This window comes from Delphinapterus leucas, chromosome X (genome assembly GCF_059928025.1).
Source record: "Delphinapterus leucas isolate spDelLeu-1000000601 "Yukka" chromosome X, BTC_Dleu_Yukka2, whole genome shotgun sequence".
Classification (NCBI taxonomy): Eukaryota; Metazoa; Chordata; class Mammalia; order Artiodactyla; family Monodontidae; genus Delphinapterus; species Delphinapterus leucas.
Genome location: NC_143150.1, coordinates 78,763,610 through 78,835,698, shown reverse-complemented (window position 1 = coordinate 78,835,698; position 72,089 = coordinate 78,763,610). Strand labels below are relative to the sequence as shown.

The following is a 72,089-nucleotide window of genomic DNA, read 5'->3' as shown; positions in this document are numbered from 1 at the left end:
AATAAATCCAGATACAAAAGAGCATATACTGCATGAATCCATTTATGTTAAGTACAAAAAAGGGCAAAACTATTCTGTTCGAGGTCAGGGTAGTGGTTACCCTTGGGAGGGGTATTGACTAGAAGAGGAATGAGGGGATTCCTAGTAATGTTCTGTATCTTGGACCACGGTCCTGGTTACATGGGTATGTGCAGCTTGTGAATATTCATGGAGTACAAGCTTATAATCTATGAACTTTATGTATGTTATACTTTAATACAGTTTTTTTAAAGTCTTCCCAAGAAGAGAAAAAGACTCAAGAAAGAGCCAAAAATAAAAGTCACTTTTGCACTTGACATGCAGAACTAATGACTGACAAGCTCATGGTTATCTCTTTGTCCTGAAATGAACAAGACAGATGCATTTCCCTTTTGTGGAAATGATGAATAAATAAGAGAGGGGCAATTCTAAGTCCTTGTCATTAGTTCAACCCTAATTCTTCCCAGAACTTATAATAAAGTAAAAATAGTAGACTTCTGGCAAGATATCACCTATTGGCACTCACAGCCCTGCCAGGCACCAAAAGAAATGCCAATGTTATTTAAAGAACTAAGTCTTCATTTGGAATTTTTATTTATTTTCAAGACTTACAATCCCATCCATGAAGTACAAAAGGGGTCTGAACATGATGCCAGTTAAAGTTTTCTTGAGCACTAACCCCATCTCCACATCAGTCTAAAACTTAACACTCCTATCTTTATTAGACAAGTCACTTCACCTCTAATGGTCCCAGTTTCCTCATCTGTGACATGGGTGTATTAATACTACCTCCCTTATGGGTTGTTTAGCACAGTGCCTGCCATATAGTTAAATACTCAATGTATTAGCTGCTTCTATTATTTTGATGTGGGTGGGATAATGGTATCTTCTCCCTTACCATACAACTAGCCCAGTTTTGTAGCTTGAATCCCCCAATACGGGGGTTTTAATTTTTTTAATATTTTAACACTCAAGTACAAGGGCAGTTCTGCCTCCCCTTCTCCCCCAGGTGAAAAGGTCAAAAAAGGAAGAATTCAGATAAACTCATTATTAACTGGACAAGTACGGTGGCCCAGGGTTAGGTGGGTTGGGAGAAGAGGTTGTATGAATAGCAGAAGCCCCTTTGCTTTGTGAGGTCACCTTCCTCTACCATGCCAGGGAACCTGGTGCAAATGATATGACCAGGAAAGGAAGGGACCCAGAAAAAAGCAAGGCTGGATCCTACCAGGGATCTTGCTTGGAGTTCCTGCTTTGCCCATCAAGCATCATCATAATCTTAAGTTAACAAATAGGGAGAAGACTTTTCTAGTACGAAAATAACTGTCAGGAATGACTGAGACATGACCTGAGCACCTCCATGTTTACTGCCCATGCTGGACTTTTGCTTAACACTCCAAATTGAAACTGCTATATAGTTGCTGAGTTGCTAAAAGGAAAGAATAATGTTGAGAACTGGACTTTATTTGGCCTAAGAAAACATACCTTTCTTTAGTAACAAATGAGATGCATTCCATAACCCAAACATATTATATAGAATAATTTTGACCTTCAATCCAAATTCTTGGTAAACAACTTGTGTAAACCTACATTAACTTCCCTCTTTTCCTATATAAATCCCTGCTATTCTCCTCTAGTGAGACACTATTCTGGTATCCTCCAGAATCTATGATTCCTGAATTGCAGTTCTAAGACCCCAAATAAACTGCTTTTTGCCTTTTTACAGACCGTGGTCATTTCAGCTGACATTATTAGTGTCAGAAGTGGGATCTGAAGTGATATGCCCAGCTCCGAAGCTGCCATGTGTTTGAGCAAGGTACCTGTATGAGTCTCTCGTGCTTTACTGCCTCCCTTGTGGCCCCAGGCCTGGGCAGTAAATCCTTTCGGTCCAGAACCTCCTTCTTTGGTTGAGGTTGAGGCCTTTATTCTGGGTGTCTTTTGTTTAATCAACTGATCACTTAAGGACTTACTTCCTTTTGGTGAGTGCATAATAATGGGACGGTCACAGTCTCAGACTGCTATGGGGGAAGATTCTCACCCATCTGGGACTCCTGCTGGGTACATATACAAAAAGTATGGGGCTGCCTCCTGTGCTTACCTAGGTAAATGGCAATGGTATACCAGAGGCGACAAAAAAGAACCCTGCTGGCACCTGTTATCTGGTAGACTATAGGGTTTGGTTACCTGCAGAATTACAGGCCATAGCTCAGGAATTTCCCAAGGTCACTGAGGACCACCCCCCTGGTTTGTGGAAGAATTTAACTTTGCGATACGAACCTATGATCCAGGCTTCTCTGACTTGTATCAACTAACCCACATCTTAATTGGAGAAAGCCAAGTCAGACATTGGCAAACTACTGCCAACTGGCTTCATAGGAAGATATCCATAGAAACGACATTGATGCAGTGGCACCAGCTTCTCAGGTAGCTCGAGCCTTTCATGAAGCAACTTCTCAGGCTTTTCCCTGTACCACTGCATGGGGAAAAATTCAGTCTACTACACAACGACCTGATGAAACTGTTCACGATTATTACTCATGCCTATAGACAGTATTCTGGGGAAAACTCCAGAATACCTGCTGGGGCAAACAATACTCAAACCCTCTTTAATTCAATCTTTGTTGGGGGATTTGATGAGGAACTCAGACTGCTGGTGAAACAGGTACAATTAAATTGGGAAATAATGGCCACTCCTGATGTAGTCAATTTGGCTAATTAGCTATCTAAAACAATCAAACATACAGAAAAACGCAAGACCATTAAAATCATGAATTTGCAGCTGCAGCAACTCACCACTGCTGCTCAGCGGCCACCTCAACAGAAAGACCACAATTCCTCTTATGGACCCTACCAAGATCAAGGCCCCAGCCCGACCAGTGGAAGAAGCACCCAAAGTTAAAAAGAGGGCCCTATCAGCATCCCAAAGCCCCTCACCCTGGCCCCTTTTATGAACTCTCTGAGAAATTTGAGAAGCACCTCCTTTTTTTTGACCATCACAAATAGGGATGCTCTGGAAGAAAGTGTTGGGGTCTTCCCACTATTCCCACTAACACCATTGGGAGAACTGGACCATTTTATAGGAGCTGAAGCTATTACTGCTCTTCTGACCACAGGAGCAACTTTGTCTTGAACCTCACCAACCTCACGCCTCCCCGTTCCTCGAAGTACAGAAAAGGTACAAATGGTGGGAGTTTCCAACACAGTTATGAAGGTAAGCAAATTGTCCCCATTTTTTTTTCAGGGGAGAGCACGCACGCAGTCCCACCCCACCACAAATTATGCAGTCGAGTTTCCCCCATTTGGGGAAATCGCAGGGGTCAGCACACTTGCAGTGCAATGAGTGAGCCTCACCCTTGGAAAACCACCGTCATGAGCATGGTATCTCCCCTGCCAGGTAAGTATCCCATTGTCTTTTGAGATAGGCTCTTTTCAGGGAATTCACCCCAGTTCCTTCTTGTTCCTTCTGCTCCTGTACACCTTTTGGGCCAAGACCTACTGGAAAAATTACAAGCTAATATTTCCTTTTACCCAAAAGAGGAAATACATTTACAAATTCTTGACCCCTTGAGATTTACTTCTGAATCTAGTACTAATATTGAAATTCCCCTCCTTGCTCATACCTTGTCAATTCTCAGTCATAAGGATTTGATAGATTCTGTTCCTCCTAACTTAAGGTCTACCTCTTCAAATGACACAGAATACATTCATTCAGTCCCACCAATTAAGATACAGATAGACCCTAATAAATCTTCACCTCACCTCAGACAATACCCTCTCAGACCTGAGGCCCTGGAAAGAATTCATCCCACTGCCAAGGTACACCTCCAGAAGGGTCTCATAATCCCATGCACCAGTCCTTGTAACACAACAATCCTTGTGATATTCAAGCCTCATGGTCGAGTTTGTCATATTATTCAATATCTCTGAGCCATAAACAATATACTCATACCACGTTACCCTGTAGTCACCAACTCTCATACCATTCTCAATTTAATCTCTTTAAACACACAATTTTTTACAATCATAGATTTATATAGTACTTTCTTCACCATTCCTGTCCATCCAGATTGCCAATACCTGTGTGCCTTCAGGTGTGAGGGATGTCAATTTACTTGGACCATTATGCCTCAGAACTACATGGAAAGCCCTACTTATTTTTCACAAATATTGAGACAAGACCTGGCCAATGTGAATTTAACCCATGGCTCTACTTTACTCCAATATGTTGATGAACTTTTGTTATGCTCCCCCACTGAGGAAGCAAACCTCAAGGACAGGCTACACCTCCTCACTCAGCTAGCGCACAAAGGGCATAAGGCTTCAAGGGCTAAGCTCCAATTTGTTCCAACTCAGGTACGATACTTGGGTTATTTGCTTATGCCCCACCCCAAGGACTACTGCTTCATCCTACACACATCCAGGTCATATCTCAGTTACCACTTCCTGGCACCAAATATAAATTGAGAGGCTTTCTCAAGCTAGAAAGCTATTGCAGAAGTTGGGTTCCCAATTTCTCCTTGTATGCACAACCCCTTTATTCCCTTTTAAAGGACAACAGAGACCTTCAAGATGTCAGAGGAGTAAGACTTAGAGATCAACTTCCTCCCCACAAATACATCAGAAATACATCTACATGTGGAACAAATCCTACAGAACACCTACTGAAAGCTGGCAGAAGACCTCAGACCTCCCAAAAGGCAAGAAACTCCCCACATACCTGGGTAGGGCAAAAGAAAAAAACAGAGGCAAAAGAATAGGGACAGAACCTACACCTCTGGAAGGGAGTTGTGAAGGAGGAAAAGTTTCCACACACTAGGAAGCCCCTTCACTGGTGGAGACAGTGGTTCGGCGGGAGGGAAGCTATGGAGCCATGGAAGAAAGTGCAGCGATAAAGATGCAGAGGGCAAAGCGGAGAGACTCTCGCACAGAGGATTGGTGCTGACCAGCACTCACCAGCCTGAGACAATTGTCTGATAACCTGCTGGGGCAGGTGGAGGCTGGGAGCTGAGGCTCCGGCTTCGGAGGTTACATCCCAGGGAGAGGACAGGGGTTTGCTGCATGAACACAGCCTGAAGGGGGCTAGTGCACCACAGCTAGCCAGGAGGAAGTCTGGGAAAATGTCTGGAACTGAGTAAGAGGCAAGAGAATATTGTTTCAGGGTGCACGAGGAGAGGGGATTCAGAGCACTGCCCAAAAGAGCTCCAGAGATGGGCACGAGCTGAGGCTATCAGTGCAGACACCAGAGACAGAATGAAATGCTAAGGTTTGTGCTGCAGCCACCAAGAAGCCTGTGTGCAAGCACAGGTCACAATACACACCTCCCCTCCTGGGAGCCTGTGCAGCCCACCACTGCCAGGGTCCCGTGATCCAAGGACAACTTCCCCGGGAGAACACATGGCATGCCACAGGCTGTTGCAACGTGACGCCAGCCTCTGCCACCTCAGGCTGGCCGCACATACCATACCCCACCCTCCCCAAGGCCTGAGTGAGCCAGAGACCCCTAATCAGTTGCTACTTTAACACCGTCCCGTCTGAGTGAAGAACAGATGCACTCAGGAGACCTACATGAAGAGGTGGGGCCAAATCCAAAGCAGAACCCCAGGAGCTGTGCGAACAAGGAAGAGAAAGGGAAATCTCTCCCAGCAGCCTCAGAAGCAGCTGATTAAATCTCCACAATCAACTTGATGTACCTTGCATCTCTGGAATACCTGAATAGACAATGAATCAACCCAAAATTAAGGTGGTGGACTTTGGGAGCAACTGGTAGACTTGGGATTTGCTTTCTGCATCAAATTTGTTTCTGGGGTTTTTTTTTAATTTATTTATTTTTGCTGTGTTGGGTCTTCATTTCTGTGTGAGGGCTTTCTCTAGTTGCGGCAAGCAGGGGCCACTCTTCATCGTGGTGCGCGGGCCTCTCACTATTGCAGCCTCTCCTGTTGCGGAGCATAGGCTCCAGGCGCACAGCCTCAGTAGTTGTGGCTCATGGGCCTAGTTGCTCCATGGCATGTGGGATCTTCCCAGACCAGGGCTCAAACCCGTGTCCCCTGCATCAGCAGGCAGACTCTCAAACACTGCGCCACCAGGGAAGCCCCTGTTTCTGGTTTTATGTTTATCTTATTTTAGTACTTAAAGTTTATTACCATTGGTAGATTTGTTTAATAATTTGGTTGCTCTCTTCCTTTTCTTTTATATATAGATATATACATGGTTTTCCTTTTTCTCTTTCTGTAGCTGTGTATGTATATGCTTCTTTGAGTGATTTTCTCTCTATAGCTTTGCTTTTACCATTTGTCCTAGAGTTCTCTCTGTCCTTTTTAAATTGTTCTTTCTTAATATAGCTTTTAGTGCTTGCTGTCATTGGTGGATTTGTTTCTTGGTATGGTCGCTCTCTTCATTCATTCTTTCTTTCTTTCTTTTTCTTTTTTTATTACTTTTTCATTTTTTATTTTTAATAGCTTTTAAAATTTTTTTACCATAATAACTTTATGTTATTTGTTTTTTCTTCTTTCTTTTCTTCTCCCTTTTCTTCTGAGCTGTGTGGCTGACAGGGTCTTGGTGCTCCAGCCGGCTGTCAAACGTGTGCCTCTGAGGTGGGAGAGCCGACTTTAGGACATTGGTCAAACACAGATCTCCAGGCTCAATGTAATGTAAAATGGCAAAAGCTCACCCAGAGATCTCCATCTCAACATAAGACCCAGCTCTGCTCAATGACTAGCAAGCTACAGTGCTGGGCACCCTATGCCAAATAACTAGCAAGACAGGAACACAACCCCACCCATTAGCAGAGAGGCTGCCTAAAATCATAATAAGGTAACAGATAACTCAAAACACACCACCAGAAAGACAATACCCAGCCTAATCCACCAGAACACAGGGACCAGTCCCCTCCACCGGGAGGCCTACACGACCCACTGAACCAAAATTCGTCACTGGGGGCAGACATCAAAAACAACAGGAACTACTAACCTGCAGCATGTGAAAAGGAGATGCCTAGCACAGTAAGTTAAGCAAAATGAGAAGATATACAAACACACAGCAGATGAAGGAGCATAGCAAAAACTTACCAGACCAAAAATATGGAGAGGAAATAGGCAGTCTACCTGAAAAAGAATTCAGAATAATGATACTAAAGCTGATCCAAAATCTTGGAAATAGAATGGAGAAAATATAAGTACTGTTTAAAAAGAACCCTGAATAACTAAAGAGCAAAAACACAAGAATGAACAACAGAATAAATGAAGCTAAAAATCCTAGAGAAGGAATCAATAGCACTATAACTGAGGCAGAAGAATGGATAAGTGACCTGGAAGATAAAGTAGTGGAAATAACTATCACAGAGCAAAATAAACAAAAAAGAATGAAAAGAATTGAGCACAGTCTCAGAGACCTCTAGGACAACATTAAATGCATCAACAGTGGAATTATAGGACAACATTAAATACATCAACAGTGGAATTATAGGGGTCCCAGAAGAAGAAGAGAAAAATAAACGGACTGATAAAATATTTGAAGAGATTATAGCTGAAAACTTGCCTAATATAGGAGAGGAAATAGTCAATCAAGTCCAGGAAGTACAGAGAGTCACATACAGGATAAATCCAACGAGAAACACGCAAAGTCACATATCAATCAAACTACCAAAAATTAAATACAAAGAAAAAATATTAAAAGCAGTAAGGGAACAACAACAAATAAAAAAGAAGGAAATCCCCATAAGTTTCACAGCTGACCTTTCAGCAGAAATTCTGCAAGCCAGAAGGGAGTGGCACGACATATTTAAAGTGGTGAAAGGGAAAAACCTACAACCAAGATTACTTTACACAGCAAGGATCTCATTCAGATTCGATGGAGAAATTAAAATGCTTATAGACAAACAAAAGCTAAGAGAATTCAGAACCACAAAACCACCATTACAACAAATGATAAAGGAACTTCTCTAGGCAGGAAACACAAGAGAAGAAAAAGACCCACAATACCAAACCCAAAACAATTAAGAAAATGGTTATCAGAACATACATATCAACAACAACCATAAACGTAAATGGAATAAATGTTCCCACCAAAAGGCATAGACTGCTGAATGGATAAAAAAACAAGACCCATATATATGCTGTCTATAAGAGACCCAATTCAGACCTAGGGACACATACAGACTGAAAGTGAACAGATGGAAAAAGATATTCCATGCAAATGGAGATCAAAAGAAAGCTGGAGTAGCAATTCTCATATCAGACAAAATAGACTTGCAAATACAGACTATTACAGGAGACAAAGAAGGACACTACATAATGACCCAGGGATCAATCGAAGAAGAAGATACAACAGTTGTAAAAATTTATGCATCCAACATAAGAGCACATCAATACATAAAGCAAATGTTAACAGCTATAAAAGGGGAAATCAACAGCAACACAGTCATAGAAGGGGACTTTAACTCCCCATTTTCACCAATGGACAGATCATCCAAAATGAAACTAAATAAGGAAACACAAGCTTTAAATGATACATTAAACAAGATGAACTTCATTGATAATTATAAGACATTCCAACCAAAAACAACAGAATACACTTTCTTCTCAAGTCCTCATGGAACATTCTCCAGGATAGATCATATCTTGGGTCACAAGTCAAGCCTTGGTAAATATAAGGAAACTGAAATCATATCAAGTATCTTCCCGACCACAAGGCTATGAGACTAGATATCAATTACAGGAAATAATCTGTAAAAAATACAAACACATGGAGGCTAAACAATACACTATTAAATAACCAAGAGATAACTGAAGAAATCAAAGAGGAAAAGAAAAAATATCAAGAAACAAATGACAATGAAAACAAGATGACCCGAAAACTATGGGATACAGCAAAAGCAGTTCTAAGAGGGAAGTCTGTAGCAATACAAACCTACCTCACAAAACAATAAACATCTCAAATAAACAACCTAACCTTACACCTAGAGCAACTGGAGAAAGAAGAACAAAAAAAAACGCAAAAGTTAGCAGAAGGAAAGAAATCATAAAGATAAGATCAGAATAACTGAAAAAAAATATGAAGGAAACAATAGCAAAGATCAATAAAACTGAAAGCTGGTTCTTTGAGAAGATAAAGAAAATAGATAAACCATTAGCCAGACTCATCAAGAAAAAAAGGGAGAAGACTCAAATCAATAGAATTAGAAATGAAAAAGGAGAAGTAACAACTGACACTGCACAAATACAAAGGATCATGAGAGATTACTACAAGCCAAAAAAACGGACAACCTGAAAGAAATGGACAAATTCCTAGAAAACCACAACCTCCTGATACTGAACAAGGAAGAAACAGAATATATAAACAGACCAACCAGAAGAACTGAAATTGAGACTGTGATTAAGTCTTGCAAAAAAAAAAGCCCACGACCAGATGGCTTCACAGACGAATTCTATCCAACATTTAGAGAAGAGTTAACACCTATCCTTCTCAAACTTTTCCAAAATATAGCAGAGGGAGGAATACTTCCAAACTCATTCTACAAGGCCATGATCATCCTGATACCAAAACCAGACAAAGATATCACAAAGAAAACTACAGGCCAATATCACTGATGAACATAGATGCAAAACTCCTCAACAAAATACTAGCAAACAGAATCCAACAGCACATTAAAAGGATCATACACCATGATCAAGTGGAGGTTATCCCAGGAATGCAAAGATTCTTCAATATATACAAATCAAGCAATGTGATAAATCATATTAACAAATTGAAAGAGAAAAATGATAAAATCATCTCAATAGATGCAGAAAAAGCATTCAACAAACTTCAACACCGATTTATGATAAAAACCCTCCAGAATGTAGGCATAGAGGGAACTTACCTCAACACAATAAAGACCATATATGACAAACACAGAGCCAACATTGTTCTCAATGGTGAAAAACTGAAACCATTTCCACTAAGGTCAGGAACAAGACAAGGTTGCCCACTCTCACCACTCTTATTCAACATAGTTTTGGAAGTTTTCGCCACAGCAATCAGAGAAGAAAAAGAAATACAAGGAATCCAAATTGGTAAAGAAGAAGTAAAGCTGTCACTGTTTGCAGATGACATGATACTATACATAGAGAATCCTAAAGATGCTACCAGAAAACTACTAGAGCTAATCACTGAATTTGGTAAAGTAGCAGGATACAAAATTAAAGAATAGAAATCTCTTGCATTCCTATACACTTATGATTAAGAATCTGAAAGAGAAATTAAGGAAACACTGCCATTTACCACTGCAACAGAAAGAATAAAATACCTGGGAATAAACCTACCTAAGGAGACAAAAGACCTATATGCAGAAAACTATAAGACACTGATGAAAGAAATTAAAGATGATACAATCAGATGGAGAGATATACCATGTTCTTGGATTGGAAGAATCAACATTGTGAGAATGACTATATGACCCAAAGCAATCTACAGATTCAATGCAATCAATATCAAACTACCAATATCATTTTTCACAGAACTAGAAATAATTTCACAATTTGTATTGAAACACAAAAGACCCCAAATAACAAAAGCAATCTTGAGAAAGAAGAATGGAGCTGGAGGAATCAGGCTCTCAGACTTCAGACTATACTACAAAGCTAGAGTGATAAAGACAGTACGGTACTGCCACAAAAACAGAAATATAGATCAATTGAAGAGGATAGAAAGCGCAAAGATAGAAGATGGCAGAAGAGTAAGATACAGAGATCACCTTCCTCCCCACAGACACATTGTAGTGGAATAACTGAGGACATGGAAAGGAGACGTGACCCATGAGCCCCCCCTTGGCAAACCGAGGGCTAGCAAATAAGCCAGAACCCCTTGGCAAACCGAGGGCTGGCACCCCTCGGCAAACCGAGGCCTAGAAAATAGGCCAGAACGCCTCAGCATACCGAAGGCTGGTGAATAAGCCAGGACTGCAGGCAGTCCTGGATACTTTGGGCACTGATCCATGAAATGACCTCAGTATAATCAGAACACAAGGAAATGACCTTGTGCTACTTTAGTATAATCAGAATGATGGGAACACAAGGAGATGTCCTTGTGCTGCTTATGAGCTCAAGGACGAAGCACGGCATGTCTTCAAGAAAGCCTATTGTTGCTTGTATAATCAATAAAAGCATATGTTGCTGCTTTGGCATTTGTGGAATGTTAAGAAAACAAGTCTTAAGATGTAAACACAGATAATGCTTAAATAAAAGTCACCACAGCAGGACAGACGGCGCTGTATTGCCTGAGCGAGCAGCAGCCCTCTACTGCTGTGTTTCTGCACAATTCATCTCGTGTGATGAGCTTGCTTTCGGCCCTGTCATAAGAAAACTACATTTGGCGCCCGAACATGGACCTGAAGGTAAATAATCGCGTGATCGCAGGACCGAAGGGGAATTTGGTACGCTCAAGAGTAAGCGAAACCTTCAGGAACAGTAGAGTAATGGGGAATTCCCCGTCAGTAGAATGTAATTACATTCGACTCCTGAAACAATTATTACGGAGTTCAGGAGTGAAAGTGAAACCAGAATCTTTTGATGAACTGTTTGCGGAGATTCGTAAATATTGTTACTGATTTCAACCTACTAGTCATAACCAGTTGAGTTTGAAAGTTTGGAAACAGGTTATGTGAGCCTTAGGAAGAGTTCATCAGCATGGAGACCTTATATCTGTCCGTGTTTGGTCTCTTTGTAATTTAATTTCCCTTGCCCTGGAACCATTACAATCTGAAACTGAAAGTGAAAATGGGGCGCGTCCCCAGCCTCCGAATTCTGCTCCCGATCGCTCTGCTGTTTTTCGTACTCTGTTCTGTGAGTCTCCTATAGAGGACATTCCTCTGCCTCCTCCTCCTCTTATGTCTGAAAAAGGAGAGGATTTTTAGGGTTCCAGTGATGAAGGGGCTTTTTCTGATGATGATAAAGATCGGGAGCAAGTTAGCAAACCAAATGAGATGCCACCTTCTCAACAGAATGAGATCTCTGATATACTTTCAAAGTTAAAAAATTTGATAGTTAATTGGAAGAAAATAAAAACAATGCTACCACTCCTTTATATCAGGAGCCATGTCCTACTATTCCTTCAGCTCCTCCTTTAGAATTAGCAGCTTATCCTGTTGGAGCCTCTCATCAGTTTCGCTTTCCTCTAAAACCTGAATCTAATAAACTTTTATTGGAAGAAGAGATGAATAAGGAAGAAAAGCAATATTCTGAATCATTCTTTGCTTTCCCTATTGTTAGACAAGCTATGCCTGCTAATGATCAATTTCCAAATGGATATGTGAACGTTGAGTATAACTCTCATGATATAAAAATTTTAAAAATGCTAAAAGAAGCCATTAATGCATATGGGATGCATTCTAATTATGTTCAAGGTCTTTTGTCTAGGTATGCTTCCGAAAACATATTAATTCCTCAGGATGGGGAGGCGCTTGCCAAGACTGTTCTTGAACCTGGACAATATATGCAGTTTAAGACTTGGTGGAAAGAAGAAGGCACCTCCATTGACCTGGGGGCAAATGAAAAAGTTTACAGGCACTGCTGAAAATCTTGTTATTTCACAGGGTAAACACCTCACTAGCACCAATCTTTTTGTGGCTATGTTGGCAGTGCTGTCTGCACAGGTAATAAGCATATCAGCCAATGAGGTAAATTGTACTAACCATACATATTGGACTTATATTCCTAACCCTCCTCTTAATTTGGGGGTTACCTGGTGGGATGCCCCAATTCTTGTATATGTAAATGAGTCTGGATGGTTGCCTGGTCCTTTTGATGATAGAGGCCCTTTGAAGCCGGAAGAAGAAGGAAGGATAACAGAGAATTACACGGTGGGTGTTAGTGGACCTCCTATTTGTATGGGAAAGGGAGATCATTGCCTTAAAATGAATTATCAGGCATGGTTAAGTGTTGTCAAAAATGAAAGCAGATATCATGGGTTATATCTTTTGAGTGCTTATAGTTTTGAGAATTCTAATTCCACTCTTTATGAGAATGTTTCCACACCCTATTTGCCTCCATGCCATGTGCCTCTTGTACATCGATTATCAGTTTGGGTCCATTGGACTCGATGACAAGGAGAAATGGCTCGGGTTCTTTTTAATACTTCTGGGGGAAGCATCATTGATTGGAGCCCTTTTGACTCTGCCCGAGGAAGAAGGGGTCTGAAGAATTTACACTGGCATAGAGAGAATAACACCATTTATAGCAATACTATTAATGATACCATAGTATGGCATGCTAGAGGGTTTTCTCCTCCTGGTCCTCATTTAAATGGATATCCTATACAAAAGGATTTGTGGAAGCTTATGGCAGCTTTGGAAAAGATTAATGCTTGGGTAGGACATATGGATAACAAATCTGGAAATCATAGTTTGACTTTTCATAAAAATGTTACTCGGTATACTCGTAGTTGTGTAAAATTACCTTATATATTGTTAAAGGGACCAGCTGAATGGAATAAGACTCTAGGTATTATAATATGTAAAAATTGCTCTCTGTATACCTGTATTAACTCTAGTATATCTTTTAACATATCTACTAAAAGTCTGTGTATCTTACGAGTTCGGACAGGTTTTTGGCTTCCTGTCAATCTTGGAAGGGAATGGCAAGAATCTCTTCCTATGGCTGTTTTGCAATATTTAGCTGATGCATTAAAAAGAAGTAAAAGATTCATAGGAATGTTGATTGCAGCTGTCATGGGTATTATAGCCATAACAGCTACTGCTGCAGTAGCTGGAGTTGCTTTAGAACAATCCATTCAGACCGTTGATTATATAACTGATAGGCATAAAAATTCTGAAATGCTTTGGTCCTCTCAACGACAAATTGATTCGGAAATACATTCGGAAATAGCAGACTTACAACAAGCTGTGGTTATGTTGGGGGACCAACTTGTGAATTTGCAAAGACAAATGAAGCTACGTTGTGATTGGAATCAAAGTGCCTTTTGTGTCACTTCGGTTCCATATAATCAGTCTGCATTCCCCTGGGCAAAAATAAAAAAACATTTATTACATCACAAAAATCTGACAGAAGAAATTGTGAATTTACAAGGGGAAATTCAACAAACTTTTCAAAAGAAATTACAACGACTTAATTTGCAAGAAGTATGGACTGGAATTATTCAAGGATTTAATAATTTAAATCCTATGTCTAAATTACATGCTTTATTTGGTTCTACCGCAGGATTGTTAATGATCATTATAATAATAATCATATGTTTAATTGTAGTCTGACAACGAGTGAATGCCACCCGCCAGGCAACATCACAACAAGCTGCCGTGTTCTCCTTGATGCTGCACAAGCTGCAAAACAAAAAGGGGGAAATGTAGTGGAATAACTGAGGACATGGAAAGGAGACGTGACCCATGACCCCCCCCTCGGCAAACCAAGGCCTAGCGAATAAGCCAGAACCCCTTGGCAACCCGAGGGCTGGCACCACTCAGCAAACCATGGGCTAGCGAATAGGCCAGAACCCCTCGGCAAACTGAGGGCTGGTGAATAAGCCAGGACTGCAGGCAGTCCTGGATACTTTGGGCACTGATCCATGAAATGACCTCAGTATAATCAGAACACAAGGAAATGACCTTGTGCTACTTTAGTATAATCAGAATGATGGGAACACAAGGAGATGTCCTTGTGCTGCTTATGAGCTCAAGGACGAAGCACAGCATGTCTTCAAGAAAGCCCATTGTTGCTGTATAATCAATAAAAGCATATGTTGCTGCTTTGGCACTTCTGGAATGTTAAGAAAACAAGTCTTAAGATGTAAACATAGATAATGCTTAAATAAAAGTTACCACAGCAGGACAGAGGGTGCTGTATTGCCTGAGTGAGCAGCAGCCCTCTACTGCTGTGCTTCTGCACAATTCATCTCGTGTGATGAGCTTGCTTTCCGCCCTGTCATAAGAAAACTACAATATACATCAGAAATACATCTACAGGTGGAATAACTCCTACACAACATCCACTGAACGCTGGCAGAAGACATCAGACCTCCCAAAAGGCAAGAAACTCCCCACGTACCTGGGTAGGGCAAAAGAAAAAAGAATAAACACAGACAAAAGAATAGGTATGGGACCTGCACCAGTGGGAGGGAGCTGTGAAGGAGGAAAGGTTTCCACACACTAGAAGCCCCTTTGCGGGCAGCGACTGCGGGTGGTGAAGGGGGAAGCTTTGGAGCTGTGGAGGAGAGCACAGCAACAGGGGTGCAGAGGGCAAAGTGGAGAGATTCCCACATAGAGGATCAGTGCCGACCAGCACTCACCAGCTGGAGAGGCTGGTCTGCTCACCTGCTGGTGTGGGCGGGGCCTGCGAGCTGAGGCTCGGCCTTCAGTCAGATCGCAGGAAGAGGACTGGCGGCATGAACACAGCCAAAAGAGGTTAGTGCATCATGTTTAGCCAGGAAGAAGGCCAGGAAAAAGTCTCGACCCGCCTAAGAAACAAGAGAGTTTCTCTTCCCTCTTTGTTTCCTGGTGCACCAGGAGAGGGGATTAAGAGGGCTGCTTAAAGGTGCTCCAGAGACGGGTGCAAGCCGAGGCTATTAGCGGGATCCCAGAGACAGGAATGAGACACAAAGGATGCTGCTGCCGCTACCAAGAAGCCTGTGTGCGAGAACAGGTCACTATCCACACCTGCCCTACCGGGAGGCTGTGCAGCCCACCACTGCCAGGGTCCCGTGATCCAGGGACAACTTCCCAAGGAGAACGCACTGTGTACCACAAGCTGCTGCAATGAAACGCCGGCCTCTGCCGCCGCAGGCTCACCCTGCACTCCGTGCCCGTCCCTCCCCACAGCCTGTGTGAGCAGGGACCCCGAAACAGCGGCTTCATTAACCACTTCCTGTCTAAGTGAAGAAGAGACGCCCTCCGGCGACATACACACAGAGGCGGGACCAAATCCAAAGCTGAACCCTGGGAGCAGTGCGAACAAAGAAGAGAAAGGGAAATTTCTCCCAGCAGACTCAGGAGCAGCGGATTAAATCTCCAAAATCAAGCTGATGTACCCTGTATCGGTGGAATACCCAAATAGACAACTAATCGTCCCAAACTGAGGCAGTGGACTTTGAGAGCAAGATATATTATTCTTTCCACTTTTCATGTTTTTGTAAGTGTGTATGTGTATGCTTTTGTGTGAGATTTTGTCTGTATAGCTTTGCTTTCACCATTAGTCCTAGGGATTGGTCTGTCTGTTTTTGTTTGTTTGCTTGTTTGTTTTTTGTAACTTTAAAAAGAAAATTTTGTCTTAATAACTATTATTTATTTTAATAAATTTATTTTATATCATCTTTATTTTATTTTATATTATCCTATTTCCTTCTTTCTTTCATTCTTTCTACTTTTTCTCCCTTTTATTCTGAGCCATGTGGATGAAACGCTCTTGTTGCTGCAGCCAGGAGTCAGTGCTGTGCCTCTGAGGTGGGAGAGCCAAATTCAGGACACTGGTCCACAAGAGACCTCCCAGATCCACCTAATATCAAATGGCAAAAATCTCCCAGAGATCTCCATGTCAACACCAACACCCAGCTTCACTCAACGACCAGCAAGCTACAGTGCTGGACACCCTATGCCAAACAACTAGCCAGACAGGAACACAACCCCATCCATTAGCACAGAGGCTGCCTAAAATTGTAATAAGGCCACAGACACCCCAAAACACATCATCAGACATGGACTTGCTACCAGAAAGACAAAATGCAGCCTCATCCACCAGAACACAGGCAATAGTCCCCTTCACCAGGAAGTCTACACAACCCACTGAACCAACTTTAGCCACTGGGGGAAGACAAAAAAAAAAAAAAAAACAGGAAATATGAACCTGCAGCCTGCAAAAAGTAGACCCCAAACACAGTAAGATAAGCAAAGCGAGAAGACAGAAAAATACACAGCAAATAAAGGAGCAACATAAAAACCTACCACACCTAACAAATGAAGAGGAAATAGTCAGTCTACCTGAAAAAGAATTCAGAATAAGGATAGTAAAGGTGATCCAAAATCTTAGAAATAGAATAGAGAAAATGCAAGAAATATTTAACAAGGACCTAGAAGAACTAAAGAGGAAACAAGCAATGATGAACAACACAATAAATGGAATTAAAAATACTCTAGAAAGGATCAATAACAGAATAACTGAGGCAGAAGAACGGATAAGTGACCTGGAAGATAAAATAGAGGAAATAACAAATGCAGAGCAGAATAAAGAAAACAGAATGAAAAGAACTGAGGACAGTCACAGAGACCTCTGAGACAACATTAAACGTACCAACATTCGAATTATAGGGGTCCCAGAATAAGAAAAGAGAAAGAAATGGATGGAGAAAATATTTGAAGAGATTATAGATAAAAACTTCCGAAATATGAGAAAGGAAATAGATAATAAAGTCCAGGAAACACACAGAGTCCCAAACAGGATAAATAAAAGGAGAAACACGACAAGACACATATTAATCAAACTGTCAAAAATTGAAAACAAAGAAAACGTATTAAAAGCAGCAAGGGGATGGAAAATGATATTCCATGCAACTGGAAACCAAAAAAAGCTGGAATAGCAATTCTCATATCAAACAAAATAGACTTTAAAATAAAGACAAGAAACAAAGAAGGTCACTACATAATGATCAAGATATTGATCAAAGAAGAAGATATAGCAATTGTAAATATTTATGCATCCAACATAGGAGCATCTCAATACATAAGGCAAATACTAACAGCCATAAAATGGGAAATCGACAGTAACACATTCATAACAGGGGACTTTAACACCCCACTTTCACCCATGGACAGATCATCCAAAATGAAAATAAATAAGGAAACACAAGCTTTAAATAATACATTAAACAAGATGGACTTAATTGATATTTATAGGACATTCCATCCAAAAACAACAGAATACACATTTTTCTCGAGTGCTCATGGAACATTCTCCAGGATAGATCATATCTTGTGTCACAAATCAAGCCTTGGTAAATTTAAGAAAATTGAAATTGTATCAAGTATCTTTTCCGACCACAACGCTATGGGACTAGATATCAATTACAGGAAAAGATCTGTAAAAAATACCAACACACGGAGCCTAAACAATACACTACTTAATGACAAAGTGACCACTGAGGAAATCAAAGAGGAAATAAAAAATACCTAGAAACAAATGACAATGGAGACACGACAAACCGAACCAATGGGATGCAGCAAAAGCATTTCTAAGAGGGAAGTATATAGCAATATAAGCCCACATTAAGAAACAGGAAACATCTCGAAAAAACAACCTAACATTGAACGTAAAGCAATTAGAGAAAGAAGAACAACGACAACAAAAAGCCCCGGAAGTTAGCTGAAGGAAAGAAATCATAAAAATCAGATCAGAAATAAATGAAAAAGAAATGAAGGAAACGATACCAAAGATCAATAAAACTAAAAGCTGGTTCTTTGAGAAGATAAACAAAATTGATAAACCATTAGCCAGACTCATCAAGAAAACAAGGGAGAAGATTCAAATCAATAGAATTAGAAATGAAAAAGGAGAAGTAACAACTGACACTGCAGAATTACAAAAGATCATGAAAGATTACTACAATCAACACTATGCCAATAAAATGGACAACCTGAGAGAAATGAACAAATTCTTAGAAAGGCACAACCTGCTAAGACTGAATCAGGAAGAAATAGAAAATATGAACAAACCAATCACAAGCACTGAAATTGAGACTGTGATTAAAAATCTTCCAACAAACAAAAGCCCACAACCTGATGGCATCACAGGCGAATTCTATTCAAACATTTAGAGAAGAGCTAACACCTATCCTTCACAAACTCTTCCAAAATATAGCAGAGGGAGGAACACTCCCAAACTCATTCTACGAGGCCACCAATACCCGGATACCACAGCCAAACACGTCACAAGGAAAACTACTGCCCAATATCACTGACAAACAGAGATGCAAAAATCCTCAACAGAACACAAGCAGACAATTCACCAGCACATTAAAAGGATCATACACCATGAACAGGTGGGGTTTATTCCAGGAATGCAAGGATTCTTCAATATACGCAAATCAATCAACGTGATATACCATATTAACAAACTGAAGAAGAAAAACCATATGATCATCTCAATAGATGCAGAGAAAGCTTTCTACAAAATTCAACACCCATTTATGATAAAAACTCTGCAGAAAGTAGGCATAGAGGGAATTTTCCTCAACATAATAAATGGCATATATGACAAACTCACAGCCAACATCATCCTCAGTGATGAAAAACTGAAAGCATTTCCACTAAGATCAGGAACAAGACAAGGTTGCCCAGTCTCACCACTCTGACTCAACATAGTTTTGGAAGTTTTAGCAACAGAAATCAGAGAAGAAAAAGAAATGAAAGGAATCCAAATTGGAAAAGAAGAAGTAAAGCTGTCACTGTTTGCAGATGACATGATACTATACATAGAGGATCCCAAAGATGCTACCAGAAAACTACTAGAGATAAACAATGTATTTGGTAAAGTAGCAGGATACAAAATTAATGCACAGAAATCTCTGGCATTCCTATACACTAATGATGAAAAATCTGAAAATGAAATTAAGAAAACACTCCCATTTACCACTGCAACAAAAAGAATAAAATATCTAGGAATAAACCTACCTAAGGAGACAAAAGACCTGTATGCAGAAAATTATAAGACACTGATGAAAGGAATTAAAGATGATACAAATAGATGGAGAGATATACCATGTTCTTGGATTGGAAGAATCAATATTGTGAAAATGACTCTAGTACCCAAAGCAATCTACAGATTGAATGCAATCCCTATCAAACTACCACTGGCATTTTTCAAGAACAAGAACAAAATTTTCACAATTTGTGTGGAAACACAAAATACCCTGAATAGCTCAAGCAATCTTGTGAACCAAAAATGGAGCTGGAGGAATCAGGCTCCCTGACTTCAAACTATACTAATAAGCTACAGTAATCAAGACAGTATGGTACTGGCACATAAACAGAAATATAGATGAATGGAACAGGAAAGAAAGCCCAGATATAAATCATGCACATATGGTCACTTTAGCTTTGATAAAGGATGCAAGAATATACAGTGTAGAAAAGACAGCCTCTTCAATAAGTGGTGCTGTGAAAACTGGACAGGTCCATGAAAAAGTATGAGATTAGAACACTCCCTAACACCATATAAAAAAATAAGCTCAAAATGGATTAAAGACCTAAATGTAAGGCCAGAAACTATCAAACTCTTAGAGGAAAACATAGGCAGAACACTCTATGACATAAATCACAGCAAGATTCTTTTTGACCCACCTCCTAGAGACATGGAAATAAAAACAAAAATAAACAAATGGTACCCATGAAACCTCAAAGCTTTTGCACAGCAAAGGAAACCATAAACAAGACCAAAAGACAACCTTCAGAATGGGAGAAAATATTTGCAAATGAAGCAACTGACAAAGGATTAATCTCCAAAATTTACAAGCAGCTCATGCAGCTCAATACCAAAAAAACAAACAACCCAATCCAAAAATGGGCAGAAGACCTAAATAGACATTTCTCCAAAAGAAGATATACAGATTGCCAACAAACACATGAAAGGATGCTCAACATCACAAATCATTAGAGAAATGCAAATCAGAAGTAAAATGTATCACCTCACACCATTCAGAATGGCCATCATCAAAAAATCTAGAAACAATAAATGCTGGAGAGGGTGTGGAGAAAAGGGAACCCTCTTGCACTGCTGGTAGGAATGTGAATTGGTACAGCCACTGTGGAAACAGTATGGAGGTTCCTTCAAAAACTACAAATAGAAGACGAGTGGAAGATGGTGGAAGAATAAGACGCGGAGATCACCTTCCTCCCCACAGATACACCACAAATACATCTACACGTGGAACAACTCCTACAGAACACTTACTGAACACTGGCAGAAGACCTCAGACCTCCCAAAACGCAAGAAACTCCCCAGGTCCTGGGTAGGGCAAAAGAAAAAACAGAGACAAAAGAATAGGGACTGGACCTGCAAAAGTGGGAGGGAGCTGTGAAGGAGGAAAGAGTTCCACACACTAGGAAGCCCATTCACAGGCAGGGCTGCAAGCTGAGGCTCTAGCTTTGCTCGGAGCGCAGGGAGAGGACTGGGTTTGACGGCATGAACACAGCCTGAATGGCTTAGGGCACCATGGATAGCCGGGAGGGAGTACGGGAAAAAGTCTGGACCTGCCAAAGAGGCAAAAGACTTTTTCTTCCCTCTGTGATTCCTGGTGCACTAGGAGAGGGGATTAAGAGCGCTGCTTAAAGGAGCTGCACAGACGGGCGGGAGCCTCGCCTAAAATCGCGGACCCCAGAGACGGGCATGAGATGCTAAGGCTGCTGCTGCGGCCAACAAGAAGCCTGTGTGTGAGCACAGGTCACTCTCCACACCTCCCTTCCGGAGAGCCTGTACAGCCCGCCACTGCCAGGTTCCCAGGATCCAGGGACAACTTCCTCAGGAGAACACATGGCGAGCCTCAGGCTGGTGAAACGTCGTGCCGGCCTCTGTTGCCGCAGACTTGCCCCGCACTCCGTGCCCCTCGCTCCCCCAGGCCGGAGTGAGCCAAAGCCCCCGAATCAGCGGCTCCTTTAACCCTGTCCTGTCTGAGTGAAAAACAGATGCCCTCCAGTGACCTACACACAGAGGCGGTGCCAAATCCAAAGCTGAGCCCCTGGGAGCTGTGCGAACAAACAAGAGAAAGGGAAATCTCTCCCAGCAGCCTTAGAAGCAGCGGACTAAAGCTCCACAATCATCTTGATGTACCCTGCATCTGTGGAATACATGAATAGACAACGAATCATCCCAAATTGAGGAGGTGGACTTTGAGAGCAAGATTTATGATTTTTTCCCCTTTTCCTCTTTTTGTGAGTGTGAATGTGTATGCTTCTGTGTGAGATTTTGTCTGTGTAGCTTTGCTTCCACCATTTGTCCTAGGGTTCTATCTGTCCGTAGTTTTGGGGTTTTTTTGTGGTTTTTTTCTTAATGATTATTTTTTATTTTAATTATTTTATTTTACTTTATCTACTTTCTTTCTTTCCTTCCTTCACTCCTTTAGAAAATGAATCATGCCAAATTAAGGAGGTGGACTTTGAGAGCAATTTTATGATTTTTTCCCCTTTTCCTCTTTTTGTGAGTGTGTATGCTTCTGTGTGAGATTTTGTCTGTACAGCTTTGCTTCCACCATTTGTCCTAAGGTTCTATCCGTCTGTTTTTTTTTATTCTTTTTTCTTAATAATTATTTTTTATTTTAATAACTTTATTATATTTTACTTTACTTTAATGTCTATCTTTATTTCTTTTTTCCTTCCTTCCCTCCTTCCTTCCTTCCTCCCTCGTACCCTCCCTCCCTCCTTTCTTTCTATCTTTCCTTCCTTCCTTCTTTCCTTCTTTTCTTCTTTTCTTCTTTCTTTCTTTCTTTCTTTCTTTCCTTCTTTCTACTTCTACTAATGCTTTCTCTCTACGATTTCTCCCTTGTATTCTGAGCCGTGTGGATGAAAGGCTCTTGGTGCTGCAACCAGGAGTCACTGCTGTGCCTTTGACAGGGGAGAGCCAACTGCAGGACACTGGTCAACAAGAGACCTCCCAGCTCCACATAACATCAAATGGTGAAAATCTACCAGAGATCTCCATCTCAATGCAAGCACCCAGCTTCAATAAACGACCATCAAGCTACAGTGCTGGACACCCTATGCCAAACAACTAGCAAAACAGGAGCACAAGCCCACCCATTAGCAGAGATGCTGCCTAAAATCGTAAGTCCACAGACACCCCAAAAAACACCACCAGACGTGGACCTGCCCACCAGAAAGACAAGATCCAGCCTCATCCACCAGAACACAGGCACTAGTCCCTTCCACCAGGAAGCCTAGACAACCCACTGAACCAACCTTAGCCACAGGGGACAGAGGCCAAAAACAATGGGAACTACGAACATGCAGCCTGCAAAAAGGAGACCCCAAACACAGTAAGATAAGCAAACTGACAAGACAGAAAAACACACAGCAGATGAAGGAGCAAGAAAAAAACCCACCAGACCTTACAAATGAAGGGGAAATAGGCAGTCTACCTGAAAAAGAATTCAGAATAATGATAGTAAAGATGATCCAAAATCTTGGAAGTAGAATAGACAAAATGCAAGAAACATTTCACAAGGACCTAGAAGAACTAAAGATGAAACAAACAACAATGAACAACACAATAAATGAAATTAAAAACACTCTAGATGGGATCAGTAGCAGAATAACTGAGGCAGAAGAACGGATAAGTGACCTGGAAGATAAACTAGTGGAAATAACTAGTACAGAGCAGAATAAAGAAAAAAGAATGAAAAGAACTGAGGACATTCTCAGAGACCTCTGGGACAACATTAAATGTACCACCATTCGAATTATAGGGGTTCCAGAAGAAGAAGAGAAAAAGAAAGGGACTGAGAAATTATTTGAAGAGATTACAGTAGGAAACTTCTGTAATGTGGGAAAGGAAATATTTAATCAAGTCCAGTAAGCACTGAGAGTCCCATACAGGATAAATCCAAGGAGAAATATGCTAAGACACATATTAATCACACTGTCAAAAATTAAATACAAAGAAAGCATATTAAAAGCAGCAAGGAAACAGCAATAAATAACACGCAAGGGAATCCCGTAAGGTTAACAGCTGATCTTTCAGCAGAAACTCTGCAAGCCAGAAGGGAGTGGCAGGACATATTTAAAGTGATGAAGGAGAAAAACCTGAAACCAAGATTACACTACCCAGCAAGGATATCATTCAGATTTGATGGAGAAATTAAAACCTTTACAGACAAGCAAAAGCTGAGAGTTCAGCACCACCAAACCAGCTTTACAACAAATGCTAAAGGAATTTCTCTAGGCAAGAGAAGGAAAAGACCTACAATAACGAACGCAAAACAATTTAGAAAATGGGAATAGGAATATACATATCGATAATTACCTTAAATGTAAATGGACTAAATGCTCCCAGCAAAAGACACTGATTGGCTGAATGGATACAAAAATAAGACCCATATATATGCTGCCTACAAGGGACCCACTTCAAACCCAGAAACACACACAGACTGAAAATAAAGGGATGGTAAAATATATTCCCTGAAAATAGAAACTGAAAGAAAGCTGGAGTAGCAATTCACATATCAGACAAAATGACTTTAAAATAAAGACTATTAGAAGAGACAAAGAAGGACACTACATAATGATCAAGGGATCGATCCAAGAAGAAGATATAACAATTGTAAATATTTATGCACCCAACATAGGAGCACCTCAATACATAAGGCAAATGCTAACAGCCATAAAAGGGGAAATCGACAGTAACACATTCATAGTAGGGGACTTTAACACCCCACTTTCACCCATGGACAGACCATCCGAAATGAAAATAAATAAGGAAACACAAGCTTTAAATGATACATTAAACAAGGTGGACTTAACTGATATTTATAGGACATTCCATCCAAAAACAACAGAATACACATTTTTCTCGAGTGCTCATGGAACATTCTCCAGGATAGATCATATCTTGTGTCACAAATCAAGCCTTGGTAAATTTAAGAAAATTGAAATTGTATCAAGTATCTTTTCCGACCACAACGCTATGGGACTAGATATCAATTACAGGAAAAGATCTGTAAAAAATACCAACACACGGAGCCTAAACAATACACTACTTAATGACAAAGTGATCACTGAGGAAATCAAAGAGGAAATAAAAAATACCTAGAAACAAATGACAATGGAGACACGACAAACCGAACCAATGGGATGCAGCAAAAGCATTTCTAAGAGGGAAGTATATAGCAATATAAGCCCACATTAAGAAACAGGAAACATCTCGAAAAAACAACCTAACCTTGAATGTAAAGCAATTAGAGAAAGAAGAACAACAACAACAAAAAGCCCCGGAAGTTAGCTGAAGGAAAGAAATCATAAATATCAGATCAGAAATAAATGAAAAAGAAATGAAGGAAACGATACCAAAGATCAATAAAACTAAAAGCTGGTTCTTTGAGAAGATAAACAAAATTGATAAACCATTAGCCAGACTCATCAAGAAAACAAGGGAGAAGACTCAAATCAATAGAATTAGAAATGAAAAAGTAGAAGTAACAACTGACACTGCAGAAATACGAAAGATCATGAGAGATTACTACAAGCAACTCTATGTCAATAAAATGTACAACCTGGAAGTAATGGACAAATTCTTAGAAATGGACAACCTGCCAAGACTGAATGACGAAGAAATAGAAAATAAGAACAGACCAATCACAAGCACTGAAATTGAAACTGTGATTAAAAATCTTCCAACAAACAAAAGCCCACGACCTGATGGCTTCACAGGTGAATTCTATCAAACATTTAGAGAAGAACTAACACCTATCCTTCTCAAACTCTTCCAAAATAGAGCAGAGGGAGGAACACTCACAAACTCATTCTATGAGGGAACATCACCCTGAAACCAAAACCAGACAAGGATGTCACAAAGAAAGAAAACTACAGGCCTATATCACTGATGAACATAGATGCAAAAATCCTCAACAAAATACTAGCAAACAGAATCCAACAGCACATTAAAAGGATCATAAACCATGATCAACTGGGGTTTATTCCAGGAATGCAAGGATTCTTCAATATATGCAAATCAATCAATATGATGATCCATATTAATAAATGGAAGGAGAAAAACAATATGATCATCTCAATAGATGCAGAAAAAGTTTTCTACAAAATTCAACACCCATTTATGATAAAAACTCTGCAGAAAATAGGCATAGAGGGAACTTTCCTCAACATAATACAAGCCATATATGACAAAACCACAGCCAACATCATCCTCATTGGTGAAAAACTGAAAGCATTTCCACTAAGATCAGGAACAAGACAAGGTTGCTCACTCTCACCACTCTTATTCAACATAGCTTCGGAAGTTTTAGCCACAGCAATCAGAGAAGAAAAGGAAACAAAAGGAATCCAAATTGGAAAAGAAGAAGTAAAGCTGTCACTGTTTGCAGATGACATGATACTATATAGAGAGAATCCTAAATATGCTACCAGAAAACTACTAGAGCTAATCAATGAATTTGGTAAAGTAGCAGGATACAAAATTAATGCACAGAAATATTTGGCATTCCTATACACTAATGATGAAAAATCTGAATCTGAAAACAAGAAAACACTCCAATTTACCATTGCAACAAAAAGAATAAAATATCTAGGAATAAACCTACCTAAGGAGACAAAAAACCTGTATGCAGAAAATTATAAGACACTGATGAAAGAAATTAAAGATGATACAAATAGATGGAGAGATATACCGTGTTCTTGGATTGGAAGAATCTATGTTGTGAGAATGACTCGACTACCCAAAGCAATCTACAGATTCAATACAATCCCTATCAAACTACCACTGCCATTTTTCACAGAACTAGAACAAAAAATTTTACAAATTGTATGGATACACAAAAGACGCCGAGTACCGAAAGCAATCTTGAGAACGAAAAATGGAGCTGAAGGAATCAGGCTCCCTGACTTCACATTACAGTACAAAGCTACAGTAATCAAGACAGTATGGTACTGGCACAGAAAAAGAAAGATAGATCAATGGAACAGGATAGAAAGCCCAGAGATAAACACACGCATATATGGTCCCCTTATCTTTGATAAAGGAGGCAGGAATGTACAGTGGAGAAAGGACAGCCTCTTCAATAAGTGGTGCTGGGGAAACTGGACAGCTACATGTAAAAGCATGAGATTAGATCACTCCCTAACACCACACACAAAAATAAGGTCAAAATGGATTAAAGACCTAAACGTAAGGCCAGGAACTCTCAAACTCGTAGAGGAAAATATAGGCAGAACACTCTATTACATAAATCACAGCAAGATCCTTTTTGACCCACCTCCTAGAGACATGGAAATAAAAACAAAAATAAACAAATGGGACCTAATGAAACTTCAAAGCTTTTGCACAGTAAAGGAAACCATAAACAAGACCAAAAGACAACCCTCAGAATGGGAGAAAATATTTGCAAATGAAGCAACTGACAAAGGATTAATTTCCAAAATTTACAAGCAGCTCATGCAGCTCAATAATAAAAAAAACAAACAACCCAATCCAAAAATGGGCAGAAGACCTAAAGAGACATTTCTCCAAAGAAGATATACAGACTGCCAACAAACACGTGAAAGAATGCTCAACATCATTAATCATTAGAGAAATGGAAATCAAAACTACAATGAGATATCTCACATCAGTCAGAATGGCCATCATCAAAAAACCTAGAAACAATAAATGCTGGAGAGGGTGGGGAGAAAAGGGAACACTCTTGCACTGCTGGTGGGAATTTGAATTGGTTCAGCCACTATGGAGACCAGTATGGAGGTTCCTTAAAAAACTACAAATAGAACTACCATATGACCCAGCAATCCCACTACTGGGCATATACACTGAGAAAACCAAAATTCAAAAAGAGTTATGTACCAAAATGTTCATTGCAGCTCTATTTACAATAGCCCGGAGATGGAAACAACCTAAGTGCCCATCATCGGATGAATGAATAAGGAAGATGTGGCACATATATACAATGGAATATTACTCAGCCATAAAAGGAAACGAAATTGAGCTATTTGTAATGAGGTGGATAGACCTAGAATCTGTCATACAGAGTGAAGTAAGTCAGCAAGAGAAAGACAAATACCGTATGCTAACACATATATATGCAATTAAAAATAATGTCATGAAGAACCTAGGGGTAAGACAGGAATAAAGACACAGACCTACTGGAGAATGGACTTAAGGATATGGGGAGGGGGAAGGGTGAGCTGTGACAAAGCGAGAGAGAGGCATGGACATATATACACTACCAAACGTAAGGTAGATAGCTAGTGGGAAGCAGCCACATAGCACAGGGAGATCAGGTCGGTGCTTTGTGACCGCCTGGAGGGGTGGGATAGGGAGGGTGGGAGGGAGGGAGATGCAAGAGGGAAGAGATATGGGAACATATGTATATGTATAGGTGATTCACTTTGTTATAAAGCAGAAACTAACACACCATTGTAAAGCAATTATACCCCAATAAAGATGTTAAAAAAAACTACAAATAGAACTACCATATGACGTAGCAGTCTGACTACTGGGCATATACCCTGAGAAAATCATAATTCAAAAGGAGTCATGTACCAACATGTTCATTGCAGCTGTATTTACAATAGCCAGGAGATGGAAGCAACCTACGTGTCCATCATTGGATGAATGGATAAAGAAGATGTGGCACATATATACAATGGAATATTTCTCAGCCATAAAAAGAAATGAAATTCAGTTATTTGTAGTGAGGTGGATGGACCTAGAGTCTGTCATACAGAGTGAAGTAAGTCAGAAAGAGAAAAACAAATACCGTATGCTAACACAGATATATGGAGTCTAAGGAAAAAAACAAAAGGTCATGAAAAACCTAGGTGTAAGACGGGAATAAAGACACAGACCTACTAGAGAATGGACTTGAGGATATGGGGAGGTGGAAGGGTAAGCTGCGACAAAGTGAGAGAGTGGCCTGGACATATATACACTACCAAACGTAAAATAGATAGCTGGAGGGAAGCAGCTGCATGGTATAGGGAGATCAGCTTGGTGCTTTGTGACCACCTAGAGGGGTGGGATAGGGAGTATGGGAGGGAGGGAGATGCAAGAGGGAAGAGATATGGGAACATATGAATATGTATAACTGATTCACTTTGTTATAAAGCAGAAACTAACACACCAATTAAACAATTATACTCCAATAAAGATGTTAAAAAATAAAATAAGATAAAAAAAAAGAAATCCCAAGGTTATACCTACACACCTTTGGTCAATTAATCGATGACAAAGGACACATGAATATACACTGGAGAAAAGACTGTGTCTTCAACAATTGGTGCTAGGAAAACTGGACAGTTACATGTAAAAGAATGAAATTAGAACACTCCCTAACACCATAAACAAAGATAAACTCAAAATGGATTAAAGACCTAAATGTAAGGCCGGACACAATAAAACTCTCAGAGGAAAACATAGGCAGAATATTTTTTGGCAAAAATCACAGCAAGCTCTTTCTTGAACTGCATCCTAGAGTAATGAAAATAAAAACAAAAACAAAGAAAAGGAACCTAATGAAACTTAAAACCTTTTGCATAGCAAAGGAAACCATAAACAAGACAAAAAGATAACCCTCAGAACAGGAGAAAATATTTGCAAATGAAGCAATGGAGAAGAGATTAATCTCCAAAATATACAAACAGCTCACAGAGCTCAATATCGAAAAAAAAAAAACCGCAATCAAAAAAATTGGCAGAACACAGAAATAGACATTTCTACAATGAAGACACACATATGGCCAAGAGGCACATGAAAAGTTGCTCAACATCACTAATTATTAGAGAAATGCAAACCAAAACTATAATAAGGTATCACCTCACTCCGGTTGGAATAGCCAACATCAAAAAATCTACAAACAGTAAATGCTGGAGAGGGTGTGGAGAAAAGGGAACCCTCCTGCATTGTTGGTGGGAATGTTAATTGATACAGCCACTATTGAGAACAGTATGGAGATTCCCTAAAAAACTTAAAATAGAAGTACCATATGACCCAGAAATCCCACTACTGGGCATATACTCTGAGAAAACCATAATTCAAAAAGACACATGCAACCCAATGTTCATTGCAGCACTCCTTACAATATCCAGGTCATGGAAGCAACCTAAATGTCCATAACAGATGAATGGATAAAGAAGATGTGGCACATATATACAATGGAATATTACTCAGCCATTATTAAAAGAATGAAATTGAGTTATTTGTAGTGAGGTGGATGGGCCTAGAGTCTGTTATACAGAGTGAAGTAAGTCAGAAAGAGAAAAACAAATACCGTGTGCTAACACATATATATGGAATCTAAGAAAAATAAAGTCATGAAGAACCTAGGGGCAAGATGGGAATAAAGACACAGACCTACTAGAGAATGGACTTGAGGATATGGGGAGGGGGAAGGGTAAGCTGTGACAAAGTGAGACAGTGGCATGGACATATATACACTACGAAACGTAAAATAGATAGCTACTGGGAAGCAGCCTCATAGCATAGGGAGATCAGCTCGGTGCTTTGTGACCACCTAGATGGGTGGGATAGGGAGGGTGGGAGGGAGGGAGATGCAAGAGGGAAGAGATATGGGAACATATGTATATGTATAACTGATTCACTTTGTTATAAAGCAGAAACTAACACAAAATTGTAAAGCAATTATACTCCAATAAAGATGTTAGAAAAAGAAAAGAAGATGTGGTACATATACAGAATGGAATATTACTCGGCCATAAAAAGAAATATATGGGGTCATTTGTAGAGACATGGATGGACCTTGAGACTATCATACAGAGTGAAGTAAGTCAGAAAGAGAAAAACAAATATCATATATTAACACATATATGTGGAATCTAGAACAAATGCTACAGAAGAACTTGTCTGCAAGGCAGAAACAGACACACAGACATAGAGAACAAATGTATGGACACTAATGCTAAAGTGGGGGTGGGATGAACTGGGACATTGGTATAGGTATATATACACTAATATGTATAAAATAGATAACTAATGAGAACCTGCTGTATGGCATAGGGAACTCTACTTAATGCTGTGTTGTGACCTAAATGTGAAGGAAATGCAAAAATAGAGGGGATATATGTATATGTATAGGTGATTCCCTTCACTTTACAGCAGAAACTAACACAACAATGTAAACCAACTCTACTCCAATAAAAAAAAAAATGTCGCCAAACATCTTAAATAATGGGCAGAAGACCTAAATAGACATTTCTCCAAAGAAGACAGACATATGGCCAACAAACACATGAAAAGATTCACAACATCACTAATTATTAGAGAAATGCAAATCAAAACTACAGTGAGGTATCACCTCACACTGGTTAGAATGGCCATCATCAAAAAATTTACAAACAATAAATGCTGGAGAGGTTGTGGAGAAAGGGAACCCTACACTGTTTGTGGAAATGTAAATTGGTACAGCCACTACGGAGAACAGTATGGAGGTTCCTTATAAAACTAAAAATAGCAGTACCAAATGACTCAACAATCCAACTCCTTGGCATATATCTGGAGAAAACCATAATTCAAAAAGATACAGGCACCCAAATGTTCATTGAAGCACTATTTACAATAGCCAGGACATGGAAACAACCTAAATGCCCATCAACAGAGGAATGGATAAAGAAGATGTGGTGCATATATACAATGGAATATTACTCAACCATAAAAGTGAACGAAATTGCATCATTTGTAGAGACATGGATGGACCTAGGGACTGTCATACAGAGTGAAGTAAGTCAGAAAGAGAAAAAAAATATCGTATATTAACGCAGATATTTGGAATCTAGAAAAATGGTACAGATGAACTTATTTGCAAAGCAGAAATAGAGACACAGACGTAGAGAATAAACATATGGATACCAAGGGGGGAATGGGGAGTGGGATTGATTGGGAGATTGGGATTGACATATATACACTACTATGTATAAAATAGATAACTAATGAGAACAGACTGTATAGCACAGGGAACTCTACTCAAGGCTATGTGGTGATCTAAATGGGAAGGAAATCCAAGGAAGAGGGGATACATGTATACATGTGGCTGAATCACTTTGCTGTACAGCAGAAACTAACACAACATTGTAAAGCAACTATTTTCCAATAAAAGAAAAAAGGATATTATTAGAGATGGGCAATTGCATGCTATAGCTAAGTAACAGAGGTGGTTTTCTGAAGGATGCACATTTGATCAACTTACTGGGCTTTGGTATAAGCCAATGGCCACCCTCCTCTTTCTGAAGCCACTCAAGAAACCATACTAAAATTAATACATTAAATGACTCATTGGGGGAACTGATAAAATGATAGCCTGGGGAAAACAATACTTTTGGAAACCTTCCCCCGAAATAGTAGCTGAAATATGTCAGAGGTGTCAGATCTGTCCTAAGTATAACCCAGAAAAACCTATTTATACTTCTCAGAACCACTTTCCTTTGCCTCCTGGTCCCTTTGCTATCTGTCAACTGGGTGTTATCTACCTGTCTCCCTCTCAAGGATACAAATATGTTCTGATGATGATGTGCATGTATTCCCATTTGGTGGAAGCCTTTCCTTGCAGACGTGCAACTCCCCTTACAGTGGCCAAAATATTGTTGGAAAGGATTATTCTTTTTTTAACATCTTTATTGGAGTACAATTGCTTTACAATGGTGTGTTAGTTTCTGCTTTATAACAAAGTGAATCAGTTATACATATACATATGTTCCCATATCTCTTTCCTCTTGCATCTCCCTCCCTCCCACACTCCCTATCCCACCCCTCTAGGTGATCACAAAGCACCGAGCTAATCTCCCTGTGCTATGTGGCTGCTTCCCACTAGCTATCTATTTTACGTTTGGTAGTGTACATATGTCCATGATAAACACCGTATGCTAACACATATATATGGAATCTAAGAAAAAAAATGTCATGAAGAACCTAGGGTAAGATGGGAATAAAGACACAGACCTACTAGAGAATGGACTTGAGGATATGGGAAGGGGGAAGGGTAAGCTGTGACAAAGTGAAAGGATTATTCTTAATTGGGGAATTCCTCTGCAATTACATAGTGATAATGGTGTCCATTTCACTGGACAAATTCTAAATGCTGTTTGTGAAACCTGGCCTATACTACCACATTTCCACTGTGACTATCATCCTCAATCTTCTGGTGTAATGGAAAGAACAAATGACATAATCGAGACCTAACTAGCAAAAATCTCTGAGGCCTTCGGCCTTCCTTGGCCTAAATTGCTACCCATAGTTCTGGTAAACTTAATATCTATACCCTTTCGAAAACACAAACTGTAACCATTTGAAAAAATTATTGAAAAAACCCATGATTCTTGACTCAGGACTATGTAAGCCCCTTCTAGTCAAGGGAGATCTTTTACATTATTGTCAAAGTCTCATTAAGGCTCTAAAAAAATGAGCACCTGATTGAAAACTTTTTCCACAGTGAGCTCCTGGGAGATGGAGATACAGAACACCACAATTTAAAACCAGTGGACTATGTTTATTGGAAAAGACATATTTTAAAGGACTCCTTACAACCCAGATAGAAGGGACCCTATTAGGTACTTTTAACCAACACCCTGTGCTGCTAAACTTAAAGGCATTGATTCTTGGATTCATGTTTCCAATTTTTTAAAAAAGGCTTCCCCACCTGTGTGGGCCTCTGAAACAGTTGGAGACCTAAAGCTGAAAGTGATCCAGAAGTGACTCAGATGGCACCTAATGTAGATGGCTCTCCCAAGACTTTGGACAAGGCTGGTACTCTCCATGATCCTCATTGATGAAATCCCTCAAGTTACCCTCGTTCTAATTGCTGTCATCATAGAGTTGTTACATCTTCTTCATTATGTAATAACTGATGAGGCACCAAATTGCCTTTCCTTCTTATAGACACACTTTCAAGGACTGAAAATTTTCATGAATAGGTTTATGGCCAGGAATTAAAGTTTAGAGGAAATGACCCTGGCCCTTTGGTCCTTCGATTTTGACTATGAAGGACTGGAGAATTGAACTTTTGGGACTCCTCCTTGAAGTTACAGTTTTATTAATGTGCTTTACCCTATTACATACAGTGGGCATCCTCCATGAGTGGCAATTCTATCTTGCATTAACTCTGCTGGGAATAAGCCTCTGGCTCCAAGTCTTGCCCATTCGATTAATTTATTCCACTTGGGATTCTTTCACCAACCAAGACCAGGAGTTACCCTTAGTCTTCTTTATATTAAAATAGCTGACTTTTCTTGGGATAGTTCCTTTACTAGAGTTATGTTATTATCTCTCTTATTATCCACCCAGGCTCCTTATGACTGGGAAAATAATGCCTTATTCTGCATTTCCCAAAGTCTAGCCATGGAGGAAATCTAAAAGACTATTGGATATGCCATCGGCACCCTAGATAATTCACTGAATACCCAGGATCCCCTTGCCTTGGCTATCTCCAATCTTACTCGTATCCCTCTACCATACCCTTTTCAGAATTCGTCTATTCTCCAAGCATACCATGTTCATCTACTCAAATCCACAGTTCCCTTTCCTTGTTTGCCTTGTTTGGAACCAGATAAAACCCAGAATATTCCCTTAGGAACATGTGTTCCAACGAAGCCCTTTGGTTGCCTGGAAACATCAGATCCAGCTTCCAAACACCCAACTTTACTTCACTGTGCCAAAAAAAAACATATTCTCATGATAACCGCCATGTATTCCTAAAAGGAAGGCTTCTAGACTGCTCAAATATAACCAACACATGGTTGAATTTCACCTTTGACACCTGCTTTCTCTATGCTCCATCTATGTCTTTATTTGTGGTTGGAAGAGTAGCACCTGGGGGATGTCCTGCCCCAACACCCTAACCCCACGTTCTCAATGTGCTCTAGGACTTTTAATAGTTCCTTTGACTGTGTTAAATTCTTCAGAAATTACCAAATGGCACACACACTCTACTTTCAGCCTATGCCAAGAAACCCCTTCTGAGGGATTTCAGAGGTTCCCAAGAATTATTCAAACCACATGGGGAGATGGAGCCATTGAAAAAATTATTCAAAATCTCTCTGCTACCATAGCAGACACAGCTAAGGCCACAGCTAGAGCATTAAGTGCCCAAAAAGACTCCCTGAATTTGCTTGCTCATGTTATGTTAGATAAAAGATTTTCCTTGGATTACCTTCTTGCAGAACTTGGAAGTATCTGTGTCATCTTAAATAACACCTGTTGTACTTGGATAAATGCCTCTGGTATAGTAGAAACTCAAATTAAGATCTTAACAAAAGAAGACCAATTGACTTCATTCTGATAGTCTTAATACTCCCCTAATGCTTGATTTTTTTATTTGGTTACCCTCAAACATTGTATCTTGGTTCAAAACTGTTCTGCAAACTGGGTTATTACTCTTAATAATTGTTGTCAGCTTCTTTATATTGATAAAGTGCTTGCTTAAATTGATTACTTCTATACTTAGCCCTTCTACTGCTCAGCTGATGTTCACACAAGTCGATATACTCGAGGCAGCACAACATCACGGTGCCTCCAATGAATTTTACAGTCCATCCATTGATTCATTCACACAACCACCCTCTAAGGGACATGATGGACCTGGAGCAGGTAACCAAGCCATTCTGGCTATGTAGGAATAAGAATTGCTCCAATGATGTTTTCTTCAGGAAAAAGCATGGGCAAAAGGGGGAAATGTGAAAAGAACTATGTCAGGAATGACTAAGACATGACCTGAGGACCTCCACGTTTGCTGCCCATGCTGGACTTTTGCTGAACACTCTAAATTAAAACTGCTAAAGAGTTGCTGAGTTGCTAAAAGGAAAGAATAATACTGAGAACTGGACTTCATCTGGACTAAGAAAACATAACTTTCCCTAGTAATGAATGAGATGCATTCCATAACTCAATCTTATGTACAGAATAATTTTACCCTCCAATCCAAATTGTTGGTAAACATCTTGTATAAGCCTGCATTGATGTCCCTCTTTTCCTCTAAAAACCCTGGCCATTTCCTCTAGTGGGACACTATTCTGGTTTCTTCCAGGCTTTCTGTGATCCCTGAATTGCAATTCTAAGATCCCAAATAAATTAACCTTTTTGCCTCTTTACAGTTAGTGGTCCATAAAGGTTGATACAAAAAAAGCTTAGTCACAAAAAAGCTTTCACATGCATCCTTTTATTTAGTCCTTACAACCACCCTGTGAAGTGAGAACAAATTTCATTATCCCCATTTGGTAAAGGAAGAAAGACAGTCTCAGAGAGGTTAATAAATTTGTCCAGTCATAAGCTACTAGTTGAGGGGACCAGCATTCTAACTCGAGTCTTCCGGCTTCAAAATCCGTGATCTTTCTATTACAACATACTGGGCTTTTATGTGCGTGTCAGTTAGCCTGGGCCACATCTGTTATGATGGATAGAAAAAAATTAAGCAGAGACCAGTTGTAACTCTTCTCTGATCCTCAGCCTGACAGTAGAAAGAAAACTGACTGGAGGAACGTAGAATTCGAATAGAAAGAGGCTGAAGTTGGGGAGGGAAAGAGTAGGCTCTGGAAAGAAAAGAAGTAGAAGAGGCTCTAACTGGGGGGTCAGCTATACACAGACGCCAGCTGGCCTGGCAATGTCACCTCTCGCGTTTTCCTTCCCGGCTGAGCAAGTCCAGGTCCACTCTGCTACACCTCCTTCCTTTCCCATAGCCCACCTTGGGGCTGCACAGATGCTTTTGCCCCCAAAACCCACACATGCATGCGGGGGAGCTGGGGTGGGGGTGATGGTGGTGGTCTGGGCAACTGCTGGGGCAGGTCAGGGGAGGAGTCAAGAGGAGAGTAGGGAAACGCTGGATAAAAGAAGTAACTCTCCGGGAGGCAATGCCAAGCGCGGTGCTCAAGAAAGGCTGTTTACAACTGCAGCGAGTGTATATAAAAGGCTGGAGTAAAGGCGTGTGTGAGGTAACGACTGGGGAGCCGGGAGGAGCTGGGGTTGGAGGGACAGGTCAGGGAGTGACCCGTCCGGCAAGCACCCGGCGCGGGGTCCGCGTCACGTGAGAGGACGGTTGGCACAGGACCACCTCTCCTTCGCGCCGCAGCCGCCAGCAGGCGGATCCCAAGGAGAAGAAAGTTCAGATTGGGTGAAAGGGGGTGTGAACCGAGGAATATCACTCGGGTCCCGCGCGGAAGAGGGCGTCAAAGAGCACCCTGAGAAGGCTTGAGGGGGCGTGCCTGGGCTCACGGCTGAGCACCGAGAGGGAGCCCAGGGCTCCCAGCCTCGCCAAACTCTTCTCCTTACCTTGGGCACCGTGATATGGTCCATGACCGCGGCTCCCGCCACCCGACTGCCTCACCGCTACTCGGGCTGCTGCCGCCACCACCGTTCTGCTTGCCTCCTTGCCCAACCCGGGTTCCAGCTCCCGCCCTACCCTACTGGATCAAGCTCTCGTCACCTGATCCTCGGGAGGCTCCTATCGCGGCACTTCGCCCATGGCCGCTCCCGCCATCTTGCTTCCTGGCAAATGCCCTTTTCTTTGGGGGAGCCTGTCAAAATGCTGTTTCTTTGGCAGGGGAAACTGTTAAATATACATTCTAGCTTTCTAAGAACACAGTTTAAATAAAATCCAGTGATTGTGAGCTTTTTCATATTTTTTTATGTGCAAAGCTACTAGGAATGCAAAACAGTGACATATTAGGCTCACAAATATTTCTAGGACTGCTTCCATTTTCTTAAGATTAAAAAACAATGACAGATTGTTCTAGCTCAGACTCCATGTTTGGCCGGGGAGTTCTTAAGTCCCAGACTCGAGTACTGACACCCTTCTCACATCCCATGATGCTGTAAGGATTCTGAGCACCAATATCATTCCACTACTATTTAATGTTAACAGCGATGCACCAGGCAAAGATAATACAGACTGCCTTGTGGTGAAGACTGGTTTTCTGAAGAGTTTCCTGTGAGACCTTGAGCAAGTCACTGTAGAATATTTTTGAAATGGCTTATAACCATATCCTCCTTTCACTCCCCTTATCCAGGGGGAGCCTACTACCATCAATCTAGTTAAAGCCTGGACTATTACAGTAGCCTCATAACTTTTGTCATCACAGATGTGGGGAAAGGACCAAGGACCCACTGGACCACCTCTCAGATGAGATGCAGTTACTCAGTGGTATTCTCTGAATCAGACTTGTGATGGCCAAAACAGCAGTCTGGGAGTTAGAAAACCTGTTTTTTTTTTTTAACATCTTTATTGGAGTATAATTGCTTTACAATGTTGTGTTAGTTTTGGCTGTATAACAAAGTGAATCAGCTATATGTATACATATATCCCCATATCCTCTCCCTCTTGCATCTCCTTCCCACCTTCCCTATCCCACCCCTCTAGGTGGTCACAAAGCACCGAGCTGATCTTCCTGTGTGATGCAGCTGCTTACCACTAGGTATCTATTTTACATTTGATAGTGTATATATGTTGATGGAAAACTTGGGTTTTACTCTCAGGTCTGCCACTAACTTGCTTTGTGACCTTGAGCAAATCATGTCACCTCTCTGGGCCTTAAGTTGACCAAGGTTACAATGAGGGTATTGGCCACAATTTGTAGGGTCATTTCTACCTCACTATTGTGATGTTATGGTTTGAAATATCACCTTCCCTACAAAGTGATTTTTTTCTTCTTTTAGTATCCATAACATTTGCTAGTTAAACTACTCATTCCTCATATTTTGCTTTTTTCCCTAGCCTAAAAGCCCTTCCCTCAATCCATGACCCGAGTATCCCTTCACTTCCACGTCTTCAGAAGATACTCACTGCATGCTAAACACTCCTCTCAATTGGCTCTTTTACAATCATCTTGAACTCCAGTTGCTTCATCCAATGGCTCTTCACAGTGTTCAATCTCCATTTGTTTTGCAGCTTTTTACACTGTTGATTCATTTTCCTTTTTGACATTCTCTCTTCCCTTGGCCTTTATTGTAAAGCAGATTCATTGCCGGCATCCTTCAGTATTCCTTTTCTGCCTTCCTCCCAACTCCTCTTTGCCCTTATTTATCCATTTCCCTGGCTTCTGTCCTCATTCTTCTACTCTCTCTGTTTTCTTTCCCTTGGTAATCTTGATCTCATTCTCAAGTTATATCCTTATCCGCTGGTAGGGTACTCCCAAATTTACATCTCAATCCTGTGACCTTTCTCCTGTGCTCAAGTTTGGAACTTCCAACTCTCCCCTGAGAGTTCCGCTTTGATGTTCCGGCTAGCACATTAAGCGCATCACGACTGAAAACAAACTCATCTTTTACACCTTCCTCCTGCCTCTTGCCCTCTCCCACTTCTGCCACCGGCTCTTTCTCAAGTTTTCTTTATCCCTAGTAATACCACCATCATATACTCAGTTACTTAGACTTTAACCTCATGTCCATGCTGTTTGGGATAGTTAAAAGGAGTATGGACTTCAGGTTAAAATTTCGACTCTGCTATTTGCTAATGGTATATGACCCCGGACACGTTACACAACATCTCTGAGTCTCAGTTTTCTCATCTGTAAACCAAGTCTAGTAAGGTGCTTGTGAGGATTCAAAGTAACGTATATCAGGTATCAGGAACATCATAAGGGCACAATGAATATTGGCGGTTACCTTCCCTTCCTCAACTCAGTTATTAAATATTTCTGTTCTCCTCTCTCTCAGATGATTACCCTGCTTCCTTGTTCACTGATAAAATAGAAGGCATCAAAAAGGAACTTCCACATCCTCCCACAACCAAATCTAATTGCTGCTCTTCATGTGAACTCATATAATCTTCCTTCAATGAATCAACTGTTCCTGAGCCTTCCTAAGGCAACTCCTCCACTTGTCCACTCAATTTCATACTCCCTTGACTACTAAATTGTCCCTTCTTTCCTTTACCATAAAACATTCCCACTTTACCAGATCATTTCCATCAGCACAAGGACATGTTTATAATAACATGTTTATTTCTAATTTTAAAAAACCCTTTCTTGACCCACATTCCTCTCCCCCACCTACCATCCCCTACCCCATTTCTCTATTGCACCTTATAGCAAAATTCCTCCAAAGATTTGTCTAAATTATCTACCTCCACTTCTTTTTCTCTCCTCTCATTCTCTATTGAAAACACTCTAATCAGGTTTTACCCCCACCACTCCAACAAACTGTCCTTGTCAGTGTTACCAGTAATCTCCATATTACAAAATCCAATGGGTAATCCTCAGACTTCTTTTCCTCTCAGCAGTATCTGATCACTCCCTTCCCTTTGATACATTTTTTTTCACTTGGTTTCAGAGACACTGCTCTCTCTCCTACTTCTCTGACATCTCTTTCCCAATCTCCTTTGCTATTTCTCACTTATCTTACGTTCTTTATATGTTGGAATGCTGTCAGTACTCAGACCTTGGTCCTCTTCTCTATTTACACTTATTCCCTGGGTGCTGTCATCCAGTCTCATGCCTTTAAATACCATATTAGCAAAGATCTTCCAAAATTTTATCTCTATTCCTGATCCATCCTATTAACTCTTAAACTTATATAGTATCCAACAGCATACTGACATGTCTACTTGGATGTCTTAGAGGCACCTCAAACTTACCATATCCAAAGCAGAATTTTTGATTTCTACCTATCTTCTTAAATCTGCTCTTTTTATAGTATATCTCATATCAGAAATGGGCAACTCCAGTTGTTTAGGACAAAAGCCTTGGAGACATTCTCTTTCTTTCATACCCCATACTCAATTCATCATCAAATCCTATTAGCTCTTCTTTCAAAATATTCCAAATTTAACCACTTCTCACCCCTGTATTATGGCCCCAACCTCTATTTATCTAGCCTGGATTATTGTCATAGTCTAGTCTCCATGTTTTGGCCCTGGTTCCCCTAGCATCTATTCTTTACATAGCATCTTCTAGACTCTAGAATCTATAGAGACGTCTCTCCTTTGCTTAAAACCTACCAGTGGCTCCCCATCTCAGAGTAAAAGCCAAATCCTTACATGGCCTATGAAGCCCTACATATGATCTAAGCCTAGTGCCTCTCTGACTATACCTTCTATCACCCTTTGCTTTCTCTGTTTATGTCATATTGATCTTCTTGTTCTTTCTCAAATATACCAGACATGCTCCTGACTCACAAGCACTTGCTGTTCCCTCTGCTTAGAATGCTCTTCCCCCAGAAATCCACATGTTCACTCCCTCATCTCTGTCAGGTCTCTGATTAAATGTCACAATATCAGAGAATCCTTACTCGAGCACCTCATATTAAATAAAACCACCACCACTTCTTCCCCAGCATTCTCTATCTTCTTAACATTTTTTCTTTATAGTTATCAACACCACCTGATACGCTATAAATGTCTTTCTCAGTTATTTGTCTCCCCCTCTAGGATGTCAGCTTCATGAGGGCAGGGACTTTCTGTCCACCGCTAGATCTCCAAAGTCTAGAACAGGCCTGGAACACAGTAGGTACTCAATAAATATTTGTTGAATAAATGAATTTTCTAAGCTATCCCAGATTTTCTCCACCATTAAATTTAATCATTCCTCCTAACATTCCCTCCTTAAGGTAAGTTAGTGTCATTTCAGAGGAAATTAAGATACAGATGGTGAATTGTCAAAGGTTGCAGAAGAGTCACATGTCAGATTGGACCTCCACAGGAGTAGAGAAAGCCTGGGACTAAGAGGAAAATTATGGAAGAAGAAAGTATTAGACTTGTAAAATATTTTCTGTGAAAGGGATACTATCATCTATTATTTATTTGTTTTCTGCCATTATGATATCAACCCCATGAGGTTTTTCTCTGTGCACTACTGTACCCCAGTGCTTAGAAAAATACTTGGCACATAGCTAATGCTTGATAAATACTTGCTGAATGACTCAGTGAAAATGAATTACTCTAGACTCACAGCTGGTGTGGGCCAGAAGGTAAACAACTACAGGGAAAGAGTCTGGAGGCAAGGAAATCATTAAGAGGCTATTATGTTCATCCCCAAAAGGTTGTAAGCCAGTGAGCCTGTGGGCTTTTTGACTTTGTACCTAGAGCTCAGATCTTAGATTAGCCAACGTCTGAGATACTAGTTGCCACACTAAACCTCACCTGTCCTGCTTTATATGCAAACCTCCAACTCAGTTATTACCCACTTATTTTCTACTTTGAGGGATTTTCTGCTATTAGGGGTTGGTGTCCTTCCCATCGTATCCTAGGGAAGTAAGTAGGTGTGCTTTGTCCCAATATCTCACTAGCTGGAGATATAACCTAAGAAAACTACTGCCAAAAGTCACCCATGAAGTGGTGCATTATGACTATTTAAGAAGCCACAGAGCCTTTGTGACCTCACTCCTGCTCCAGAGGTAGCTTGATAAGTCACAGCAGAGGGCAGTTGGGGCATAACTTCACACAAGTCATCAAGACCTCCTCCACCTTGCTTCTGAGGAGAAGCCATCAGAAACGAACTGTACTTTTAGCTTAGTTTCAGTTTATCAGTCATCTTGGGCCAACTACCAACCAACTTCTTTTGAAGACCAACTTGCCAGAAAGCACTTTTTTCATCTTTCAGATACAGCTTACTTGAATCATGCAGTGCATAGGGGATATCAGTGAAGAAGTCTGGCAAGACTACATCACCCTCTTCCTATAGACTGTAATGTGCTGTGATGCAGCGATAATCACCAATTCCCCACCCTGGTTGTTAGCTTCTTATCCTGAAGTCAACTTGTTCCAATTTACCCAGGAAGAAATGCAGATCTTGCTGGTGAGAGAGGAGAGAGAGAAGTTGTTTCTTCAGGGAATCACCCTTACAGGGACCAAATGCTTGTTGATCCGGGACAACCTGTACACTGAGGGCAACAACACCATGGACCTCCACACCAAAGGCCAGAGTCGGGGCAGCCAGGCAGTGACAGTAGTTCAGATCGAGTCTGTATACCTTGTGGTGATAGGACACAAAGGAACAGGAGGAGGGTCTCTCAACTTCAAGGTTTTCAGGATGGCGGGTTACATCAGAGAGGCCATTCATCAACACCTGGCCCATTTCTAACTAAATAAAAAGGCACTGGTGTTTGACCTGGAATTTGAATTCAGTGTTATCTGATTCACCTTCTAGATTAACATAGTCTTGAGGAAAATAAAAGGAGATCCCAGATCAGGTTTGGAGGGGTGTGTGTGTGTGTGTGTGTGTGTGTGTTAGGAAAGGGGCAGATTGGGGAGTGAGTATTCAAGCATTTGTTTCTTTGCACATTTTTTACACCTAGAACACAATCCCTCCCTTCTCAACACTTGGAGGGAAGAGTAGTGGACTGGGAAGTAGAAAATCTTGGTTGTACTCCCAACTTTTTCCTGACTTACTATATTTTTCTCTGGGCCTCAGTTTCCTTATCTGTACAATGAGGAGTGCACTATGTCTCTAAGGGCCCTTCAAGCTCTGGAAATCTATGCTTTTGTAATAATCACATACATCCTTCAAAATCCAGCACAAGTACTACCTCCTTGAGGAAGCTTTCTCTGCCTGCCTCTACCTTAGGGCTGACCATAATTTGAATTACTAAAGCACTAACTCTCTGGGTAATTGGTTTGGACTTAATCATACTTTGCCTAACATTTCTTGTATGATTGTCCTGTGATCTTGTTTAACTTTTCACATACACATTAGTTTTGTTTCCCAACTTTATTATAATCTCCTAAAGGGCAGGTTGTTTGTCTTCTAATTCTCTATTTCCCTCCTGGGATAACCCAGCATGGGGCTTTGCTAGGGGAGTTGGCTACACACATAAAATCACTTATCAGGAATAGAGAGATTTTCCAAAGTGGGGATTCTGCTGGGTGTTGATGATCCAGGGCACTTGTGGCTAGATTTTATTCTTCCAATTTGTAGCTCACCTTTGGACCATTTATCTGTTCATTGTTGTCACCATCAGGGGAAACATGGGTGGTCAGAAGCTAAGAAAGAAAGTAAAAATTCTAAACATTCCATCTGGCTTGTTGCTAGCTACTGTGGACATGCTGGAGTGAAAGAATACAGGAATGAGAAAGATGAGGTTGAGTAATAAAGCATAGTGCTTATTTGACCCTGCTGCCACCAGTCCCCAGGAGCAGTGATTATGGAGAACACTCTTCTCTGTCAGTTACAGGGAACCACTTCAAATCACCCCCCCATACACACTCTCAAAAGCCTGTAAAGGTCAAGGTTTAAACATGGAGGTTGTAAAATATCTGTGTGCTATTCAATACAAGTATAATGCCTGTCATATATGTAACTTAAATATTTTAATAGCCACATTAAAAATGAAAAATGATACAGGTGAATTTAATTTTAAGAATGTATTTTATTTAACCCATTACATCCAAAATATTATTATTTAAACACATAATCAATAAAAATATTATTGATGAGATATTTTACATGTTTGCATACAAAGTCTTCAAAATCTGGTGTGCATTTTACATTTGCAACACATCTCAATTCAGACAAGTCTCATTTCAAATGCTCAATAGTCACAAGTATCTAGTGGCTACCGTATTTGGCAATGTGGCTCTAGGCCAATGCCATCCAATGTTTGAAACCCCTCTACAACATCCTTGCTAGCACATCCATCCATCCAACACTTTTCATGCCAGGCATTGGCTAGGTAATTAATAAAAATGTCAAAATAATTGAGAAAAGAGTTTTCTTAGATAAAATTCTAGTGGGGACAAGACAAATGAAAAATACGTTGCAATACAATGAGGTAGATGGCATGAAAAAGTTTGTTTATGCAAATATGTATTGAGCTCCCACGGTGTCGGGCACTGTTCTAGACACAGCAGTAAAGAAAACACACAAAAACCTATGTTCATAGAGCTTACATTCTAATGGAAGAGACAGAATATGTGTCAGGAGTTAATAAGTGTCGTGAAGATAAACAAAGCAGTATAAAGGGAGACAGAGAGTGATGGGAGGGACTATTTAAAATAGGAGGTCAGGGGCAGCATCTTTGGAGAGGCAATATCTGTACAGAGGCCTAATGAAGTGAGGAAGTGAGTCATGAAGAGAACTAGGGAAAGTGTTTCAGGTAGAGACAAGAGCCATTCAAAGGCCCTGAGACAGGAGTGTGCCTGATCTTTTGAGGAACTATCAGGAGACCAATGCGGTTGCAGCCTCCCAGGACAATGCCCCTTTCCCTTCCCACCTGCAGCATCCTCAGGCATGTTGGTGAGGCAGCAGATACTGTCTTCTGGGGTGGAAAAGCAAAGCAGAGCAAATGGTCTCATTGCTCTCCTTCTGGGTCCTCTTTTTCTAATGAAATTGCTTTAACTTTTATTTTGGCAGTCATATTATACTGCTGACTGACATTGAGCTCCTAGTTAACTAAACCCCCTAAGGCTTTTTCACACTGGCTGCTGTTAAGAAAAGAGCTTGAAATAGTGGTAGGGCAATAAGCCAGGGAAAAAATTAAATGTGGAAGTGGCTTCAGTAGAGCCTTCATCTTGGATAGAGCCCCCATGTGGCATGATGCATACCCCTGAAGGGAAAGAGAGCGAGGTGAGATGGAGGGAAAAGAAGGAAAATTCTTAAGTTAATTGAGGCTTCTACATTATTCTTTGCAGCCTGGATCTCCCAGGCAAAACAACATGTTCAGGAATTAGGGCCACTGAGGAAAATGGCCTTGCCAGTTAGAAAGGCCCAGGCAAATCTTTCATTAGAGGACAAGCTAAAGTATGCAGATTCCCCATTGAACAAGAGATTTAATTGAGTGTATGGCTGACTGAGGCCCAAGGTGGTAAGCTGGGAAGGGGAAGGGAGCCTAGTTGGGCCACATAGCAGAGATCCTGCCCTTCCCAGCCAGAGAGAAGCACTTCACTATGGTACCAGTTCATGCCTAGCTTGTTGCCATGGTGAATCTTTCCCTGGAAGCTGAACGTGTCTTGCATAAGTAAGGTACAACTGAAAGTAGAGAAAAATTCGTTTGGGCCCTTCTATTCCCAGAAGGGATCAGGATAGACTCTGTGAGGGCTCAGTGTCAGTACAGAGAAGCTTGAAACTTGCTGTGAGGATTCATCTCCTCTCTCCATCCACCCTGTGTGACTTTGTTGCTTTAGGTATTCACAGTGGAATTCTGAAGCTAGCCTTAACCTTCATCTGCCACCTTGGTGCCCACTTTTCCTTTCTTGTACTCTGCAGTCCAGCCACACTGAACAGGTCATTTTTGTCGGGACATGCTTCACAATTTCTTCCATGGTGTTCTCAGAATTCACTGCTACTTGCCCTCCTCTCTTCTTCTCTAACAATCTCAAGCACACATCCTACTTACTTGCCTAGGCCCAGGCACTAGGTCCATTCCTATAATGATATTCCTTACTCCCCAGGTTTGGAGGTGTTTCCTCATGACTTGGAATCCCCCATCTTGTGCTTTGCACCTCTCTCATAACACTTAACTCCTCAACTTTCAGTTCTTACTATGCAGGTACATATCTTCTCTCCCTTATTAGCCTACAAGTTCCCCTAGAGATGACTATTTTGTTGTAATTCCCATTATCAGGCTTTTGTTCTGGAAGTTCTCAATGCTGGATGATTAAATAAATGACAGACATAATGAATGGATAAAGGCTGATTTTCCAACCAAGCCACTTCCTTGGTTTCATGCATTTTAAATTAATGGAGACTAGAGGTGCGGAAGGGAAGATGGCGGAAGAGTAAGACGTGGAGATCACCTTCCTCCCCACAGATATACCAGAAATACATCTACACGTGGAGCAACTTCTACAGAACACCTACTGAATGCTGGCAGAAGACCTCAGACACCCAAAAAGCCTAAGAAGCAGCGGATTAAATCTCCACAATCAACTTGATGTACCCTGCATCTGTGGAATACATGAACAGACAACCAATCATCCCAAATTGAGGAGGTGGATTTCGAGAGCAAGATTTATGATTTTTTCCCCTTTTCCTCTTTTTCCAAGAGTCAGTGCTGTGCCTCTGAGGTGGGAGAGCCAACTTCAGGACACTGCTCAACAAGAGACCTCCCAGCTCCACATAATAACAAATGGTGAAAATCTACCAGAGATCTCCATCTCAACACCAGCACCCAGCTTCACTCAACGACCAGCAAGCTACAGTGCTGGACAACCTATGCCTAACAACTAGCAAAATAGGAACACAACCCCACCTATTAGCAAAGAGAGTGCCTAAAATCATAATAAGTCCACAGACACCACAAAACACACCACGAGACGTGAACCTGCCCACTAGAGACACAAGATCCAGCCTCATCCACAAGAACACAGGCACTAGTCCCCTCCACCAGGAAGCCTACACAACCCACTGAAACAACCTTAGCCACTGGGGACAGACATCAAAAACAACGGGAACTACGAACCTGCAGCCTGCAAAAAGGAGACCCCAAACACAGTAAGATAAGCAAACAGAGAAGACAGAAAATCACACAGCAGATGAAGGAGCAAGATAAAAACGCACCAGACCTAACAAATGAAGAGGAAATAGGCAGTCTACCTGAAAAAGAATTCAGAATAATGATAGTAAAGATGATCCAAAATCTTGGAAATAGAATAGAGAAAATACAAGAAATGATGAACAAGGACCTAGAAGAACTAAAGATGAAAGAAACAATGATGAACAACACAAGAAATGAAATGAAAAAGACTCTAGATGGGATCAATAGCAGAATAACTGAGCAGAAGAACGGATAAGTGACCTGGAAAATAAAATAGTGAAAAAAATTATTGCGGAGCAGAATAAAGAAAAAAGAATGAAAAGAACTGAGGACAGTCTCAGAGACCTCTGGGACAACATTAAATGCACCAACATTCGAACTATAGGGGTTCCAGAAGAAGAAGAGGAAAAGAAAGGGACTGAGAAAGTATTTGAAGAGATAATAGTTGAAAACTTCCCTAATATGGGAAAGGAAATAGTTAATCAAGTCCAGGAAGCACAGAGAGTCCCATACAGGATAAATACAAGGAGAAATACGCCAAGAGACATATTAATCAAACTGTCAAAAATTAAATACAAAGAAAGCATATTAAAAGCAGCAAGGGAAAAACAACAAATAACACACAAGGGAATCCGCATAAGGTTAACAGCTGATCTCTCAGCAGAAACTCTGCAAGCCAGAAGGGAGTGCCAGGACATACTGAAAGTGATGAAGGAGAAAAACCTGCAACCAAGATTACTCTACCCAGCAAGGATCTCATTCAGATTTGATGGAGAAATTAAAAACTTTACAGACAAGCAAAAGCTGAGAGAGTTCAGCACCACCAAACCAGCTTTACAACAAATGCAAAAGGAACTTCTCTAGGCAAGAAACACAAGAGAAGGAAAAGACCTATAAAAATGAACCCAAAACAATTTAGAAAATGGGAATAGGAACATACATATCGATAATTACCTTAAATGTAAATGGACTAAATGCTCCCACCAAAAGACACTGATTGGCTGAATGGATACAAAAACAAGACCCATATATATGCTGTCTACAAGAGACCCACTTCAGACCTAGAGACACATACAGACTGAAAGTAAGGGGATGGAAAAAGACCTTCCATGCAAATGGAAACCAAAAGAAAGCTGGAGTAACAATTCTCATATCAGACAAAATAGACTTTAAAATAAAGACTATTAGAAGAGACAAAGAAGGACACTACATAATGATCAAGCGATTGATCCAAGAAGAAGATATAACAATTGTAAATATTTATGCACCCAACATAGGAGCACCTCAATACATAAGGCAAATACTAACAGCCATAAAACGGGAAATCGACAGTAGCACATTCATAGTAGGGGACGTTAACACCCCACTTTCACCAATGGACAGATCATCCAAAATGAAAATAAATAAGGAAACACAAGCTTTAAATGATACATTAAACAAGATGGACTTAAATGATATTTATAGGACATTCCATCCAAAAACAACAGAATACACATTTTTCTCAAGTGCTCATGGAACATTCTCCAGGATAGATCATATCTTGGGTCACAAATCAAGCCTTGGTAAATTTAAGAAAATTGAAATTGTATCAAGTATCTTTTCCGACCACAATGCCATGAGACTACATATCAATTACAGGAAAAGATCTGTAAAAAATACAAACACATGGAGGCTAAACAATACACTACTTAATATTGAAGTGATCACTGAAGAAATCAAAGAGGAAATTAAAAAATACCTAGAAACAAATGACAATGGAGACATGACGACCCAAAACCCATGGGATGCAGCAAAAGCAGGTCTTAGAGGGAAGTTTATAGCAATACAAGCCCACCTTAAGAAGCAGGAAACATCTCGAATAAACAACCTAACCTTGCACCTCAAGCAATTAGAGAAAGAAGAACAAAAAACCCATAAGTTAGCAGAAGGAAAGAAATCATAAAAATAAGATCAGAAATAAATGAAAAAGAAATGAAGCAGACAAGAGCAAAGATCAATAAAACTAAAAGCTGGTTCTTTGAGAAGATAAAGAAAATAGATAAACCATTAGCCAGACTCATCAAGAAAAAAAGGGATAAGACTCAAATCAATCGAATTAGAAATGAAAAAGGAGAAGTAACAACTGACACTGCAGAAATAAAAGACATCATGAGAGATTACTACAAGCAACTCTATACCAATAAAATGGACGACCTGGAAGAAATGGACAAATTCTTAGAAATGCACAACGTACATAGACTGAATCAGGAAGAAATAGAATATATGAACAGACCAATCACAAGCACTGAAATTGAAACTGTGATTAAAAATCTTCAAACAAACAAAAGCACAGGACCAGATGGCTTCACAGCCGAATTCTATCCAACATTTAGAGAAGAGCTAACACCTATCCTTCTCAAACTCTTCCAAAATATAGCAGAGGGAGGAACATTTCCAAATTACTTCTACGAGGCCACCATCACCTTGATACCAAAACCAGATAAGGATGTCACAAAGAAAGAAAACTACAGGCCTATATCACTGATGAACATAGTTGCAAAAATCCTCAACAAAATACTAGCAAACAGAATCCAACAGCACATTAAAAGGATCATACAACATGATCAACTGGGGTTTATTCCAGGAATGCAAGGATTCTTCGGTATACGCAAATCTATCAATGTGATATACCATATTAAAAAATTGAAGGAGAAAAACCATATGATCATCTCAGTAGATGCAGAGAAAGCTCTTGACAAAATTCAACACCCATTTATGATAAAAACCCTGCAGAAAGTAGGCATAGAGAGAACTTTCCTCAACATAGTAAAGGCCATATATGACAAGCGCACAGCCAACATCATCCTCAATGGTGAAAAACTGAAAGCATTTCCACTAAGATCAGGAACAAGACAAGGTTGTCCACTCTCACCACAGTTATTCAACATAGTTTTGGAAGTTTTAGCCACAGCAATCAGAGAAGAAAAGTAAATAAAAGGAATCCAAATCGGAAAAGAAGAAGTAAAGCTGTCACTGTTTGCAGATGACATGATAGTATACATAGAGAATCCTAAATATGCCACCAGAAAACTACTAGAGCTAATCAATGAACTTGGTAAAGTAGCAGGATACAAAATTAATGCACAGAAATCTCTGGCATTCCTATACACTAATGATGAAAAATCTGAAAGTGAAATCCAGAAAACACTCCCATTTACCATTGCAACAAAAAGAAAAAATATCTAGGAATAAACCTACCTAAGGAGACAAAAGAACTGTATGCAGAAAATTATAAGACACTGATGAAAGAAATTAAAGGTGATACAAATAGATGGAGAGATATACCATGTTCTTGGATGGGAAGAATCAACATTGTGAAAATGACTCTACTACCCAAAGCAATCTACAGATTCAATGCAATCCCTATCAAACAACTACTGGCATTTTTCACAGAACTAGAACAAAAAATTTCACAATTTGTATGGAAACACAAAAGACCCCGAATAGCCAAAGCAATCTTGAGAACGAAAAACGGAGCTGGAGAAATCAGGCTCCCTGACTTCAGACTATACCACAAAGCTACAGTAATTAAGACAGTATGGTACTGGCACATAAACAGAAAGATACATGAATGGAACAGGATAGAAAGCCCAGAGATAAACCCACGCACATATGGTCACCTTACCTTTGATGAAGGAGGCAGGAATGTACAGTGGAGAAAGGACAGCCTCTTCGATAAGTGGTGCTGGGAAAACTGGACAGGTACATGTAAAAGTATGCAATTAGATCACTCCTTAACACCATACACAAAAATAAGCTCAAAATGGATTAAAGACCTAAATGTACGGCCAGAAACTATCAAACTCTTAAAGGAAAACATAGGCAGAACACTCTATGACATAAATCAGAGCAAGATCCTTTTTGACCCAATTCCTAGAGAAATGGAAACAAAAATAAACAAATGGGACCTAATGAAACTTCAACTCTTTTGCACAGCAAATGAAACCATAAAGAACACCAAAAGACAACCCTCAGAATGGGAGAAAATATTTGCAAATGAAGCAACTGACAAAGGATTAATCTCCGAAATTTACAAGCAGCTCATGCAGCTCAATTACAAGAAAAGAAAAAACCCAATCCAAAAATGGGCAGAAGACCTAAATAGACATTTCTCCAAAGAAGATATACAGACTGTCAACAAACACATGAAAGAATGCTTAACATCATTAATCATTAGAGAAATGCAAATCAAAAGTACAATGAGATATCATCTCACACCAGTCAGAATGGCCATCATCAAAAAATCTAGAAACAATAAATGCTGGAGAGGTTGTGGAGAAAAGGGAACACTCTTGCACTGCTGGTCGGAGTGTGAATTGGTTCAGCCACTATGGAGAACAGTATGGAGGTTCCTTAAGAAATTACAAATAGAAATACCATATGACCCAGCAATCCCACTACTGGGCATATACCCTGAGAAAACCAAAATTCAAGAAACAGTCATGTGCCAAAATGTTCATTGCAGCTCTATTTACAATAGCCCGGAGATGGAAACAAGCTAAGTGCCCATCCTCGGATGAATGGATAAAGAAGATGTGGCACATATATACAATGGAATATTACTCAGCCATAAAAAGAAACGAAATTGAGCTATTTGTAATGAGGTGGATAGACCTAGAGTCTGTCATACAGAGTGAAGTATGTCAGAAAGAGAAAGACAAATACCGTATGCTTACACATATATATGGAATTTAAGAGAAAAATGTCATGAAGAACCTAGGAGTAAGACAGGAATAAAGACACAGACCTACTGGAGAACGGACTTGAGGATATGGGGAGGGGGAAGGGTGAGTTGTGACAAAGCGAGAGAGAGGCATGTACATATATACACTAACAAACGTAAGGTAGATAGCTAGTGGGAAGCAGCCGCATAGCACAGGGAGATCAGGTCGGTGCTTTGTGACCGCCTGGAGGGGTGGAATAGGGAGGGTGGGAGGGAGGGAGACGCAAGAGGGAAGACATATGGGAACATATGTATATGTATAAGTGATTCACTTTGTTATAAAGCTGAAACTAACACACCATTGTAGAGCAATTATACCCCAATAAAGATGTTAAGAAAATAAATAAATAAAATAAAATACCACTTACTACTGTCTAACATAGTATATATTTATTTGCTTATTTATTATGTATATTGCATAATAGAATATAAGTACCATGAGAACATAGATGTTTGACTGTTATGATTATTGTTATATCCCCTGTAAAACTAGCACAGTGCCTGGCACATAGGAGGTTCTCAATAAATACTTATTGAAAGAGTATATGAACAAACATTTTCAAGGGCCTAATATGCTGCAGATCTTGTGTTAGGCTATACTGAGAGGAGAGAGGTAGTTGGAGATAGACTTTCTATCCTGTGGTGGGAGGAGGAGGCTTACAAATTAGTCAGGGAGTCAAATACACCCACTAGTAACTCCCCTGAGGTAGAATGTGGTAGCTACTATGAGTGTGTATAATCTTCAATGCAATGTCAGGGGTGAGATAACTTATTTCAGAATAGGGTAGTTTCTGAAATCTTTGGAAGAAGGTGGGATATGACCTGTGGTTATGGAGATGTACAGAACTGTCAAAGGTGAGAAGAAGCAAAGGGAAGGGAATTTCAGATAGAGGGGACACATTGAGTAAAGGCACAGAGAAGAAGAAGTGGCAGAAATGTTTGGACAGACAACAGAAGGTTGTCTAGGGTGGCTGGCTGGAAAGTAAGCTGCATCAGAGTGAGTGGAAGAGGCAGACTAGGTTCAGGACAGGAGGCTTCTGGCTCTCTAGGCCAACTATGAAAACTGAGAAGCACCTTACAGAAATGAACAGTGTGTATTTATGAAAGCAAGCAGCAAGAATACTGGATTAAGTTTATCTCAAAAAGAAACACCAACCTTCACTGTGGAATTAATGCTTGGCACCATCATAAAAATCCCTACAGGGGTACTAGTGGATAGTGAAAAATATAGAGGATATTTATCAGGTTTTTATATTTTTCTGAACCTGCCTGCAAGCTTGATTTTAGATGTCCCAAAAGGTTTCTCACTCAGTTCTCACAGCTGGGACAAATTGTTGCCATCAAAGACATCTGTTCTTTGTTAAATGGCCCAACACCCAGGCAATCTGGAAGAATTGCATGGTATGTATAAAAAATCATTTGCACATTGCTTTAAAAAAAATCTTCCAAGCCCACATTGCTGCTTCTCAGTACTCTTACAATGTCAGCTATCTAGTGCACTCTGCCCCGTCCTCATCCTCATCATTGTCCTTGCCATCATTATCATTATTACTATCACCATCATCATATTATTGCTTTTGGGTGAGGAGGGGGGACAGAAATATTTCAGTCGTTACTTTAAGAGGCCATTCATTTTCATGGATCTCTCCTTTCACTCATAGTATGGGCATCTTTATTTTTGAGTGTTCTTCATTTTTATCTTACCAGCATCCCTTTTCTTCCTTTTGATAGCTGTCTCCCCAATTTCCCTTTCCTCAGTGGTTCAGGTAGGTTGGCACACCTCCTCTTCCTGACTCATTGTTCCCCTGACCACAGTGAGTGGTTCAGGACCAGAAAGTGACCAATGCTGAGCCAATCCTGGGACTTTTGCTGAAACGACTGGTAATATTATATTTTATTTCCATTGGAATTACTTGATATAAGGATGAGGATAATAACAGAAATCCCTTGTTGAGTATTTACAATTATTCTAAATCCTTTACATGGATTAACTCATTTCATCATCACAGTAACTCAATGAGATAGGTAGTATTATAAACCACGTTTTACAGAGGGTACATAACATCAAGTAACTGTCAAAGTCACACAGTAAGTGGCAGAACAGGCAGTCTTCTGGCAGTGGAACTTCACAGCTTGTGCTCTTGACCATTAGGCTATATTGTAGATGAATATATTATATGTCTAAAGTAGTTGGGGGTGAAGCTGGAGTGACTGAGAATGAAACTGAACTATTAAGAGAGAGAAGTCACGTCCTAAAGATGTCATTGAGCTCCTGAATCCAGATACCCTTGATCTTCTGAGGTCTCTGAATCAATAAATTCCCTTCTTTGCTTACGCCAGTTTGAATTGTGTTTCTGACGCTTGCAAAACTAATCTTCCTTCAATTTTGTCTTACTCAGAGCCTCAGATTTCCGTGAATTGGAAGTGGAGGAGGAAGAGTCTTGGACCACTTCAGGCCCTGACTGGCTCCATTATCTCCTCCTCTTGGAGCCACATGACCTCTGCCTATAGTTCCAAGACGACCTTAGTCTTTGGAACTATCACTGACCTATGAAAAGGGAATCTAAATCATGGCTGAGGAGATTCCCCATCAAGTACCATTGACTGGAAGCCTTGCTTGGACATTGAACTCAGTACTACTCACTAAGCTTTTGCCTTGCTATCAAAACCTTGTCCCCACCTTAAAGTCTGGTTTTGGTAGTTCAGTTGCTTCCTGCATTCCTCTTTTTTTCACTGCCTCAGCAATCTGCTTGATGTCATCATCCTTCAGGAACAAAGGTCCAGGCTTTTTCTTGCCTTTTCATTTCCCAGCCACCAGAATCCATCTTGAAACCTCAAGTTGATGGCTGAGGTTCTGCTACTTGCTAAGTAAGAGGCTTCTCAAATGCCAAATGCCCACCTGATTTTCTTGTATCATATATATCTGACTTACACATGGTACTTGCTGCCAGTCTGCTTTGGTCTGGTTTTGGCATATAGGACATGCTCAATAAAAGGTTGAGCATGCCCTATAAGGTTGTAGTAGGCATTTATTGTTTACCTTCATAACATCCACTCCCCAGCATCCCTCTTCCCCTAAATCCCTGGTTTCATTTTATGGATCCATATGATGAGGTTTCAGAGAGGCTGATTCTACCCTTAACTCCAGGAGTTGATCAATCAACACATTCTACCCTTTATCTGCAAAGATTAGTTCAAGGGTGATTATGTGATCAAAGCTGGTCAAATCAAAATGAATGTCACACATATAATGGGAAAACTGGAACAAAGATGCTTTCTTTCTTCTTTTAGATGTGAAAATTGAAGAATGTATCCCTTGAAGGTATTGGCAACCATCTTGGGGAACTAGCCTTAGTCTGAAGCCAAAATCATGGAAGGCAGGGTGAAGAGAGGGAAAGAAATCAGACCCTCTTGACATTGTTGAGCTACCAGAAAAAGCCTCAACTGAAGCTAGCCCTATCTCTGGACTTCTCGCTTGTGTGAAATAATTTTATTTTTCAGTCAATTTGAGCAGGATTTCCTTTCAAATTTAACCATAAGAATCTCAAATTATATACCTACTGTTTTTGTGGTCCCAATTATTTCTGGTTGGATGCTAACTGGGCCATATACAGTAGCATGGAGAGATACAAAACTAACATATGCTTTAGGAAAGGCAGAGATGCGATGGAACAGTATATGGTAAACGGTGTGAGGGCAAGTACTTTGGGAAAGAGGATGGCTGATTTTTAAGGTCTAGAGTTGCACTATCCAATACTATAGCCACTAGCCATATGTAGCTATTCAAATTTAAATTAATTAAAATTTGTTGAAATTAAAAACTAAACTCCTCCCTCAAGCTAGCCACATTTCTAGTGATCCATAGACATATGAGTGGCTACTCTATTGAATAGTGCAGATTAAAGAACACTTTCATCATCAACAAAGTTTTATTTGGAAAGTGTTGCTCTAGTGCAAGAAGCAAGAGCAATCATTTTCAACGATGGCTGCACATTGGAAACACTGGGGAGCTTAAAATACATATACTGATGCTCATGCCCAAGTCTAACTCCAGTGAATCAGGGCATCAAACGGTGGGGCCGATTAAGAATCTCCCCAGGTATTCATAATGTATATCCAGATCTGGGAAACATTGCTGAGTCTTGCTATTTAAAATGAGGTCAGAGAGGAGTGACTTCAGAATTTTGGCAGCATAAGATGTCTCTCATTTTTGTCTCTTCTTTAACAAATAAAATTTGGCATCCATCTATAAACAAAAGTGCCTTTGTAGGAGTTGTGGTGTCCTGAACCATATGTCAAGGGATCCAGGAGGAGTCTTGCCTAGCTCTGCATCTGATAATAGGTAGACAGAACTTGATATGGGCTGAGGAATTAGCAGGAGCCTGTGAACTTGTTTCAGTCCCTCTCAGCCATGATCTGGGAGCACCTGGAAAACATAGACGTGGGTAGACACCCGTGGATGGGAAAGCTTTGGTAGAAACCCAGGTTTCCAGAGGAGAAGTTTTCAGCACTCTGCTGGAACAAACAAAACAAAACACCAAAACCAAAAAAAAGAAAAAAAAAATGTTTAGATGCATTGTAATGCGTAAGAGGAACTTTTCCAGCATCATCCCTCCCCTCAAGCCTACACAGCTTAGTGCTAGAAAAGGTCGGTGCTCTCTTGCACAGGGTAAAAGCAGAGTAGTTAGTGAGTTCTCTAGCTGTGTGGGACAATGTTAAAGAAACCCATTTCTCTCCTACAGAACCTAGAGTATTAAAGCAGGCCCTCCATGACAGGGAGGAGGCAGGAGATTAGGAAATCAGCAGTTAAGAATATCAGAGGGCATTAAATGGACACAATTCCTGTTGACTGCTTTATAGACTCCAAAAGAAATCCTGTCCATCCATGAGCCACTGGAAAAACTTCATCTGAAGATCCTCTCAACTGGCCCATGGGTACTCCCAATGCCCCAGTGCCAAATCCATACCTCCACTCTGTGGCTGGCTCATTGTGTGCACTCCTGAGGGTGGCAGTGAGAGCAAGCTTGGGTAGACAGGAAGGAGGCACAGAAAGCAGGCTAGAGGCAGTCAGCAAGGGAGAAAGCACAATCTTGAGCTACAGTGACACTTTCAGGAAAACAAAAGAAAGGTTCCCAGCAGCCAGTCTAGTGCATTGTAAGATCAAGAGGAGATATACTAACTTAAGAATTCTTCCACAAGAGGGAGCAAGAAGCGTAGAGCAGTGCATTCATACAAGGCCAAAGAAATCCTCAGAATATAAAACAGGAACGATGGAAAGTATCCCACATCTGAAGGCAGCTAGTAAACATAGGAGGTGACTGCTACTTCAAATGCAAAAAATGCAATGAAAAACTCCAAGGAACCTGAAGAATTAAGGAAACATGACATCATCAAAATGTCACAATAATCCTCTAGTAACTAAATCCAATGACATGGAGATCTGTGATTTACCTTATAAAGAATTCAAAATAGCTCTTTAAATAAAATTCAATTGCGTACAAGAAAACACAGAAAAACAATTTAACAAAATAAGGAAAACAATACAGAAACAAAATTAAAAAATTAACAAACAGATAGAAATCATAAAAAGAACCAAATAGAAATTCTGGAGCTGAATAATTCAATTAATAAATTCAATGCAATAGAGAGCATCAACAGCAAAATAGATCAGGCAGAATAAAGAATAAGTTATTTAGAGAATAGGAACTTTGAAATAACCCAATTAGAGGAGATCAAAGAAAAAAGAATGAAAGAGAGCAAAGAAAACTTATGTGATCTATAGGATTCCATCAGAAGAAGAAATATTAGAAAAATCAGAATTCCAGAAGGAGAAGAAAGGGATAAGTAAGCAGAAAATTTATTTACAGAAATTCTCATTGGGGAATGATAGTCTGTTAAATAAATGGTGCTGGGAAAACTGGGTAACCACAAGCAGAAAAATGAAAATGGACCCCTATCTTTCACCACTCACAAAAATTAAAATGAAATGTATTACATTCTTAAACATAAGACCTGAAATGGTAAAACCCCTAGAAAAAACATAGGGGGAAAGCTCCCTGACAATAGTCTTAGAAATGATATTTTTGGATATGACAACAAAAGCACAAGCAATATATACAAGCACAATAGCAAAAAAATAAGTGGCATTTTATCAAACTAAAAAGCTTCTGCACAGCAAAAGAAAGGTTCCCTTTTCTCCACACCTGCTCCAGCATTTATTGTTTGTAGATTTGATCATGGCCATTGTAACAGGTGTTAGGTGATACCACATTGTAGATTTGATTTACGTTTTTCTAATAATTAGTGATGTTGAGCATCCTTTCATGTGCTTTTTAACCATCTGTATGTCTTCTTTGAAGAATTGTACATTTATATCTTCCACACATTTTTTGATATTGAGCTTCAAGAGCTGTTTGTATATTTAGGAGATTAATCCCTTGTCAGTTGCTTTGTGTGCAAATATTTTCTCCCATTCTGTGGGTTGTCTTTTCGTTTTGTTGATGGTTTCCTTGACTGTGCAAGAGCTTTTGAGTTTAATTAGGTTGCAATTGTTTATTTTTGGTTTTATTTCCATTAATCTAGGAGACAGGTCGAAAAACTATTGATGGGATTTATGTAAGACAGTGTTCTGCCTATGATTTCCTCTAAAAGTTTTATAGTATCCGGACTTATATTTAGGTCTTTAACCCACTTTGAGAATTTTTGTGTGTGTATGGTGTTAGGGTATTTTCTATTTTCATTCTTTTACATGGAGCTGTCCAGTTTTCATAGCACCACTTATTGATGAGACTGTCTTTTCTCCATTGTATATTCTTACTTGCTATGTCATGGATTAGGTGACCATAAATGTGTGGGCTTACTTTCTACACTATTCCACTGATCAATGTTTCTGTTTTTATGACAGCACCATATTGATCTGATGACTATAGCTTGGTAGTACGGTCTGAAGTCAGGGAGTGTGATTCCTCCAGCTCCATTGTTCTTTCTCAGGATTGCTTCAGCTATTCATGGTCTCTTGTGTTTCCATACAAATTGTAAAATTATTTGTTCTAATTCTGTGAAAAATGCCATTGATAATTTGATAGGGATTGCCTTGAATCTGTACACTGCTTTGGGTAGTGTAGTCATTTTCCCAATATTCATTGCTCCAATCAAAGGACATGATATACCTCCCCATCTCTTTATGTCATCTTTTATTTTTTCCATCAGTATCATTTTTTAACGTCTTTATTGGAGTAAAATTGCTTTACAATGTTGTATTAGTTTCTGCTGTATAACAAAGTGAATCAGCTATATGTATACATATATACCCATCTGCCCTCCCTCTTGCATCTCCCTCCCACACTCCCTATCCCAACTCTCTAGGTGGTCACAAAGCACCGAGCTGATCTCCGTATGTGATGCAGCTACTTCCCACCAGCTATCTATTTTACATGTGTTAGTGTAAATAGGTCAATGCTACTCTCTCACTTCGTCCCAGCTTAAAATCCCCCCCACATGTCCTTAGGTCCACTCTCTATGTCTGTGTCTTTATTTTAATTTTTTTTGGTTCCATATATGTGTGTTAGCATAAGGTATTTTTTTTCCCTTTCTGACTTACTACACTCTGTATGACAGTCTCTAGGTCCATCCACCTCACTACAAATAACTCAATATTGTTTCTTTTTATGGCTAAGTAATATTCCATCGTATATATGTGCCACATATTCTTTAACCATTCATCTGTTGATAGACACTTATGTTGCTTCCATGTCCTGGCTATTGTAAACAGTGCTACAATCAGCATTTTGGTACACGAGTTTTTGAATTACCGTTTTCTCAGGCTATATGCCAAGTAGTGGGATTTCTCAGTCACATGGTAGGTCTATTTTTAGTTTTTTATGGAACCGCCATACTTTTCTCCATAGTGGCTGTATCAATTTACATTTCCACCAACAGTGCAACAGGGTTCCCATTTCTCCACACCCTCTCCAGCATTTGTTGTTTGTAGATTTTTTGATGGTGGCCATTCTGACCGGTGTGAGGTGATACCTCACTGTACTTTTCTTTTTAAAAAACATCTTTATTGGGGTGTAATTGATTTAAAATGTTGATTTCTGCTATAAAACAAAGTGAATCAGATATATATATATTCCCCCAACTCCCTCCCTGTTGCGCCTGCCTCCCACCCTCCCTATCCCAACCAACTAGGTGATCGAAAAGCACTGAGCTGATCTCCCTGTGCTATGCGGCTGCTTCCCACTAGCTATCTATTTTACACTTGGTAGCGTATGTATGTCCATGCCATTCTTTCACTTCGTCCCAGCTTAACCTTCCCCCTCCCTGTGTACTCAAGTCCATTCTCTACATCTGTGTCTTTATTCCTGTCCTGTCCCTAGGTTCTTCAGAACACTTTTTTTAATTCCATATGTATGTGTTAGCATACGGTATTTCTTTTTCTCTTTCTGACTTATAACATTCTGTAAGACAGACTATAGGTCCATCCACCTCACTACAAAAAACTCAATTTCATTTCTTTTTAGGGCTGAGAAATATTTCATTGTATATATGTGCCACATCATCTTTATCCATTCATCCGATTATGGACACTTAGGTTGTTTCCATGTCCTGGCTATTGTAAATAGTGCTGCAATAAGTATTGGGATACATCACTCTTTCTGAACTATGGTTTTCTCAGGGTTTATGCCCAGTAGTGGGATTGCTGGGTCATATGGTAGTTCTATTTTTAGTTTTTTTAGGAACCTCCATACTGTTCTCCGTAGTGGCTGTATCAATTTGCATTTCCACCAACAGTGCAAGCAGCTTCCATTTTCTCCACACCCTCTCTAGCATTTACTGTTTGTAGACATTTTGATGATGGCCATTCTAAAAGGTGTGAGGTGATACCTCATTGAAGTTTTGATTTGCACTTCTCTAATTGTTAGTGATGTTGAGCATCTTTTCATGTGTTTGTTGACAACCTGTATACCTTCTTCGGAGAAATGTCTATTTAGGTTTTCTGCCCATTTTTGGATTGGGTTGTTTGTTTTTTTGATATGGAGCTGCATGTGCTGCTTGTATATTTCGGAGATAAATCATTTGTCAGTTGCTCTGTTTGCAAATATTTTATCCCATTCTGAGGGTTGTCTTTTCATCTTGTTTATGGTTTCCTTTGGAGTGCAAAAGTTTTTAAGTTTCACTAGGTCCTATTTGTTTGTTTTTGTTTTTATTTCTATTTCTCTAGGAGGTGGGTCAGAAAGGATCTTGCTGTGATTTATGTCATGGAATGTTCTGCCTATGTTTTCCTCTAAGAGTTTTATAGTGTCTGGCCTTATATTTAGGTCTTTAACCCATATGTGTTTATTTTTGTGTATGGTGTTAGGGAGTGTTCTAACTTCATTCTTTTAAACGGACCTGTCCAGTTTTACCAGGACCAATTATTGAAGAGGCTGTCTTTTCTCAATTGTATGTTTTTCCTCCTTTATCAAACATAAGGTGACCATATGTGCATGGGTTTTTCTCTGGGTTTTCTATCCTGTTCCATTGATCTATATTTCTGTTTTGGTTCTAGTACCATACTGCCTTGATTACTGTAGCTTTGTAGTATTATCTGAAGTCTGGGAACGTGGTTCCTCCAGCTCTGTTCTTCTGCCTCAAGATTTCTTTTGCTATACTGGGTCGATTGTGTTTCCATAGAAATTGTGAAATTTTTGTTCTAGTTCTGTGAAAAATGCCATTGGTAGTTTGACAGGGATTGCATTGAATCTGTAGATTGCTTTGGGTCATATAGTCATTTTCACAATGTTGATTCTTCCAATCCAAGAACATGGCATATCTCTTCATCTTTATCATCTTTAATTTCTTTCATCAGTGTCTTATAGTTTTCTTCATATGGGTCTTTTGTCACCTTAGGTAGGTTTATTGCCAGGTATTTTTTTTGTTGTTGTTGCAATGATAAATGGGAGTGTTTCCTTAATTTCCCTTTCAGATTTTTCATCATTAGTGTTAGGAATGCAAGAGATTTCTATGCATTAAAATTTTGTATCCTGCTACTTTACCAAATACATTAGTAGTTTTCTGGTAGCATCTTTAGGACTCTCTAGGTTAGTATCATGTCATCTGCAAACAGTGACAGTTTTGCTTCTTCTTTTCCGATTTGGATTCCTTTTATTTCTTTTCCTTCTCTGATTTCTCAGGCTAAAACTTCAAAAACTGTGTTGAATAAGAGTGATTAGAGTGGGCAACATTGTCTTGCTCCTGATCTTAGTGGAAATGGTTTATTTTTTTCACCATTGAGAACAATGTTAGCTGTGGGTTTGTCATATATGGCCTTTATTATGTTGAGGTAAGTTCCCTCTATGCCTACTTTCTGGAGGATTTTTTTTACCATAAGTGGGTTTTGAATTTTGTCACCAGGTTTTTCTTCCCCTATTGTGATGATCATATGGTTTTCATTCTTCAATTTGTTGATGTTGTGTATCACACTTATTGATTTGTGGATATTGAAGATTCCTTGCATCCCTGGGATAAATCCCACTGGATTATGGTGTATGATCCTTTAAATGTGCTGTTGGATTTTATTTGCTAATATTTTGTTTAGGATATTTGCATCTATGTTCATCAGTGATAGTGGCCTGTAGTTTTCTTTTTTTGTGACATCTTTGTCTGGGTTTGGTATCAGTGTGATGGTGGCCTCGTAGAATGAGTTTGGGAGTGTTCCTCCCTCTGCTATATTTTGGAAGCATTTGAGAAGGAAAGGTGTTTGTTAGCTCTTCTCTAAATGTTTAGTAGAAGTCACTTGTGAAGGCATCTGGCCCTGGACTTTTTTTTTTTGGAAGATTTAATTGCAGTTTCAATTTCAGTGGTTATGATTGGTCTGTTTATATTTTTTATTTCTTCCTGGTTCAGTCTTGGAAGGTTGTGCCTTTTTAAGAATTTGTCCAGTTCTTCTAGGTTGTCCACTGTATTGACATATAATTGCTTGTAGTAATCTCTCATGATCCTTTGTATTTCTGCAGTGTCAGTTGTCACTTCTCCTTTTTTATCTGTAATTCTGTTGATTTGAGTCTTCTTCTGTTTTTTCTTGATGAGTCTGACTAATGGTTTATCAATTTCTTTTATCTTCTCAAAGAACCCACTGATAGTTTTATTGATCTTTGTTATCGTTTTCTTCATTTCTTTTTCATTTATTTCTTATCTGATATTTATGATTTCTTTCCTTCTGCTAACTTTGGGGATTTTATGTTCTTCTTTCTGTAATTACTTTAGGTGTAAGGTTAGGTTGTTTTTTTGAGCTGTTTCTTGTTTCTTGAGGTAGAATTGTATTGCTATAAACTTCCCTCTTAGAACTGCTTTTGCTGCATCCCATAGGTTTTGGGTCATCGTGATTTCATTGTCATTTGTTTCTAGGTATTTTTTGATTTCCTCTTTGATTTCTTCAATGATCTCTTGGCTATTTAGTAGTGTCTTGTTTAGCCTCCATGTGTTTGTATGTTTTACAGATTTTTTCCTGTAATTGATAGGTAGTCTCATAGTGTTGTGGTTGGAAAAGTTTCTTGATATGACTTCAATTTTCTTAAATTTACCAAGGCTTGTTTTATGACCCTAGATGTGATCTATGCTGTAGAATGTTCCATGAGCACTTGAGAAGAAAGTGTATTCTGTTGATTTTGGATGGAATGTCCTATAAATATCAATTAAGTCCATCTTGTTTAATGTATCACTTAAAGCTTGTGTTTCCTTATTTACTTTCATTTTGGATGATTTGTCCATTGGTGAAACTGGGGTGTTAAAGTTCCCTACTATTATTTTGCTACTGTCGATTTCCCCTTTTATGGCTATTAGCATCTGCCTTTCGTATTTATGTACTCCTATGTTTGGTGCTATATATTTACCATTTTTATATCTTCTTCTTGTATTGATCCCTTGATCATTATGTAGTGTCCTTCTTTGCCTCCTGTAATAATCTTTATGTTTAAAGTCTATTTTGTCTGATATGAGAATTGCTATCCAGCTTTCTTTTGATTTCCATTTGCTTGGAATATCTTTTTCCATCCCCTCACTCTCAGTCTGTATGTTTCCCTATGTCTGAATTTGGTCTCTTGTAGACAGCATATGTATGGGTCTTGTTTTTGTATCTATTCAGCTGGTCTGTGTCCTTTGTTGGAGCATTTAATAAATTTACATTTACGGTACTTATCCATATGTATGTTCTGATTACCATTTTATTAATTGTTTTGGGTTTGTTATTAGAGGTCTTTTCCTTCCATTGTGTTTCCTGCCTAAAGAAGTTCCTTTAACATTTGTTGTAAAGCTGGTTTGGTGGTGCTGAATTCTTCTAGCTTTTGCTTGACTGTAAATTTATTAATTTCTCCATCGAATCTGAATGAGATCCTTGCTGTGTAGAATAATCTTTGTTGTAGGCTTTTCCCTTTCATCATTTTAAATATGTCCTGTCACTCTCTTCTGGCTTGCAGAGTTTCTGCTGAAACAGCTGTTAACCTTATGGCGATTCCCTTGTATATTATTTGTTGCTTTTCCCTTGCTAGTTTTAATATTTTTTCTTTATATTTAATGTTTATAGTTTGATTATTATGTGTCTTAGTGTGTTTCTCCTTGGATTTATCCTGTATGAGGCTCTCTGCACTTCCTGGACTTGGCTGTTTCCTTTCCCATATTAGGGAAGTTTTCAACTATTATCTTTTCAAATATTTTCTCAGTCCCTTTCTATTTTACTTCTTTTTCTGGGACCCCTATAGTTCTTATGTTGGTGTTTTTAATGTTTTCTCAGAGGTCTCTGAGACAGTCCTCAATTATTTTCATTCTTTTTTCTTTTTTGTGCTCTGTGGTAGTTATTTCTACTCTTTTATCTTCCACGTCACTTATCCATTCTTCTGCCTCAGTTATTCTGGTGTTGATTCATTCTAGCAAATGTTTAATTTCATTTACCATGTTTTTCATCATTGTTTGCTCTAGTTCTTCTAGGTCCTTGTTAAACGTTTCTTGTATTTTCTCCATTCTATTTTGAAGATTTTTTATCATCTTTACTATCATTACTTTGAATTCTTTTTCAGGTAGACTTATTTCCTCTTGTTTTATTTGGTTTGATCGGTTTTTACATTGCTCCTTCTTCTGCTGAATATTTCTGTCTTCTCATTTTGCTTAACTTACTGTGTTTGTGGTCTCCTTTTTGCAGGCTGCAGATTCATAGTTCCTAGTGTTTTTGGTGTCTGCTCCCAGTGGGTGAGGTTGGTTCAGTGTGTTGTGTAGGCTTCCTGGTGGAGGGAACTGGATCCTATATTCTTGTGGATGAGACTGGATCTTGTCTTTCTGGTGGGCAGGACGGCATACAGTGGTGTGTTTTGGGGGTGTTTGTGAACCACATCTCTGCTAATGGGTGGGGTTGTGTTCCTTTGTTGCTAGTTGTTTGGCATAGGTTGTTCAGCACTGTAGCTTGCTGGTGCTTGACTGTAGCTGGGTCTTAATGTAGAGATGTAGATCTCCAGGTGAGCTTTCACCGTTTGATATTACATTCAGCCAGGAGTTCTCTGGTGCACCATTGTCCTAAACTCAGCTCTCCCACCTCAGAGCCCCAGGCCTTACACCTGGCTGGAGCACCAAGCCCCTGTCAGCCACACAGGTCAGAAGAAAATGGAGGAAAGAAAGAAAGAAAGAAAGAAAGAAAGAAAGAAAGAAAGAAAGAAAGAAAGAAAGAAAGAAAGAAAGAAAGAAAGAAAGAAAGAAAGAAAGAAAGAAAGAAAGAAAGAAAGAAAGAAAGAAAGAAAGAAAGAAAGAAAGAAAGAAAGAAAGAAAGAAAGAAAGAAAGAAGTTATTAAAATAAAAAATTTAAAATATTTATTTATAATAAAAAATAAAAAAGTAATAAAAAAAGAAGGAAGAGAGCAACCAAACCAAGAAACAAATCCACCAATGATAACAAGCACTAAAAAGTATATTTAAAAAAAGAAAAAGAAAATGCAGACAGACAGAACCCTAGGAAAAATGGTAAAAGAAAAGCTATACAGACAAAATCACACAAAGAAGCCTACACATAAACAGTCAGAAAAAGAGAAAGAGGAAAATATATATATATTAAAATAAAAGGAAGAGAGCAACCAAATCAATAAACAAATCTACCAATGATAATAAGATCTAAATACTAAACTAAGATAAACATAAAACCAGAAACAAATTAGATGCAGAAAGGAAACCCCATGTCTACAGTTGCTTCCAATGTCCACCACCTCAATTTTGCAACAATTCATTGTCTATTCAAGTATTCCAGAGATGAAGGATACATCAAGTTGATTATGGAGATTTAATCTGCTGCTTCTGAGGCTGCTGGGATAAATTTTCCTTTCTCTTCTCTGTTTGCACAGCTCCTGTGTTTCAGCTTTGGATTTGGCCCCACATCTGCATGTTGGTCACCTTAGGGCATCTGTTCCCCGCCCAGACAGGACTGGGTTAAAATAGCAGCTGATTAGGGAGTTCTGACTCACCCAAGCTGTGAGGAGGGAGGGCTATGGAATGTTGGGCCAGCCTGCTGTGACAGAGGCCAGAGTGACTTCGCAACAGCCTGATGCCCGCTGTGTGTTCTCCTGGGGAAATTGTCCCTGGACCATGGGACCCTGGCTGTGGCGGGGTGCACAGTCTCCTTGGAGGGGAGATGTGGTTAGTGGCCTGTTCTTGCCCACAGGATTCTTGGTGGCTGCAACAGCAGCATTAGCGTTTCATGCTCGTTTCTTGTGTCTGCACTGATAGCCACTGCTTGCATCAGTCTCTGGAGCTCGTTTAGGCAGTGCTCTGAATCTCCTCACATGCCCTGAAATGATGGTCTCTTGCCTCTTAGGCAGTTCCAGACTTCTTCCCAACTCCCTTCTGGCTAGCTCTGGTGCACTCACCCCCTTCAGGCTGTGTTCATGAGGCCAACCCCAGTCCTCTCCCTAGGATCTGACCTCCGAAGCTGCAGCCTCAGCTTCCAACCCCCACCCATCCAGGAGGGTGAGCAGACAAGCCTCTCAGGCTGGTGAGTGCTGGTCAGCACTGATCCTCTGTGCAAGAATCTCTCTGCTTTGCCCTCTTCACCCTTGTTGCTGCACTCTCCTCTGTGGCTCCGAAGCTTCCACACTGCCACCCCCTGTCTCCACCAATGAATGGGCTTCATAATGTTTGGAAACTTGTCCTCCTTCAAAGCTCCTTCCCAGAGGTGCAGGTCTCATTCCTGTTCTTTTTTCTCTGTTTTTCCATTTTTTCTTTTGCCCTACCCAGGTACGTGGGGAGGTTTTTGCCTTTTGGGAAGCCTGAGGTCTTCTGCCAGCATTCAGTAGGTGTTCTGTAGGAGTTGTTCCCCATGTAGACGTACTCTTGATGTATTTGTGGGGATGAAGGTGATCTCCACCTCTTACTCCTCTGACATCTTGAAAGTCCCCCCCCAGTTGATTCCTATAGAATGCTTTTTGTTGATGTTTTCCTAATACTTGTAACCAATCTATAGTTGCAATTGTCAAATGTAGTGCAGTTCCAAAAAAATGTTGGTGATAGTTTTATTTTATCAAATAAGATGAAAGTGAAACAAATGAAAATGTGGTAGAACTTCACCTGTTTTTCAGTAATATGAGTGACTTTTTTCTTGAACTGGATACTTCTTAATATTGGAAGAATATTTCCTCAATTATTTTGTGTGCTATTCACAATGTAATAGATACAGACACAGCAGAGTTTCAAGTTTAATGTGCAGTGCTAACATTTTCTCTATCACTTCCTTAGGTCTAGACCAGGAGTTATCAAACTATGATCCATGGACCAAATCTAGCCTGCTGCCTATTTTCATAAATAAAATTTCATTGTAATACAGTCACATGCATTCTTTTATTTATTGTATATGGCTGCTTTGGCAGTAGACTGTAACAACAGAGTAACACAGTAACAACAGAGACTGCATGGTCCACAGAGCCTAAAATATTAACTATCTGACTCTTTACATATAAAAATGGTGATAACAAGATATACACAGTAAAAATAACAATAAATTCATAGTGACCTACGATTTCTGTGGTTGAAATACTCTTATCAAGGATAATTTCAGACTACAATATGAGATCACTGAATGTGGAGTTGGGAAGAGATGTGCAATATCTATCATACATTTATAATATATTTAGATAACCTCAACAGCACAGATAACAGTTAATGTAGTAAAAGATGTAGGATGTGATCAGCTTTGAGTATTTATAAACATTGTTTTAAATATATTTTTTAAAATTTTGAGTTTGTATAATTTAAGTTTTTTTTCATTTTTTATTGAAGTATAGTTGACATACAACATTACATAAGTTACAGGTGTACAACATAGTGATTAACAATTTTTGAAGGTTATTTCCATCCATAGTTACCAGAAAATACTGGCTATTCCCTGTGTTGCACAATACAGTTTTTTAGCTTATTTATTTTATACATAATAGTTTGGACCTTTTAATCCCTTATGCCTATATTTTCCCACCCCCCCCCCTTAACCTTACCCAACTGGTAACCACTAATTTGTTCTCTATATCTGTGATTCTGATTCTTTTCTGTTATATTCACTACTTCATTGTATTTTTTTAGATTCCATATATAAGTGATATACAATATTTGTCTTTCTCTGTCTGACTTATGTCACTTAGCAAGAGACTTTCCAAGTCCATGCAGGTTGTTGCAAATGGCAGAATTGCATTGTATATATGTACACCACATATTCTTTGTCCATTTATCTGTTGATGGACACTTGTGTTGCTCCCATATCTTGGAAATTGTAAATAATGCTGCTATGAATATTGGGCTGCATATATCTTTGCAAATTAGAGTTTTGGGTTTTTTTTCAGATATATACATAGGAGTAGATTTGTTGGGTTATATGGTAGTTCTATTTTAGTTTTTTGAGTAATCTCCATACTGCTTTCCACAGTGGCTTTGTCAATTTACATTCCCACCACAGGGTATGAGGGTTCCCTTTCCTCCTCCTCATCACTAACATTTGTTACTTGTGTTCTTTTTGATGATAGACATTCTGACAGGTGTGAGGTGATATCTCATTGTGGTTTTGGATTTCATTTCTCTGACAATTAGCAACGTTGAGCATCTTTTCATGTGCCTGTTCATCTATAGGTCCTCTTTGGAAAAATGTCTTTTCAGGTCCTGTCCATTTTTAATTTGGGTTTTTTTTTTATGTTGAGTGTATGAGCTGTTTAAATATTTTGGATATTAACCCCTTATCAGTCATATCATTTGCAAGTATGTTCTCCCATTCAGTAGGCCGTCTTTTTGTTTTGTCAATTGTTTCCTTGTTGTGCAAAAGCTTTTAAGTTTAATTCAGTCACATTTGTTTATTTTGCTTTTCTTTCCTTTACTTTAGGAGGCAGACCCAAAAAACAGGGCTATTATATATGTCAAAGAATGTTCTGACTATGTTTTCCTCTAATAGTTTTCTGATTTGCAGTCTTACATTTAGGGTTTTAATCCAATTGGAGTTTATATTTGTATATGGGGTTAGAGAATATTCTAAACTCATTGTTTTACATGTAGCTTTTCAGTTTTCCCAACAACACTTATGGAAGAGACTGTCTTTTCCCCAATGTATATTTTTGCCTCCTTTGTCATGGAATAACTTACCATAATTATGTGTGTTTATTTCTGGGCTCTCTATTCTGTTCCATTGATCTATGTGTCTGTTTTTGTGCTGGTACCATATAGTTTTGATTACTGTAGCTTTGTAGTATAGTCTGAAGTCAGGGAGCTTGATTCCTCTAGCTTTGTTCTTCTTTCCCAATATTGTTTTAGCTATTCAGGGTCTTTTGATTCTCCATACAAATTTTAACATTTTTTGTTCTCATTCTGTGAAAAATGTCATTGGTATTTTGACAAGGATTACATTGAATCTGTAGTTTGTCTTGGGTAGTATAGTCATTTTGACAATATTGATTCTTCCAATCCATGAAGACAATACATCTTTCCCTCTGTTTGTGTTGTATTCATTTTATTTCATCAGAGTCTTATACTTTTCCGACTACAGGTCTTTTACTGCTTTAGGTAGGTTTATTCCCAGATGTTTTATTTTGATGTAATGGCAAATGGAATTGTTTCCTTACTTTCTCTTTCTGATAGTTTGTTGTTAGTGTATAGAAATGCAACAGATTTCTGTATATTAATTTTGTATAGTGAAATTTTTAGTGAATTCATCGATGAGCTCTAGTAGTTTTCTAGTGGTGTCTTTAGGATTTTCTATGTATAATATCATACCATCTACAAACAGAGACAGTTTTTCTTCTTTCTTTCCAATTTGGTATATTTTACTTCTTTTTCTGGTCTAATTGCTGTGAATAGGACTTCCAATACTATTTTGAATAAAAGTAGTGAGACCTGGCACCCTTGTCTTTTCCCTGATCTTAGAGGAAATGCATTCAGATTTTAACTGTTGAGTATGATGTTAACTCTGGGTTTGTCATATATGGCCTTTATTATGTTGAAGCATGTTTTCTCTATGTCTACTTTCCACATAGTTTTTATCATAAATGGATGCTGAATTTTGTCAAAAGCTTTTTCTGCATGGATTGAGATGATCACATGGATTTATTCTTCAATTTTTTAATATGGTGTGTCACATTGATTGATTTGTGGTTATAGAAAATTCCTTGCATGCCTGAGATAAATTCCACGTGGTCATGGTGTATGATCCTTTTAATGTATTGTTGGATTTGGTTTGAAAATACTTTGTTGAGGATTTTTGCATCTATGTTCATCAGTGATATTGGCCTGTAGTTTCTTTTTTTGTGTGATATCTGTGTCTGGGGTTTGTATCAGGGTGATGCTGGTCTCATAGAATGAGTTTACAAGAGTCGTCCTCTGCAATTTTTCAAATAGTTTGAGAAGAATAGGTGTTAACTCTTCTCTAAATGTTTGGTAGAAGTCACCTGTGAAGCCACATGATCCTGGAATTTTGTTTGTTTGGAGTTTTTTATTTACTAATTAAATTTATTTACTAGTATTTAGCCTGTTCATATTTGCTATTTATTACTATTTCAGTCTTGGGAGATTGTACATTTCTAAAAATTTCTCCATTTCTTATATGTTGTTCATGTTATTGGCATATAGTTGTTCATAGTAGTCTCTAAGGATCCTTGGTATTTCTGTGGTGTCAGTAGTAACTCCTTTTTCATTTCTGAAATTATTGATTTGGCCCCTCTCTCTTTTTTTCTTGATGAGTCTGGCTAAATGTTTGTTAATTTTGTTAATCTCTTCAAAGAACCAGACTTAATTTCATTGATCTTTTCTATCTTTTTTATTGTTCTTTTACTGTCTATTTCATTCATTTCTGCTTTGATGTTTATGATTTCTTTCTTTCTACAAACTTTAGGTATTGTTTGTTCTTTTTTCTCTAGTTTCTTTACATGTAAACTTAAAGTTAGGTTGTTTACTTGAGATTTTTCTTGCTTCCTGAAGTGAGCCTGTATCATGATAAACTTCCCTTTTAGAATTTATTTGCTGTGTTCCATAGTTTCTGGATCATAATGTTTCATTTTCATTTGTCTCTATGTATCTTTTTACTTCTCCAGTAATCCATTTGTTGTTTAGTAGCGTATTTTTTAACCTCCACGTGTTTGTGTTTTTTGCAGTATTCCCTTGTAATTGATTTCTAGTCTCATAGCATCATGGTCAGAAAAGATGCTTCATATGATTTTAATTTCTTAAATTTACCAAGGCTTGTTTTATGGACTAGCATGTGATCTACCCTGGAGAGTGTTCCATGTATACTTGAAAAAAATGTATATTCTGCTGCTTTCTGATGAAAGAGTATATATATATATATATTTATATATATATATAAAATTAAGTCCAACTAGTCTTATGTATCATTAAAGCCAGTGTTTTCTTATTGATTTTTTGTCTGGATGGTCTGTCCACTGATGTAAGTGGGGTGTTAAAGTTCCCTACAATTATTGTTTTATTGCTGATTTCTCCATTTATGTCTGTTAATATTTGCCTTATGTACTCAGGTCTTCTTATGTTGGGTGCATATAAATTTACAATTGTTATAAGATTATCTTGGTTTGATCCTTTGATCATTATGTAGTGTCCTTCTTTGCCTCTTGTAACAGTCTTTATTTTAAAGTCTATTTTGTCTGATAGAAGTATTGCTATTCTGGGTTTCTTCTGATTTCCATTTACATGGAATAACTTGTCCTATCCCCACACCTTCAGTATGTGAGTGTCTTTAGATC

General features: G+C 39.4%; 1 non-coding gene and 1 pseudogene across 1 annotated transcript; one reads left to right on the top strand and one right to left on the bottom strand.

Annotated features, from left to right (window-relative positions):
- Positions 1-3,253: 3,253 nt before the first annotated feature.
- Positions 3,254-3,417, bottom strand: LOC115802265 (U1 spliceosomal RNA). Its single transcript, XR_004022695.1, has one exon. It is a non-coding gene; the product is annotated as a U1 spliceosomal RNA (small nuclear RNA).
- Positions 3,418-42,168: 38,751 nt separating this feature from the next.
- On the top strand, positions 42,169-42,741 carry LOC149744303 (profilin-1-like; annotated as a pseudogene).
- The last annotated feature ends 29,348 nt before the right edge of the window (positions 42,742-72,089 follow it).